Genomic DNA, 72,089 nt, shown 5'->3' with positions numbered 1-72,089 from the left:
TTTCTTTGGCAGATCATTTATCTACTGTAAGTTGTAGGACAGAATGTGTTTCAAACTTCTATCGCCTCTTCTTTCGAACTAATTTTCTAATTGGTCTGGGAGATTCTCACTGTAAACATAGCATGCGTGCGGCGTGCCATGAGTCCATTTAGCCTACTGGAGAGATGAGTCTACTCTTTGGATGAGTCAGAGAACGGGCTCTGGATGAGTTAAGGTAGCGCGAAGTTTTTGCAACAAAACTAAGCAAACCATATTCTAACAAACGCATTAAACTACATCAAATTAAACGATATTAAAATTACTTTCCCAGATGGATATCAGACAATTCTTCTCACAAAGCAGAGACAGGGGCAGGGAAACAGTGACAGATGAGGAGGAGGGTGAGAGAGGTCAGATTAAGGTTGTAGGCTATGTGCTAGTCAGTTATAACTAACCAGCTAAGTTCATGAATCGTGAGAGTTGAGGTTGCATAATAGAAAACTTGAATCAAATACATAACAAAATTAGTTAGGTTATTCAGCTGTTTAGCTGTTCCATGAAATGTTTGGCAGGTTTACTGCATATGAAAGACAACAGAGTATGTTTAAATAAACATCTTAATGCATTCTTGAACAGACTCCCTTTTTAACTTTACCACTAGATGTATATCAGGAATGTTAAGGTGCATTGTGCGGGGGGGCATTTTGTGTGCCTGTGTCGGGGGGGGGGCAGTGCCCCAGTAAAGCTTAATTCCTAGTGACGCCCCTGGCATGGAATGAACAAGTTGGTGACATTTTGCAACATCAATCTTTTTCCATTCTTCAACAATGACCTCTTTTAGTGACTGGATGCTGGATGGAGAGTGATGCTCAACTTGTCTCTTCAGAATTCCCCAAAGAAAATTATTTCTTTACACCACAAAGGTGAAGGCTACAAGAAGATCAGCAAAGCTTTACTTATCAGTCAGAATACTGTAGAATACGTGTGTGTGTGTCTGTGTGAATTACGAGTTGTTCACTGAAAAGTGTGGCAATAAAACCCCTGTTTACGAACCTGATCTCTGTCCTGCCGTCCTCTGTGCTCCGCCCTTCGATAGAAACGTTACAAAGTTAAACAGATGTTATATTAAACTTTGTCTTGTCAACATTTTGGAAATTGTTTGTGTTCATTAAGGTATTGTTTAAAATGTTACTTTTCAAAGGGGGTGTACTCATTTATGCTGAGCACTGTATATGTGTGGCAGCGGGGGCGTGGTCAAGCGCCGGTCTGTGACAGGAGGGCGGAGTCAGGGAAGGTAAGTGGCAGAATCACGACACCTGAGAGCAATTAACCTGTGTTTGTGTGTCTTCCCAGTGACCGCGCCCTACTTAAGGAGGGAGAGCGAGAGCAGAGGGGCTCTCCCGAACCAGACGGCTGATGTGTGTGCGTGTGTGTGAGAGTGTTTAAATAAGCTGAAAAGCTGAATAAAAAGAGTTTTGTGAACTCAGTTCTGGCCTGCTGTCTTCTGTGCTCCGCCCATACATAGGAACTGCCACAGTGGTGCCGAAACCCGGGATCTGGAGCACAGAACGCTGAACCGCCCAATGGAGTCTTCCCTGTTCGCCAACCTGGTCCACGCCCTCGCCACGGCCCAGCAAAGCCAGCACCAGGCGCTCGTCACGCTCCGTAAGGAGCAGGAGCAGCGCTTTGAGGCCCTGGTGTTGGCCCAGCAAGAGAACCGACAGGTGTTCCGGCACCTCCTCGTGTCGGCGGGGACAATCGACGCTTCCACCGCGGGCCCGTCCCCCCCCACCCTGACAAAGATGGGCCCGCAGGATGACCCCGAGGCTTTCATCTTGCTCTTTGAGCAAGTCGCGGAGACCTCGGGGTGGCCGATGGATCGGCGCGCCTCCTCCCCCTGCTAACGGGGGAGGCGCAGCTGGCCGCACTATAGCTCCCCGCTGACCGCCGGCTGGCCTACGCGGACCTTCGCCAGGCCATCCTCCAGTGTGTGGGGTGCACCGCCGAACAGCAGCGCCAGCGCTTCCGCACTCTGCGCTTGGAGGAAGTCGGCCGCCCGTTCGCGTTTGGCCAGCAACTCCGGGATGCCTGCTGGCGGTGGCTGAGGGCCAACAACCACGACGCCGAGGAGATCATCGATCAGGTAGTGCTGGAGCAGTTCATCGCGCGCTTGCCCACAGGAATTGCGGAGTGGGTCCAGTGCCACCGCCCGGCGTCGCTGGATCAGGCCATCGAGCTGGCAGAGGACCATTTGGCGGCTGTTCCGGTGGCAGGACAGCAGACAGACAGTCTCTTCTCTTCTCTCCTCTTCTCTCTCTCTCTCTCCCCCCCTCCTTCTGTGTCCCATCCTCGCCCCATTCCCCCACCGCGGAGGCGGGGGCTGGCACCACCCCAGCCGGCCCGCCGCACCCGCTGTGCCCTCCCGTTTCACCCTTCTGTGTCTGTCTCTCCCCCCCCAGGTGAGTGAGCCCCAGAACACCAGTGCAGAGAGGAAGCCCGGGCCGGTTTGCTGGTGCTGCGGGGAACCGGGCCACCTCCAACAGCAGTGCACGGCAAGGGAGGTGGGCACGGTGGTTCCGATCCCCGACGCGCCAGAAGCCGCCCTCGATCGGGCCGGAGCGTATCGCATACCAGTGAGTATCTTAGGGGATACATATCAGGCGTTGGTGGATTCTGGTTGTAATCAGACCTCAATTCACCAAAGCCTGGTGCAACACGAGGCGTTGGGGGGTGCACAGGGGGTGAAGGTGTTGTGTGCGCATGGGGACGTTCACAGCTACCCTTTGGTGTCAGTCCACATTTTTTTCAGAGGGGAAAAATTTATAGTGAAGGCGGCGGTTAATCCTCGCCTTACCCCCTCTTTAATTTTGGGGACTGATTGGCCAGGATTTCGGGGTTTAATGACACACTTAGTAGAGAGTGGGTCCTGCCAGTTAACAGGGGGAGGTCCCTGTGTTGCTTTGGCGGGAGCAGCTGTCACAGAGCCGTCTACGTCATCTCCGCATCAGAGTGAGGAGCCGCCGGCCCCTCCTCTCTCTGTTGGGGAATCCCTCACAGATTTCCCATTAGAGCAGTTGCGAGATGAGACTCTGCAACATGCATTTGACCAAGTGAGAGTAATCGATGGTCAAACGCTTCAGCCGAACGCCACCCCATCCTTCCCCTACTTCGCGATTATGAAGGATAGGTTATAGCGAGTGATGCAGGACACTCAAACTAAGGAGCGAGTCACGCAGCTTTTAATTCCAAAGAGCCGCCGGGAATTGGTATTCCAGGCGGCTCACTTTAATCCCATGGCTGGACACCTAGGGCAGGATAAGACACTAGCCCGAATAATGGCCTGATTCTATTGGCCGGGGAGTCGTGGGGATGTCCGTAGGTGGTGTACGGCATGCCGTGAATGCCAGTTAGTGAATCCAGCGGCCATTCCAAAAGTGCCTTTGCGCCCTCTTCCATTAATCGAGACCCCGTTTGAAAGAGTTGGGATGGATCTCGTCGGGCCATTAGATCGGTCAGCACGAGGGTACCGGTTTATATTAGTTCTGGTGGACTATGCAACGCGATACCCGGAAGCAGTGCCTCTGCGCCATATCTCAGCACGCAGTATTGCGGAGGCGCTCTTCCGTGTTATCTCCCAAGTTGGAATCCCGAAAGAGATTCTGACTGATCAAGGCACCACGTTTATGTCACGGACACTGCGCGAAATGTATGGGTTATTGGGGATTAAGCCGATCCGAACCAGCGTGTATCACCCACAAACGGACAGTTTAGTGGAATGGTTCAGTCGCACCCTTAAGAATATAATTAAAAAATTTGTAAGTGAGGACGCACGTAATTGGGATAAGTGGCTCGAGCCCTTGCGGTTTTCAGTGCGAGAGGTCCCCCAAGCCTCCACAGGGTTCTCCCCGTTCAAATTATTATATGGGCGTAAGCCGCGCGGCATTCTAGATGTGCTGCGGGAAAATTGGGAGGAGGGACCTTCACAAAGCAAAAATGAAATTCAATACGTTATGGACCTGCACGCAAAACTCCACACCCTCACCCACCTAACCCAGGAGAATTTGCGGCATGCCCAAGAACGGCAAGCCCGCCTGTACAACAAGGGCACACGCCTTAGGGAGTTCACACCGGGAGATAAGGTACTCGTACTGTTGCCCACGTCGAGCTCCAAATTGATCGCCAAGTGGCAAGGACCCTTTGAGGTCACACGGCGAGTCGGGGACATTGAATATGAGGTGAGGCGAACGGACAGGGGTGGGGTGCTACAGATTTACCACCTCAATCTGCTTAAACTCTGGAACAAAGAGGTCCCCATGGCACTGGTGTCGGTGGTTCCGGAGAAGGCGGAGCTGGGGCCGGAGGTTCAAAAAGGGGCATTGGAATCATGTACCTCTCCGGTCCCCTGTGGAGACCACCTCTCCCCGACCCAACTCACAGAGGTCACCAAGTTGCAGACCGAATTTTCGGATGAGTTCTCGCCCCTGCCCGGTCGCACTAACCTCATAGAGCACCACATAGAGACGGCCCTGGGGGTGGTACTGTGTAGCCGCCCTTACAGGCTACCAGAACACAAAAACAGGTGGTTCGGGAAGAACTTGAGACCATGCTCGAAATGGGCATCGTCGAGGAGTCCCACAGTGACTGGAGCAGCCCGGTGGTCTTGGTACCCAAGGCCGATGGGTCAGTCTGGTTCTGTGTGGACTATAGAAAAGTCAACGTGGTGTCTAAATTCGACGCGTACCCAATGCCTCGTATTGATGAGTTGCTCGATCAACTCGGCACGGCTTGCTTTTATTTGACACTGGATTTGACAAAGGGTTATTGGCAGATCCCCTTGACTCCACTATCCCGAGAAAAAACGGCCTTTTCCACACCGTTTGGTTTACACCAATTCGTCACACTTCCATTTGGGCTGTTTGGGGCGCCCGCTACATTTCAGCGGCTGATGGACAGGGTCCTCCGGCCCCACGCCACCTATGCGGCCGCCTACCTCGACGACATCATATATAGTAATGACTGGCCAAGGCACCTTGAACACCTAAGGGCCGTCCTTAGGTCGCTGAGGTGAGCGGGTCTCACAGCCGACCCGAAGAAGTGTGCGATTGGGCGGGTGGTATCTGGGCTTCCACTTGGGCAACGGGCAGGTGTGTCCCCAAATTAACAAGACCGCAGCAATTGCGGCCTGCCCGAGGCCCAAGACCAAAAAGGGGGTGAGACAGTTCCTGGGGCTGGCTATTATTGTAGGTTTATACCTAATTATTCGGACATCACCAGCCCGCTGACTGATCTCACTAAAAAGGGGGCACCAGATCCGGTCCAGTGGACGAAGCAATGCCAGCGGGCTTTTTCTGAGGTAAAGGCTGCACTGTGTGGGGGGCCACTTTTACACTCCCCTGACTTTTCTCTCCCCTTTATGTTGCAGACCGATGCGTCAGACAGAGGGCTGGGGGCTGTTTTGTCCCAGGAGGTGGAGGGGGAGGACCGCCTTGTCCTGTACATCAGCAGGAAGCTGTCGGTGCATGAGGGGCGCTACAGCACCATAGAGAGTGTCTGGCCATCAAGTGGGTGGTCCTCACCCTCCGGTACTACCTGTTGGGGCACCCTTTCACCCTCTGTTCGGACCACGCACCCCTCCAGTGGCTCCACCGCATGAAGGATGCCAACACGCGGATCACCCATTGGTATCTGGCACTCCAACCCTTTAATTTCAAGCTGGTCCACAGGCCGGGGGCACAGATGGTCATGGCGGACTTCCTCTCCCATCGGGGGGGGGGGAGGGAGTCGGCTGCAGGCCGGACGGCCGCCCGGCCTGAGTCGGGCAGTGGGGGTATGTGGCAACGGGGGCGTGGTCAAGCGCCGGTCTGTGACAGGAGGGCAGAGTCAGGGAAGGTAAGTGGCAGAATCACGACACCTGAGAGCAATTAACCTGTGTTTGTGTGTCTTCCCAGTGACCACGCCCTACTTAAGGAGGGAGAGTGAGATCAGAGGGTCTCTCCCAAACCAGACGGCTGATGTGTGTGCGTGTGTGTGAGAGTGTTTAAATAAACTGAAAAGCTGAATAAAAAGAGTTTTGTGAACTCAGTTCTGGCCTGCTGTCTTCTGTGCTCCACCCATACATAGGAACTGCCGCAATATGCAATTAAATTTGTTTCCTTCTGGTTCTTAGTTTTTTTTCTGTTTTTTTTTTCTTTACTTAAAATACTTTGGCACAACTTACATTGGAATTGCCTTTAGTAATCAATTTTAAGGTGGGTTACACTTGCAATGGTGGGGTCCTCGATTGCCACAGCTGTGGAGCCTCCTCATGCCATTCTAGTGAAGATGGAGCCACACAATGACCCAGAAGCCTTTATTGCACAATTCAAACAAGCGGCAGAGGCATGGGGGTGGCCAGTCAAGCAATGCATGGCTTATCTGCTGCTGCTCCTGTCTGGAGAAGCCAAGCTCACTGTGCAACAGCTCCCCGCTGAAAGTTGCCTCAACTACACTGACTTGAAGTGAGCCATCCTGCAGCGTATCAGCTGCTACCAGGAACAATACCATCAGTGATTCTGCATGCTGACACTGGAGGAGGTCGGCCGGCAATTCACCTTTGGCCAACAGCTCCAGGATCCCTGTCACAGGGAGCTGAGGGCAGAAGACCACAATGGTGAAGGGATCATCGACGTGGTAGTGCTGGAGCAGTTTATTGTGTGGCTGCCAGAAACAACAGTGGAGTGGGACCAGTGCCACTGCTGGTGTTGCTGGATTGTGCAATTGAGTTGGTAGAGGACCATTTTGGCAGCAGTTCCAGCGGCAGGTGAACATCCTGCCTCTTCTCTCTCTCTCTCTCTCTCTCTCCCTTTCTCCCTCTCTCCCTTTCTCCTCTTCTCATCCCTGCTCCATTCCCCCACCATGGAAACGGGGGCTGGCCCTACTGCAGCCAGTTCGCTGAGCCTGTGGTGTCCCCCTCCCTTCTTTCCCTTCTGTGTCTTCTCCCCTCAGATGAGTGATCCCCAAAATGCCGGTGCAGAGGTGAAGCCTGGGCCAGTATGCTGGTGCTGCAGGGAACCCAGGCATCTCCAGGGCCAGTGTTCTGCAATGGAGGTGGGAGCCATGGTCCAGACGAGCCATAAGGGGGCACGGCTCTGCTGCTGACCCTGCGTCTCACTTGTCTCTTCGTCCTCAGTGTTTTTATGCATTTGAGTGTGTTTTATTGTGTTTTATCGCGGTTGAGTGAGTACAAGTATGTTTTGAAGTTACTCTAACTCATATACACATCTTATCGTAATGATCATGAACTTTTCCACCTTATATATCGCTCTGATAACTCTCCTGACAACAACACCTGAGGCAAATGCTGCCAACAATGGGCCCACTAACCACGGTATTGCCCTTCCTCGCATTGCTTATTCCAGGGATTTTCTTCTCTCTTGTCAGCCAATGGCAAGAAACTTGAGTGTTGGATTTATAATTTTGCATGGATTACTATCATTGAGGATTAATAAACCAAAGAAGAAACGCGGATCCAGAGGTGGTGTTCGGAATCATTTGAGGAGACGCGGCAGTCGGCATCCTTTGCCAGTGATCACCCTTTCGAATGTAAGATCCCTCAACAACAAAGTGGATGAGGTAACACTTCGTATCAAGTATGAGGAGGACTTTTGATATAGTAACCTTATCTGTTTTACAGAAACATGGTTGAAGCAGGACTGTCATTTTAGCGTTGATGGTTACACCATAATTAGATCTGACAGAGATCAGGCTATGTCACAAAAATCTATTGGAGGTGGTCTCTGCATTCTGGTTGATAATAAATGGGCGACGCAGTTCACTATTTTAGAAAAGATTTGCACAAGAGACTATGAGATTTTAATGGTCTCTTTTAGACCATTCTACTTACCCAGAGAATTTGGGCAGCTGACTGTCATACTGGTTTATGTGCCTGGTCCTAATAACAAGGAAGCAGCCGAGCGCATATTAAACTGTTTTAACAATGCACTCTCTTCTTCAGCTGACCAACCTGTTTTTATTTTAGGGGATTTTAACACACTCTCCTTGTCAACCTATCTTCCAGCGCTACAACAATATGTAGACTGCCCAACTTGTGCATCTATTTTTTTGGATCACTGTTATGGCAACATAGAACATGCTTACAAGGCGCTGTGCCACCCACCTATCGGAAGGTCAGACCACAACGTCATACACTTGTTGCCAAAGTACAGACAGTTAGTGAAGCATGAAAAGCCCACAGTAAAATTCGTCAAAGTGTGGAACGGGGAGACACTTGATAAATTAAAATGCTGTTTTGAAACTACATGCTGGGACACATTCATCGACTCCTGTGAAAACCCCCATGAGCAAACAGACTGTATTACAGTATGTCATATGTACAGTTCTGTGAAGAATCGGCAACAGAGACCAAAAGAATTGTCATATTCCCCAATATTAAGCCCTGGCTGTCCAAAGACTTAAAAACGTACCTTAATGACAAAAAGACAGCTTTTATAAGGGGTGATACAGAGAAAGTGAGAGAAATAAGGAGGGAGTTCAGGGGAAAGATGCAAAAAGCAAAAGTTGATTTTAAAAATAAAGTGGAGGAACAATTTTGCACAAACAACCCTAAACAAGCATGGGAAGGGCTTAATAAAATGATGGGCAGAGACCGAAAGGAACCAGTGGACATATTCATGGAGCTCCCCTTCTTAAATAAACTTAATAATTTTTATGGAAGGTTTGATTCTTTTGACAACAAAGCCAAATGTAATGCGGTCTCTATCAATACTCCTCAAACCACCACAATCCACTTATCAGTGGAGGAAGTCAGACATTGCCTTGTAAAAATAAATCCACATAAAGCGCCTGGACCTGATGGCCTCCGTGGAAAGGTACTGAAGGCATGCGCTAATGAACTATCAACAGTTTTGACCCATCTCTTTCAACTTTTACTGTCCACCTGCACTGTGCCGAATATGTGGAAGTCATAAATTATCAAACCTCTCCCAAAAAAACCTGGGTCAAAAGAACTGAATGACTTTCGCCCAGTTGTCTTGACCCCTATTCTGGCAAAATGCATGGAGAGGGTTGTAATCAAACATCTTATTGCATCCCTGAATCCACATCTAGACCCTATGCAATTTGCTTATAAGCCTCATAGAGGGACTGAAGATGCCACTCTCATCCTGACTAACATGGTCACTAAACATCTGCAAAATGCCAATGCTTATGCATGGATTTTATTTATTAATTTTACTGCTGCTTTTAATACAATGCAAATCCACATACTACTGCAGCGACTCATAAACCTAGGGGTAGATGGAGGGTTGGTGCATTGGATCAAGGACTTTTTAACTGACCGCCCACAGTGAGTGTGCATCAGGGACATGGTCTCAAACGAACTAGTTCTTAATACAGGGGCTCCACAAGGTTGTTGTCTTTCCCCTGTGCTGTTCTCTGTGTACACAAATGAAATATCACTTCACTGTAATGATTTTAAATTAGTGAAATACGCAGATGATATGGCTCTAGTGGGACTCTTTTATCAGAATGACAGTATATCTGACTATGTTGATCATGTTTTTAAGTTAGAGCAGTGGTGTAAGACAAGCTCACTTTTACTCAATGTATGTAAAACCAAGGAGCTAATTCTTAACTACACAGGTGTTCCATCACCACTTTTATTATCCAACCAAACAGATGAAATTGTCAACTGTTTTAAGTACTTGGGCACATACATTGACTGCAAGCTGAACTTCACAGAAAATGTTGATGTTATATGCAAAAAGGCCAATCAAAGGTGGTATTTAATTAGAAAGCTGAAAGGCTTTGGGGTAAGTCCTAACATTTTGGAGAGGACATATGTAAGCCTAATAGAGAGTGTCCTTACCTATAACATCTCTGTATGGTATGGCCACCTCACCCTATCCAACAAGAATAGGCTGTCCAGAGTTGTGAAAATGGCAGGAAAAATCATAGGACAACCTCAAAAACCACTGGACAATTTATATAGGACTGCAGTTGATAGGAAAACTATGAACATTTTGGACGATGATACCCACCCTCTTCACTCTGAGTTCGAACTGCTCCCCTCAGGGAGGCGCTACAGGGTACACATCGCAAGAAAAAAGCATATACAAACACTCATTTATACCAAATGCAATTTCCATGGTCAACAAGCAATGGAAAAATTAGACAGGTGTAGGCTGGAACTGGTGTTGACCTTGTATATGTTGTGTATACTGGGAGGGGCGACTGGGGTGGGGGGTAGAATGATCTATGTATGTATTTATGTTTTTGTGCAATGGTATGAATGTTTATGTTTATATGTGTTCTTATAGTGAGACCAGAGACAAATTTCATGTTGGCATGACAATAAAGTTTATTCTATTCTATTCTATTCTATTCTATTCTATCCCTGAGGTGCCAGAGACCGCCCTCAACTTGGCAGGAGTGTATCACATACTGGTGAGTATTCAAGGGGATACATATCACATGTTGGTGGATTCTGGCTGTAATCAGACCTCAATCCACCAAAGCCTGGTTCAAGGTGAGTCACTGGGAGGAGTACAAGTGGTGAAGGTGTTGTGTGTACATGGTGATATTCACAGATATCTGCTATTGTCTGTCCACATTCTATTTCATGGAGAAAAACATAGTACAGAAGCAGTGGTTAGCCTGTGCCTTACCCACACACTAATTCTGGAGACAGATTGGCTAGGGTTTACAGGTTTAATGGAGCATGTAGTAGTGGGAGAGTCCTGTGGTAATATGTCACAGGGGGGATTGCAGTGTGGCATTGAAAAGGGAAGGCATCTCAGAGTCGTTCATGTCAGCACCGCGTCAGAGCGACATGAGTAGAGGGGAGTGGCTCACCCCTCCTCTCTCTCTCTCTCTCTCTCTCTGGGATTCCCTCTCAGAGTTCCCTTTAGAACAAATGCAATATGAGACTCTGCCTCATGCTTTTGACTAAGTGAGAGTAGTCGATGGTCAGACTCTCCAGCCAAATGCAACACTCTCCTATCTGTACTTTTCAGTTATTAAAGATAGGTTGTACAGAGTGATGCAGGACACTAAAACTGATGAACAAATAACCCAACTGTTAATCCCAAAGAGCCATAGGGAACTCGTATTCCATGTGGCTCATTTTAAACCTATGGCTGGACACTTAGGTCAGGATAAGACACTAGTCCAAATAATGCCCCAGTTTTATTGGCCAGGGATTCATGGGGATGTCCATAGGTGGTGTGAAGTGTGCCTTGAATGCCAGCTGGTGAATCCAGTGGCCACTCCAAATGCCCCCCAATTGAGCTCCCCTTTGAAAGAATTGGTATGGATATCGTCAGGCCATTATATCAGTCAGCATGAGGATATCGCTTTATTTTAGTCCTGGTCCTAGGCAACATGATACCTGGAAGCAGTCCCACTGTGCAACATTTCCACATGCAATGTGGCAGAGGCATTGTTTAAAATTATCTCCTGAGTTGGGATTCCCAAGGAAATCCTGACTGACCAAGGCACGACATTCATGTCACATGCACTTTGTGAGCTTTATGAGTTATTGGGGATTAAATCCATTCACACCAGTGTTTATCACCCACAAACAGACGGTCTGGTAGAACAATTTAACCAAACGCTTAAAAATTTAATTCAGAAGTTTGTCAGCATAGACGCGCATAATTGGGATAAAATCACTCCAGCCCCTGTTATTCGCAGTAGGAGAGGTCCTGCAAGCCTCCACAGGATTCTCCCCATTCAAATTATTATATGGCCAAAAGTCTCACAGCATTTTGTATGTGCTGCAGGAAAATTGGGAGGAGGGACCTTCAAACAGTACAAACAAAATTCAGTATGTTCTCGACCTGCATGCAGAGCTCCACACACACAGTCACTTAACCCAGGAGAATTTATGTCAGGTGCAAGAACGTGAAGCCTGGCTATACAACAGGGGTGTGTGCCTTAGAAAGTTCACACCAGGAGATAAAGTGTTTGTATTATTGCCCACGTTGAACTCAAAATTAATTGCTAAGTGGCAAGGGCCCTTTGAGATCACACAGCAAATTGGGGATGATGACAATGAGGTGAGGTGAATGGATAGGGGCAGAGCACAACAAATATACCACCTCAACCTACTAAAACCTTGGACCAAGGGGGTCCCCATAGCGTTGGCTTTGGTAGTTCCAGAGAGGGTGGAGCTGGGGCCAGAGGTAAAAATGAAAGTAACCACCCAAGCCACTGTGGAAACCACCTCTCACCAGCCCAACTCGCAGAGGTTGCCAGGTTGCAAGCAGAGTTTTTTGACATGTTCTCTCCCCTTTCTGGCTGCACTCACCTCATAGAACACCACAGTGAGATGCTTGAAATGGGAATAACACTGAGGAGTCCCACAGTGATTGGAGCAGCCCGGTGGTCTTGCTCCCCACGACTGACACATCGGTCTGGTTCTGTGCAGACGATAGAAAAGTCTAAATCTGATGCCTACCCGATGCCTTGCATTGATGAGTTGCTCAATTGATTAGGTGTGGCTAACTTTTATTTGACACTGGATTTGACAAAGGGAAGATTCCCTTGACTCCTCAATCCTGCAAGAAAACAACTTTTTCCACACCATTTGGCTTACACCGATTAAAGAGTCATTCTTCCTTTCGGGTTATTTGGTGCTCCCAATACATTCCAGCAGCTCATGGACAAAATCCTCTGCCCACATGCCACGGCCTACTTAGATGACATCGTTATATATAGCAATGATTGGCTGCGACACCTAAAACACCTTAGGGCTGTCCTGGAATGAGGCATGCGGGCCCAAAAAGTGTGTACTTGTGTGGGTGGAAGTATGGTATGTTGGTTTCCACTTGGGTCATGGGTAGGTGCATCCCCAAATTGACAAGACCGCACCGATTGTGGCCTGCCTGAGGCCCAAGACCAAAAAGGGGGTGAGACAGTTCCTGTGGCTGGCTGGCTACTATCGCAGGTTCATTCCTAACTATTCAGATGTCACAAGCCCACTGACTGATCTCACTAAAAAGGGAGCATCAGTTCCGGTCCAGTGAACAGAGCAGTGCCAACAGGCCTTCACCAAAGTAAAAGCTGCACTGTCTGGGGGTCAATTTTACACTCCCCTGACTTCTCTGTCCCTTTTATTTTACAAACTGATGCATCAGACAGAGGGCTGGGGGATGTTCTGTCCCAGGAGGTGGAGGGCAAGGAACATCTGGTGCCGTGCATCAGCCGCAAGCTCTTGATGTGACAAAGTAAGTATAGCACCATCAAGAAAGAGTGCCTGGCCATCATGTGGGCAGTCCTCACCCTCCAGTACTACCTGATGGGGCACCCTTTCACCCTCTGTTCGGATCACAACCCACTCCAGTGACTTCACCACATGAAAGATGCCAATGTGTGGATCATCTGCTGGTATCTAGCCCTCCAGCCTTTCAAATTCAAGGTGGTCCACAGTCCAGGAGTGCACATGGTGGTGGCAGACTTCCTGTTCCATCGGAGGGGAGCTCAGCTACAGACCAGATGGCTCCGCAGCCTGAGTCAGGTGGTGGAGGTATGTGGCAGCATTGGCCTGGTCAAGCATCAGTTTGTGAATGGAAGGTGGGTTTCTGGCATGGCAGCAATATGTTTCCATACTTCCAGCAACCTTATTATTCACTTCTCTAAATCCTATTTGCCCATTTACTCACTGGCAGGAAGGGGTTTTCACTCTGTCCACAACTAACCGTCCTATTACACAGAAACGTGGGAGGATGTTTTAAATACAATGCAGCCTGCTGACCCTTCCTGCACTAATGCACCTGTGTACCCCAGTCATGCTAGTGCACCAGTGGTAGCTTACATTATCAGTTGACAAGAAGATTGCTGTTTCTTACCAGATAATTTAGGTAAGCAATACCAGAGTGGCTAATCGGGAGAACCATGAAAATTCCTGGTGGACCATGGGTTGGTGATGCAATAAATGTAATGCTAGAGTAATAACTTAGAACTACTTGCTACAGGCTGCAAGCAGCTGGGGTCTGACCCACATATTCACATCCACAAACATGTGTGTTTATCCCCATACAAGAGACAATTAGAGCAGCCCTCTGAGATTCCTAACTGGTCGACTGATTCCAGACTAGTCATATGAAAATGTACAGGTTTACAGTTAGTCAAGAAAGCTGCCTTAGGCTTTAATCAATATGCACAGCCAAAAAAAAAGAAAAGGGGAGAGAAAAGGCCAGATTAAAGAAGAGAACAGTATTAGAGAAAGACACAAGTAAATGTGTCAAACTTACAGATGTATTTGTGACAGCAGCAAGCCCAGATGATAGCAGTGCAGGTACTGATACAGGTATCTATAGAATAATCACTACTCTAGCAGTAACTGCTGTGCCATTATCTCAATGCAAATAATATAAAAATTACCTACACTTTCTATTTCACCTATCTTTCCTTCATCTTCAAGCTACATTCAATTTCATGATTTTATATCAAGGAATTTTCAAAGCAGGAATATTTGTGAATGATTTATTTCCAAGTGTGAAAGATATTAGATGTGATCTAAGTGTGAAAAATATTTGCTATTTTTGGAGTCTCTGAGAGGCTCTATTCATATATCATATGGGAAGCCATGGCCTAAAGGTTAGAGAAGCAGCTTTGGTATCAAAAGGTTTGATTCCCTAGATCAGTAGGAATGGCTGAAGTGCCCTTGAGCAAGGCACCAACCCCCAATCTGCATAAGTAATATTTGCATTACTAGTGGCCTACTGTGTTAGTTTAGCAGAGTAATAAAAATCAAAATAGTTCAGTTGAAAGGAAATAAGGTGGAAGTAAAGTAAGTGTGCTTATATATGCATAAGTATTAAAGTCAGAATGGTCTTGGTCAAAATATAATTTTGATAGTGTCTTCATTTGAAATTAGCTATAGCCATTTATATTTATTTTAGGTCTATTAATTATTTTGCATCTATTTATTTAATCTGTGTTGTAGTTGGTGCCTTCTGTGCAATATCTTTAAAAAATAATCAAAATAGTTTAAATTGTAGATTTATCATTGTGGACATCCCAAGTGAGTGTGTGGGCTGCACAGATGACATTCCCTGGGCGATAATCAGTCCCACTCCTGCCCCGCCTGTATGTCAAGATTATTCCTTGTGATGTGTCTAATATATATTTGTTTTAGATACAGGTCTACTTTTACTTTTTGTCAATTGATCAATCAGGTGATCAGTTATTGATTGATTTTCACTTGACTTAGTGAAATTACTCGTATGTGCAAACTGCCACAGGGAATCACGGCCTGGTGGGTAAGTGGGCGTAGGGGGCATCACTGTCACGCTGTGTTCTGTGCTTTGTATATTTTCCTGCTTTTTTGTCTTTTGCAAAACCTAAATTAGCATGCCTGAATTATGCTCTGTGGGGGCAGAGGGGGGATTGAGTGCTAGGCTATGAATGGAGAGCAAAGCTGCTAAAGGTAAGTGACTAAAGAGTTATACCTGCAACAGATTAATACTAATGAGTGTGTTCTGTGTTGCAGTGAAATCATGAAGGCATAAAGGAGAAAGAGCTGAGAGCCACAAAGAGAGAGAGAAGCCAATAATCAGCACAGAGGTGTGTGTGTGTGTGTGTGTGTGTGTGTGTGTGTGTGTGTGTGTGTGTGTGTCAGAGACCTGCAAATAAAAAGCAAAGCCAAGCTGAAAAGCAAAACAAAAATAAAACTCCAGTTGCATTAACCAGCCTGTTTACACCTCTTCAGTTTCCTGAGCCTCAGAAATGTTATATAACCATTTCAGCACAGCATCCTTTATGGGTTCATATGTAGAGGTCTTAAAGCACTGAATGGAATCCAGTACTACTCTGGGGAATAGTTGGGATTATGTGCCTTGCTCAAGGGCACTTCAGCCATTCCTGGAGGTCCAGGGAATGGAACCAGCAACCTTTTGGTCCCAAAGCTGCTTCTCTAACCATTGGGTCATGGCTTCCAACTGTCTTGTGGGATCATGTTATCTGCCACACGCACAAAGGCATGTTAAGAAAAAGGGAAATAAGTGATATGACATGAAGTTATCTATAGAAATTGTCACCGTCACTTTGTGGCTTTGTTGAAGGTCCCTGCATGTATCTGCATGGACATAAGAGGATTTCAAAATGTTTAGAAGATTAGAAGAGGTGAAACAGAATAGAAAACATCCAAATTCTCATAAAGGCTGTTGAATGTCAACAAATATTAAGCAAGAGAAAAAGTGCAACCCTGGTATTTATAATTACATTTAGCTTAATGTATAATGTATTCTGGAAACTAAAATAATCTCGAGTTGGGTAACTTATTTTTTTCTTTCTTGCTCTCTTATATGGTACTATCCATGTCTCTCTCTATGGTCACTGATTTCCTAAGCAAATCAGCTTGAGGTAGTAGCCATTGATTTTACAATTGACCATAATTCAGTGCTGATACTGGAGTTGTAGGTTTTTATATGTAATTGTTTTGAACACTGGAGTTTGACAAACATTGACTAATTCAGAAGTTTAAATGTATTAAAAATTAATTAATTCAATCAATCTTTTTTTCTGTTAATGATGTTTGTCCTACAAACTACACCCCATATTATGGGAAATTCTTGAAAAAAAAACACAAAATAAACATTATAAAATAGGAATTTTATCATTATTATTGCTGATTCTTAAGTGTAGGAGAAAATAAAATACAAAATGCATTATTAAGTCAGTGAAAGTACAGAACAGTTCTTCATGCTGTCATTTCCAGTGAGTTTTGTTATGGTTATCTAGTCATATAATTTATATAGGGCCATATTAATTAATAATATTTGGACTGGTACTTAATTGGCATTTTTCCACATAATTTGCTTTTTGGTGTTCTTCTCTGGCTTCAGTATAATAATATAGCATTTTGGAAGAAAAATACAGAACAACAAACTAAAGCTTGATGCCAAAATGGCAAATATTTCAACAGCTACAGTAAATTTCCCAGGTGAACTGACATAAGCTGGAATAAAAGTGATCCAAACAGCGCAGAATATGAGCATGCTGAATGTGATGAATTTAGCTTCATTAAAATTATCAGGCAACTTCCGGGCCAGAAATGCCAAAACAAAACATAAAAGAGCCAAAAGTCCTATATAACCCAGCACAGCCCAGAATCCTAAGGTTGAGCCCAAATGACATTCCAGAATTATCTTTTCTTTGTAGTGATTTAGGTTTTTGAAGGGGAAAGGAGGAGATATTGTTAACCAAAGGACACAAATTAGAACCTGTATGAGCGTGAAAGCAAATACACTAAGTCTCTGTTGTGGAGGTCCAAACCATTTCATGATATTACTTCCTGGAAGTGTAGCTCTGAAGGCCATTAACACCACAATTGTTTTCCCCAGTACACAAGAGATGCAGAGGACAAAGGTGATCCCAAATGCTGTGTGGCGCAGCATACAGGACCACTCAGAGGGCTGTCCAATGAAGGTAAGTGAACAAAGAAAACAGAGAGCCAGTGCAAAGAGTAACAGGAAGCTCAGTTCAGAGTTGTTGGCTTTGACGATTGGAGTGTTTTTATATTTAAGAAATATGACTGCTATTACCATTGTCATAAATGTGCCAACAACAGAAATAACTGTGAGCAATATTCCCATAGTTTCCTCATATGAGAGATATTCTATTGCTTTCTTTACACATTCATCCTTTTTTGGATTTGACCAGTAATCTTGTTCACATTGTTTACATTCAATCGAATCTGTAATAGAGAAATAAAACAAGAGTAATGCAAAGAAAAGTTAGATATTCTTGGGAAATAATAAGTAGAATACAATGTATGTGATACATTAATGAAGCTGATTTGCTGCCTTAAGATGAATCTCGAGTTAACACTCACCATCTCTTGAAACCCACTGACATTAAATAGTGTAGGCTTACTGTAGGATAACCACTGTACACTGCCATTCAAATCATTGTTTCACTCACCTGTAATTATTTATTTAACACTATTTATTTTCAGCAAAAAATACTCTGTTCATTTAAATAATTTCAATTTCAAATGTAAAAACTTCGGTCTGCATTTTTAGTGTTTTGGAAAGAACAATACATTTAGAAGTATATGTATAAATTGTATATATACAAATTAGCAATTTGACAACAGCTTATCAAATACATGACATACTAAATATTAGTTGTATCATATATCTCAAGGATCTGAAATGGATAAAGTTGCATAGCTCAAGCATCCTACTAAAATTATTTTTTGTAGGTATGCACAAAAAATATTTATTAATTTTGTATTACAACCTTAATTGCAGACTATTAGGTGACCACTGCAAACTCATAAATAGTAATTGTCTGTAAATTGAACTGTAATTGTCACAACATCTACATGTTTTTTTGTACCTGTCATATTAGTAATTTCTCCTGCAGCACATGGTATGCAGTCAAAGCAGCAGATAGGCTTTCCTTTTTGCACAGCTTTCCTGGTTCCTGGTGGGCAGCTCTCACTGCATACCGATTTTGGTACCTAGGACAAAGGTAAATATTTATTTATTCATCTTTTTAAAAATTAATGTAGTATATCTTTTTAAATAATGATAAAGATTTTCACAGTTTCCCTTATACTCACTTGATCCGTATTTTTTGCCCAAACAATAGAGGTCATGTTTACAGATAAACGACTTTGACCAGGAAAAGAAGAGTCATAAAATCCAACAGTAACAAATTTATGTAGGTGTTCTTTATTTGTTTGCCAGTTTATTATTTCATATTTTCCTGCAGGGTCACCATTTTTATCAAAATAAACATTTTCACCATCTTTAGTTTTGAAATGTACCTTTTTGATGTGTTCCAGAAACTAAAAATAACAAGAATTAAAAAAAGTTAATGCGTTAATACAAAAATTATATGTTAAAAATTCTCGATAGTAAAGAGTATAACACTCTCTTTAAAGTGCATTATGACTTGTTCTTTCAATACAGCATGTGTGTGTGTGCCAAAGTTAGCCTAAGTGCAAAAACAGTGCCACAGCACCACTTTTAACTCACAGTCAGAGGATCAGCTTGCTTCTTTGTAGGACAAGTTTGTTTGCAACCAAGAAGGTCATGTAAGGTATGGCCAATGGCATAAACTCCTTTATACACATTACTGATAATAGGTATCATGGACATATCAGTGAAGGTGTTTTCAAGTTCAGACAGATTTTCTTCTCCTGTGCACACTGGTAACCCCCCTGAATCATTATGCACTGTGTATTTACAATTAAACAGAGCTTCCCAAAATTTAGCAAAAATGGCACTGCCTACAGATTTCAGTGGTTTTATATCTAGAATGAAGTCCTCTAGACCTGTTACTGTTGTTTTGGAAATAGCAAGTCCTAGGGCTCCTTGCAGTATATTTTGCTTATCCAGTGTGGCCACTACTGGATCAGCAATCCAACCCTCAGTTCCCACCCATTGGTATCCAGTGACGTTGTGTTCAGTAAATACATGCACCAAAATCTCCCAATCCCAGTGAGCAAGAAATCCCACTATTACTCGAGAAGTGGAGCTTTTGATTTGCTCTACAATTCTCAGCACCCTTTCTTGTGAGTAGGTTCTAAAAAATGGAAGAGAATATTCTAAGCATATGCCCAGTTGCTCTGCAACTTTAGTAAATGTAGCCATCCCAGTGTTACCATAATCATCATCTCTTCTTATTGCTCCCACCCAGGTCCAGCCAAAGTGCTTGACCATCTCTGCCAGGGCCCTGGATTGGTGGTAATCACTGGGAACTGTGCGCAGAAATGAGGGATATTTCTTTTTGTCACTGAGACACTCACAGGTGGAATAGTGACTGATCTAAAATTACATGAAAACAAGCCACTCAGACATTAGATTCATTAATTTTGCACCAAATCATACAATGCACCAAAAGTGAGCTATAATAATGCCTTATCAGCTGTAACATTTCTCTAACTTTTAAAGTTATGTAATATTCATATTATTGATAAAATGGCATAAATTCTTACTATGGGCATGTTGAAAGGTCCAATACTCTTCGCTATAGCTGTGGACACTGATGAGTATGTCTCACCTATTATGGCTTGCACCTGGGCTGGCTTTGTGCAGACCTGATGTGCAACTGCGTTCTCATTTCCATTAATAAGTGTCATTGCCATTTTAACTCCCATTGCTGAAGAACTACAAGTGTCAAAGATCTTGTAGCCTAGTGAGACTCCAGGAAGTAAAGAGGAACTGTTGTTAATCTCTTCTATTGCAAAGATCAAGGACTGTGTGTATTGAAAGGCTCTAAAATCCAAGCTGATGAAAGAAAAGGGAAAAAAAGGCAGAGGCAAATCCATCATTTTAGAGTAAAATAACAACAGTTTAATCATACTTTATCATAGTAAATATTGACTAAATGTAATGAATTATCCTTTATCAAGAATGCTTACCTTGTACATTTTATTGGAGGTGGCATGACTGAATAGGATAAGTCTGTGAACTCCCAACTACTATAGAATGGAAAAATTCCTCCAACTATTATATCGCCATTCTTCCAAAATTGTGGGTATGCAAGCTCTCCTCGCAGGCTACAAGTTGTCTCATTAGCTCTGGAAAAATTGATGATGGCTATTACCATATGTAAGACAGTAAATACTGACTCCATGTAGATATACTGTGCAAGAGTACAGAAGATGAAGAAGAGCATATGTGTGTGGTCTAATCTGTTAGTTGTACAGGAAGGATTTAATGGTATTTATGCAAATGGAAATTCAAATCCTCTATGGTACAGTTACACACATGAGCCACAATCAAATGAGGTGTGATGTTTTCTGAAAAACATTCCCCCTGCACAACTTACATACTTATGATGGATATTGTGTTTTGCCATTTTCATATTATGATGCAGTTCAAAGAAAACAAAAACACTGTCATTGTGTTCGCAGTGATTTTCAGTCATTCCATGAGCTTTACAAATTTTGCAGTCTAAGCACATGCATTTGTTTTTGGAAATTGGGATTCTACATTCAGTGGTTAATTCAGAAGTTGACTTTAACATACATTGGCTCATATAGAGCATTTTAAAAATTAATTAATCCATCCATTCAATCCATTTTTTTTATGTTAATGGTGCTTGTGCTATACACTCCACTCCACATTATGAGCATTTGTTGGAAAAAGACAATCTCATCTCATCTCATTATCTCGAGCTGCTTTATCCCGTTCTACAGGGTCGCAGGCAAGCTGGAGCCTATCCCAGCTGACTATGGGCGAAAGGCTGGATACACCCTGGACAAGTCGCCAGGTCATCACAGGGCTGACACATAGACACAGACAACCATTCACACCTACGGTCAATTTAGAGTCACCAGTTAACCTAACATGCATGTCTTTGGACTGTGGGGGAAACTGGAGCACCTGAAGGAAACCCACGCGGACTTGAGGAGAACATGCAAACTCCACACAGAAAGGCCCTCGCAGGCCATGGGGCTCGAACCCGGACCCTCTTGCTGTGAGGTGACAGCGCTAACCACTACACCACTGTGCCGCCCGGAAAAAGATAATTAAAAAAAAAAAATCAGGTAAATGCCCTATTTCAAAGAGTCACAGGGCTACTTAAAGGAACAGTCCACCGTACTTCCATAATGAAATATGTTCTTCTCTGAATTGAGACGAGCTGATCCGTACCTCTCCGAGCTTTGCGCGACCTCCCAGTCAGTCAGACGCGCTGTCACTCCTGTTAGCAATGTAGCTAGGCTCAGCATGGCCAATGGTATTTTTTGGGGCTGTAGTTAGATGCGACCAAACTCTTCTGCGTTTTTCCTGTTTACATAGGTTTATATGACCAGTGACATGAAACAAAGTTCAGTTACACAAATTGAAATGTGGCGATTTTCTATGCTATGGAAAGTCCGCACTATAATGACAGGCGTACTAACACCTTCTGCGTGCTTTGACAGTGCATTGATACCTGCACTCAGGAGTGATGGTATCAATGCGCTGTTGAAGCGCGCAGAAGGTGTTAGTATGCCTGTCATTATAGTGTGGACTTTCCATAGCACAGAAAATCACCACGTTTCAATTTGTGTAACTGAACTTTGTTTCATGTCACTGGTCATATAAACCTATGTAAACAGGAAAAATGCGGAAGAGTTTGGTCGCATCTAACTACAGCCCCAAAAAATACCATTGGCCATGCTGAGCCTAGCTACATTGCTAACAGGAGTGACAGCGCGTCTGACTGACTGGGAGGTCGCGCAAAGCTCGGAGAGGTATGGATCAGCTCGTCTCAATTCAGAGAAGAACATATTTCATTATGGAAGTACGGTGGACTGTTCCTTTAAGTAGAGGAGAAAACAAAATACAAAATCCATTATTAGATGTCAGACAGAGATTGTGACAGTTATAGGAAATTATTCTTTATAAAAACTGAAAGAGAGCACATAGATTCAAAACTGCTCGGTTTAAACATAATCAAGGTCAGGCAGTAGTTCAGGAGATACAGAAACACAACGTCATGATGTCTGAGGCAAAAATCCCAAAATAAAATAAATAATTAAATAAATAAATAAACAGAAAGGGATGTGACCACCAAATTAAGTTTAAACTAATATATATATATATATATATATACACACACACACACACAACATATAGACATTATATATATATATAATGTCACTATATATATATATATATATATATATATATATATATATATATATAGAGAGAGAGAGAGAGAGAGAGAGAGAGAGACATTATATATATACACACAACCCCGATTCCAAAAAAGTTGGGACAAAGTACAAATTGTAAATAAAAACGGAATGCAATAATTTACAAATCTCAAAACTGATATTGTATTCACAATACAACATAGACAACATATCAAATGTCGAAAGTGAGCCATTTTGAAATTTCATGCCAAATATTGGCTCATTTGAAATTTCATGACAGCAACACATCTCAAAAAAGTTGGGACAGGGGCAATAAGAGGCTGGAAAAGTTAAAGGTACAGTACAAAAAAGGAACAGCTGGAGGACCAAATTGCAACTCATTAGGTCAATTGGCAATAGGTCATTAACATGACTGCGTATAAAAAGAGCATCTTGGAGTGGCAGCAGCTCTCAGAAGTAAAGATGGGAAGAGGATCACCAATCCCCCTAATTCTGCGCCGACAAATAGTAGAGCAATATCAGAAAGGACTTCGGCAGTGTAAAATTGCAAAGAGTTTGAACATATCATCATCTACAGTGCATAATATCATCAAAAGTTTCAGAGAATCTGGAAGAATCTCTGCGTGTAAGGGTCAAGGCTGGAAAACCATACTGGGTGCCCGTGATCTTTGGGCCCTTAGACGGCATTGCATCACATACAGGCATGCTTCTGTACCGGAAATCACAAAATGGGCTCAGGAATATTTCCCAGGATCATTTAAAACGGACTCTGGCAAAGTGGAAAACTGTTCTGTGGTCAGACGAATCAAAATTTGAAGTTCTTTAGGAAATCAGGGACGCCGTGTCATTCGGACTAAGGAGGAGAAGGACGACCCAAGTTGTTATCAGCGCTCAGTTCAGAAGCCTGCATCTCTGATAGTATGGGGTTGCATTAGTGCGTGTGGCAAGGGCAGCTTACACATCTGGAAAAACACCATCAATGCTGAAAGGTATATCCAGGTTCTAGAGCAACATATGCTCCCATCCAGATGACGTCTCTTTCAGGGAAGACCTTGCATTTTCCAACATGACAGTGCCAAATCACATACTGCATCAATTACAGCATCATGGCTGCATAGAAGAAGGGTCCAGGTACTGAACTGGCCAGCCTGCAGTCCAGATCTTTCACCCATAGAAAACATTTGGCGTATCATAAAACAGAAGATTAGATAAAAAAGACCTAAGACAGTTGAGCAACTAGAAGCCTACATTAGACAAGAATGGGTTAACATTCCTATCCCTTAACTTGAGCAACTTGTCTCCTCAGTCCCCAGATGTTTACAGACTGTTGTAAAGAGAAAAGGGGATGTCTCACAGTGGTAAACATGGCCTTGTCCCAACTTTTTTGAGATGTGTTATGAAATTTAAAATCACCTAATTTTTTCTCTTTAAATGATACATTTTCTCAGTTTAAACATTTGATATGTCATCTATGTTCTATTCTGAATAATATATGGAATTTTGAAACTTCCACATCATTGCATTCTGTTTTTATTTACAATTTGTACTTTGTCCCAAGTTTTTTGGAATCAGGGTTATTTATATATATATATATATATATATATATATATATATATATATATATATACACACACACACACACACACACACACACACACACACACACACACACAATGGTGCTTGAAAGTTTGTGAACCCTTTAGAATTTTCTATTTTTCTATGTAAATATGACCTTAAACATCATCAGATTTTCACATAAGTCCTAAAAGTAGATAAAGATAACCCAGTTAAACAAATGAGACAAAAATATTATACTTGGTCATTTACTTATTGAGGAAAATGATCCAATATTACATTTCTGTGAGTGGCAAAAGTACATGAACCTCGAGGATTAGCAGTTAATTTGAAGGTGAAATTAGAGTCAGGTGTTTTCAGTCAATGGGATGACAATCAGGTGTGAGTGGGCACCCTGTTTTATTTAAAGAACAGGGATCTATCAAAGTCTGATCTTCACAACACATGTTTGTGGAAGTGTATCATGGCACGAACAAAGGAGATTTCTGAGGACCTCAGAAAAAGCGTTGTTGATGCTCACAGGCTGGAAAAGGTTATAAAACCATCTCTAAAGAGTTTGAACTCCACCAATCCACAGTCAGACAGATTGTGTACAAATGAAGGGAATTCAAGACCATTGTTATCCTCCCCAGGAGTGGTTGACCAACAAAGATCACTCCAAGAGCAAGGCGTGTAATATTCAGTGAGGTCACAAAGGACCCCAGGGTAACTTCTAAGCAACTGAAGGCCTCTCTCACATTGGCTAACATTAATGTTCATGAGTCCACCATCAGGAGAACACTGAACAACAATGGTGTGCATGGCAGAGTTGCAAGGAGAAAACCACTGCTCTCCAAAAAGAACATTGCTTCTCATCTGCAGTTTGCTAAAGATCATGTGGACAAGCCAGAAGGCTATTGGAAAAATGTTTTGTGGACGGATGAGACCAAAATAGAACTTTTTGGTTTAAATGAGAAGCGTTATGTTTGGAGAAAGGAAAACACTGCATTCCAGCATAGGAGCTTTATCCCATCTGTGAAACATGGTGGTGATAGTATCATGGTTTGGGCCTGTTTTGCTGCATCTGGGCCAGGACAGCTTGCCATCATTGATGGAACATTGAATTCTGAATTATACCAGCAATTTGTAAAGGAAAACTTCAGGACATCTGTCCATGAACTGAATCTCAAGAGAAGGTGGGTCATGCAGCAAGACAGTAACCCTAAGCACACAAGTTGTTCTACCAAAGAATGGTTAAAGAAGAGTAAAGATAATGTTTTGGAATGGCCAAGTCAAAGTCCTGACCTTAATCCAGTCAAAATGTTGTGGAAGGACCTGAAGCGAGCAGTTCATGTGAGGAAACCCACCAATATCCCAGAGTTGAAGCTGTTCTGTATGGAGGAATGGGCTAAAATTCCTCCAAGCTGCTGTGCAGGACTGATCAACAGTTACCGGAAATGTTTAATTGCAATTATTGCTGCACAAGGGGGTCACACCAAATATTGAAAGCAAAGGTTCATATACTTTTGCCACTCACAGATATGTAATATCTCAATAAATAAATGACCAGTGATAATATTTATATCTCATTTGTTTAACTGGGTTCTCTTTATGTACTTTTAGGACTTGTATGAAAATATGATGATATTTTAGGTCACATTTATGCAGAAATATGGAAAATTCTAATGGGTTCAAAAACTTTCAATCACCTTATATTATATTATATATATATATATATATATATATATATATATATATATATATATATATAAAATACTCATACTTCAGAGAACATATGCATTTCAAGGGGATTACGGGGATTGGTTGTGCATTCATAGGTAGATAAATGCCAGCAATGTCAGAGTGGGGTTGAAGTATAGATGAAAAAAAAAACTTCAACCCCACTCTGTCATTGCTGGCATTTATCTACCTATGAATCCACAACCAATCCCCATAATCCCTGCAATGACCTGGCAACTTGTCCAGGGTGTACCTCGCCTCTTGCCCATAGTCAGCTGGGATAGGCTCCAGCTTGCCTGTGACCCTGTACAGGATAAGTGGCTAAAGATAATGGATGTATGCATATATATATATATATATATATATATATATATATATATATTATAATATATTATATAATATATAATTATATAATTTTATAATATATTTAATTTATAATATATATAATTATATAATTATATAATATATTTAATATATTATATATATATATATATATATATATATATATATATATATATATATATATATATATATATTTTGTGTGTGTGTGTGTGTGTGTGTGTGAGAGAGAATGTATACAGGGTGGATGAGTGAGTGTCAGTATCTCCCCTAAGGGCTAAAATTCTCAGTCAATGGGATGACTATGATGGCAAAATTTTGAGAAAACCCTCAATAATACCCAGGTATCCTCAAGAAGTGACAACTCCTTGTTGTTGGTAGGCAAAATAAAGTTACAAATAGCCTCAATCTTTGCCTTATTTGGACAAACATGCCAATGCTTCACCACCTTGCCCAAGTGCATAACAGTTGCCTTACCAAACTATCATTTAGTGAAATTGATGGTGAGGCTTGCTTCAAAGAGTTGCTTGTTAAGTTCCTTTATCTGATGAAGGTCTTCTGACCTGAAAACAACATCATCTAGATCAGCCTCACACCCAGATATATCAGGCAATACCTGATTGACAAGTCGAGGCAAGGTGCTTGGGACATTTCTAAAACCAAATGGCATTACTCTGTATTGCACAAAGGTGTCAGGTGTAACAAACACAGACAGCTCTATAGCACACTCTATCAGGGGCATCAGCCAATATTCCTTCAAGAGGTCAAAATTACTCATGAACTGTGCTGCCCCAACATGAGCCACACAGTCATCAATTCTAGGTATGGGAAAGCAGTCAGGATTAATGACTCACTTTGATTTTCAGTAATCAGGACAGAACTGGCACGTCATATTTGCTTACTCGCTAACAAACAGGGATAATGCCATGCACAAAAACTTGGTTCAGCCAAGCCATGTGCCAACAGATGTCCTTCCTCCTTTTTTTTCAACAAAGCCCTTTATTGAGGGCTTTACACAATATGCATGCCATTTAATGGGGGTCACTGAGCCCACATAAATATGGACAGAATTTCGACTAGGTCTATCAGGGAACAGATTTGGAAAAGTTTCCACCAACTGAATAATGTCCCTCTTCTGCTGATCAAACAAGTAGAAAAGATGTTTACCTAATCTCAAATTAGGTAGCCTGCATCACAGAGTTCTGTAACCTTCCCCCACTGACACCCTGAGAGGGTATATTGAGATCTGACACCACAACTGACCCCACAATAGAACATTGTACAAATGAAGAGGGCATAGCATACACAGGTAGTACAGAAGGAAGATAACACTTTAAAGGGTTGATATGGCAAACCTTCACCTCGTTTTTAATGTCTATTATTTACCAAATATTTATTATCAGACAGACAATTGGCAATAGTGTATGGGACAGCACACCTTGCCTGAAATGGGCTGGTAGCAATGGGCAACAATGCTAACACCTGGTCACCCACCCCAAAGCCCCAAACTCAGATTTCCAGTTGAACAAGTGCTGCATCTTACACTTTAGCATTTTTCTGGCAGCTGTACAAGCTTGATAGAGGCAGTACTTAAAGTCACCATCATAATCAAGCACATTTTCAGGAGGTTGCTGGCAACTCCACTCATCATCCAAAATTTTTTTTTGTAATTTACCAAAAGTAATTCATCATCAGGGGAAAAGAGAAATTTCTAAATGTAGAAGGGTAAAATGGGAAAAACACATCCAGAGGGACTTGGTGTCAAATGGAGAGGTCAAAAACCCTATGGTGTGTGCACTTCATTTCCACTAATGTAAGAATTAAAAAGAATGGCCCAAGAACTGTGTGGCTAAAGATCAACTCATTTGGGCTCAAGTCAAAACTTTATTGGATGATTTCATGGATAGCTAGCAACATCCCAGTATAGAGGCTTTGCACAATCATGTGACTCCATAGCAATGGTAACTCTGCTGCCATGACAGGGGGCATGCTTGTAGTGCTTCATTCAGCTGAGTAAGTTGCTATTGATCAGTATGGGAAGGTTTCGCTGCATTTTTGGCTATACAAATAGTTTTGAATGAAACAAAGACATCAGATTTTTTTTGTAATTTACCAAAAGTAATTCATCATCAGGGGGAAAAGAGAAATTTCTAAATGTAGAAGGGTAAAATGGGGAAAACAGATCCAGCGGGACTCTGTGTCAAAAAGAGAGGTCAAAAACCCTATGGTGTGTGCACTTCATTTCCACTAATGTAAGAATTAAAAAGAATTTCATTTCAGAAATGCAACAAGGTGATCATTCTTATACAGTGAAGTGAACATGAACACAGCAGCTCTGCAGAGCCTAACCTTCACTGAGACTTAAAGTGCCTTTACATTCAGGGATTCTTTGGAGTGCGTTGAGTGCATGCTTGGGACCCAGTCATTATGGGAAACACCTGATGCTGATTTGAGTGCAATCATCATGCACAAATAAGGACACAAAGGCTTTGGGAAGTATCATCATCATCACTCTCATATTTGTTTCTACTCATGTTTATGACTGTTTTCGGTTTTGTTTGTGTTTTGTCTTTGTAAATATCACACCTGTTAATAAACACTCTTCCTGCACTTAGACCTGTCTACTGCCACATACCTGACAGGATACTTCACAAAGTCTCTGTGAAACAAACTTGCAGATTATGCTCAAATCAGCATCAGGTGATTCCCAAAATTACTGTATCCCAAGTGCATGCACAACATGCTCCGAAGGATCCCCAAATGTAAATGCACTTTTTAAGTCTCAGTGAAACTTATGGTCTGCAGAACCGCTGTGTTGCTCATTTTCACTTAATTGTATAAGAATGATCACCTTGGTGCAGTTGTGCATTTTTTTATTAACTTTGTGGAAATGAAATGAGCATACCATAGGGTTTTTGATTTCTCTGTTTGTAGCCCTTTCCCTGATGTGGGTGGAGTACAGAAGCACGGCAGGGCAGAGATAATGTTTATTTAAGACAAGTTTATTTAAGCTTTTCAGCTTCACTTGCAGGAGTGGCATGGTGGTGTAGTGGTTAGTGCTGTCGCCTCACAGCAAGAAGGTCCGGGTTCAAGCCCTCTGGCTGGCGAGGGCCTTTCTGTGCGGAGTTTGCATGTTCTCCCCGTGTCCGTGTGGGTTTTCTCCGGGTGCTCCGGTTTCCCCCACAGTCTAAAGACATGCAGGTTAGGTTAATTGGTGACTCTAAATTGACCGTAGGTGTGAATGTGAGTGTGAATGGTTGTCTGTCTCTATGTGTCAGCCCTGTGATGACCTGGCGACTTGTCCAGGGTGTACCCTGCCTTTTGCCCGTAGTCAGCTGGGATAGGCTCCAGCTTGCCTCCGACCCTGTAGAACAGGATAAAGTGGCTAGAGATAATGAGATGAGCTTCACTTTCTCACTCTAGGACACATGCACGTATATATGTACACACACACACAGTCATGTTCTGTTCCCGGGTGCTCTCTTTTCTGTTCTCCCCATCCTTTTATGTTCCATCATCACTGCAACAAACACACACACACACACATTAATTGACAACAGGTGGATTGACTTGGCCACTCACCTTCTCTGCCCCTGCCCTCCATTCACAAACTGATGCTTGGCCATGTCCCTGCTGCCACATACCCCCACCACCCGACTCAAGCCAGGGAGCCGTCCAGCCTGCAGTGGACTCCCGCCTCCCCTGGACATGACAGGAAGTCCGCCACCACCATCTGCTCCCCCAGCCTGTGTGTGGCCCACCTCGAATTTAAACAGCTGGAGGGCAAGATACCAACGGGTGATCTGAGCATTGGCATCCTTCATGCAGTGGAACCACCAGAAAGGTGCATTGTCCAAACAGAGGGTGAATGGGTGCCCCAGCAGGTAGTCTTGGAGGGCAAGGACTGCCCACTTTATGGCCATACACTCCTTCTTGATGGTGCTGTACTTGCTTTCATGCATTGAGAGTTTGTGGCTGATGTGCAGCATGGGACACTCCTCGCCCTTCACCTTCTGTGACAGAACGGCCCCCAGCCCTCTATCTGATGTGTCTGTCTGTAAAATAAAGGGGAGAGAGAAGTCAGGGGAATGTAAAAGTGGCACCCCACACAGTGCAGCTTTTACTCTAATGAAAGTCTGTTGGCACTGCTCCATCCACTGGACTGGATCTGGTGCTCCCTTTTGAGTGAGATCAGTTAGTGGTCTGGTGATGTTCAAATAATTAGGTATGAACCTACAATAGTAGCCAGCCACCCCCAGGAACTGTCTCATCCCCTTTTTGGTCTTGGGCCTCAGGCAGGCCACAATCACTGCAGTCTTGTTAATTTGGGGACGCACCTGCCCATGACCCAAGTGGAAACCCAGATACTGTACTTCCACCTGCCCAATTGCACACTTTTTTCGGATTATCTGTGAGACCCACATGCCTCAGTGATGCTAGGATGGCCCTAAGGTGTTTCAGGTGCCTCAGCCAATCACTGCTATAAATAATGATGTCGTCGACGTACGCTGCCACGTAGGCAGCATGAGGGTGGAGGATCTTGTCCATGAGCCACTGGAATGTAGCAGGAGCCCCAAATAACCCAAAAGGAAGCAGACAAATTGGTGTAACCCAAATGGTGTGGAAAAAGCTGTTTTCTCTTGGGATAGAGGGGTCAAGGGGATCTGCCAATATCCCTTTATTAGATCTAGCGTCTAATAAAAGTGAGCAGCATCTAACTGATTGAGCAACTCATCAATGCGATGCATTTAGTATACATCAAATTTAGACACCACATTGACTTTTCTATAGTCCACACAGAACCGGACCAAGCTGTCGGTCTTGGGAACCAGGACCAACGGGCTGCTCCAGTCACTGTGGGACTCCTCGATTATGCCTATTTCAAGCGTGGTCTTGAGTTCATCCCTAACCACCTTTTTTGGTGTTCAGGCAAGTGGTAAGGGCGGCTATGTGCCACCACCCCTGGGGGCATCTCAATATTCTATGAGTGGGTGGGTGCAGCCAGGAAGGGGCAAGAACATGTCAGAAAAGGGGCAAGAACATGTTGGAAAATTCCTTCTGCAACTTGGCCACCTCCATGAGTTGAGCCGGTGAGAGGTGGTCTCCACAAGGGACCGGAGTGGTTTGAGATGTTACTTTTTTTTTACCTCTGGCTCCAGCTCCACCTTTTCTGGAACTACCAATGGCAATGCCATGGGGACCCCCTCATTCCACTGTTTTAACAGGTTCAGGTGGTAGATTTGCAGTGCCCTGCCCCTATCCATTCACCTCACCTCATAGCCAACATCCCTGACTCACCATGAGACCTCGAAGGGCCCTTGCCACTTGATGATTAATTTGGAGCTTGACATGGGCAATAATACCTTGTCTCTTGGTGTGAACACTCTAAGGCACATGCCCCATCACAGCCGGACTTGATGTTCTTGTGCTTGTCAAATTCTACTGGGTTAAGTGCCTGAGGGTGTGGAGTTTTGTGCACAGGTCGAGAATGTACTGAATTTTGTTCTTGCTCAGTGACGGTCCCTCTTCCCAATTTTCTCATAGCATGTACAAAATGCCATGCAGCTTATGCCCCATATAATAACTCAAATGGTGAAAAACCTGTGGAGGCTTGCGGGACCTCTTGTACTACAAATAACAGGGGCTTGAGCCATTTATCCCAATTACATGCACCCTCACTTACAAATTTCTGAATTAAGATTTTGATTATCTGATTGAATCGTTTCACTAAGCCATCCATTCGTGGGTGATAGACACTAGTGCAGATAGACTTAATTCGCAATAACCCATACAGTTTGCACAATGTGCATGACAAATGTAGTGCCTTGGTCTGTCAGGATTTCTTTCGGAATCCCGACCCAGGAGATAATACGGAAGAGCACTTCCACAATACTGCATGCTGATATATTGTGGAGAGGCACCGCTTCCAGATATCTTGTTGCATAGTCCACCAGACCTAAAATAAAGTGATAGCCCTGTGCTGACCAATCTAATGGCCTGACAAGATCCATACCAATTCTCTCAAAAGGGGTCTCAATTAGAAGAAGAGGGTGCAAAGGTACTTTTGGAGTGGCCATGGGATTTACTAATTGGCATTCGTGGCATGCTGCATACCACCGACAACCATCCCCGTGAATCCCTGGCCAATAGAACCTAGCCATTATTTGAGTTAGTGTTTTATCCTGCCCTAAGTGTCTGGCCATGGGATTAAAGTGAGCTGCATGGAATATGAGTTCCCGACGGCTCTTTAGGATTAACAACTGGGTTATCTGTTCACTGGTTTGAGTGTGCTGCATCACTCAGTACAACCTATCTTTAATAATAGTGAAATATGGGAAGGCCAGTGTCACATTTGGCTGGAGAGTTTGACTATCGATTACTCTTATTTGGTCAAACACATGATGTGGAGTCTCGTCTTGTGACTGCTCTAACAGGAAATCTTCAAGGGAATCCCCGAGGGAGGGAGGAGGGGTGAGCTGCTCCTCACTCCTCATATTGCGCTGACGTGGTGCTGATGTAGATGGCTCTGTGACAACTTCCCCAGTCAATGCCACACTAGGATCTTCTTGTGACATAATAATGCAGGACCCACCTCATACTATGTGTTCCATCAGTCCTTTGAATCCTGGCAAATCAGTTCCCAAAATCAGCTAGTGGATGAGACAAGGATTAACCACCACCTTTATTCTATACTTTTCTCCCTGAAATAGATTGTGGATGGACACTGATGGGTAGTTGTGAACATCCCCCTGCACACACAGCACCTTCACCACTTGTGCTCTCCCCAATGGCTCACCTTGCACCAGGCTTTGGTGGATTGAGGTCAGATTACAGCCGGAATCCACCAATGCATGATATGTATCCCCTTGCACACTTACTGGTATACAATATGCTCTGGCCTGATTGGGGGTGATCTCTGGCATGTCGGGAATCCAGACCACCGCTCCCCCACCTCCATTGCGGAGCACTGACTCTGATGATGTCTTGGCTTCCTGCAGTGCCAGCACACTGGCCCAGGCTTCTCCTCTGCACTGGTATTATGGGTGTCACTCACCTGAGGGAGAGAAGACACAGACACAGAAGGGAAAAACATGAGGGACACCACGGGTGGGTCGGGCCAGCTGGGGGGGAGACCCAGCCCACACCTCTGCAGTGGGAGAACAGGCCAGGGAAGGGAAAAAGAGAGGAAGGGGGAAGGACAGAGAAAAAGAGAGAGGCAACTCATCCTCCTGCCACCAGAACCGCTGCCAGATGGTCCTCCGCCAGTTCAATGGCTTGTTCCAGAGACGCAGGGTGATGACACTGGACCCACTCCGCCGTACCTCCTGGAAGTCGCACAATGAACTATTCCAGTGTCACCAGGTCAATGATTCCCTTGGCTTCGCAGTCATCTTCCCTCAGCCACCGCCGACAGGCATCCCGGAGCTGTTGGCCGAATGCTTACAGCCAGCTGACCCTCCAGTTTCAGCATCCAGAAGTGCTGACACTGTTATTTTGGGGAGCGGCTGACATGCTGCAGGATGGCTAGCTTCCAATCAGTGTATATGAGCCAACTGTCAATGTGGAGCTGCTGGGCGGTGAGCTGCGCCTCATCAGTCAATAGTGGAAGTAGGCATGCTGAGCGCTGCTCGACTGGCCATCCCCATGCTTTGGTTGCTTGCTCAATGAACAGTAGGAAGGCTTCTGGATCATCATGCAGACCTATCTTGGCAAGGGTGAGGTGGGGAGGGTCTGCTGCGGTGGCGGTTGACGATCCCACCAACACAAATAGGTGCCAGAACACCTGGTGATCTTCCTGCTGGGCTAGCACCAAGGCTTTGAAGCATTCTTCTTGCTCCTTCCGGAGGGGGGTCAGTGCTTGATGCTGGTTCTGCTGAGCGGTAGCAAGGGCATGGATGAGATCTTTGAACAGCAAGGACTCCATGGGGCTGGCTCTCTTTAGTACTCCCAGGTTTTGGCACCACTGTAACCCTTTCCCTGATGTGGGTGGAGTACAGAAGTATGGCAGGGGAGAGATAATGTTCACACACGTTTATTTAAGCTTTTCAGCTTCACTTGCTCACTCTAGGACACATGCATATACACACACAGTTGTCTTCTGTTCCCAAGGGCTCTCTTCTCTGCTCTCCCATTCCTTTTAATGTTTCACCATCACTGCAACACACACACACACACACACACACACACACACACACACACACATTAATTGACAGCAGGTGTAATGACTTGGCCACTCACCTTCCCTGACCCCACCCTCCATTCATAAACTGACGCTTGGCCACACCCCTGCTGCCATACCATTCAACACCGAGTCCTGCTGAATGTTTGTTTTTCCACTTTTCCCTTTTATGTTTTTTTTTTATGTTTAGAAATTTCTCTAGTTTTTTTCCCCCCAATGATGAATTAATATTGGTAAATTAAAAATTCTGATGTCTTTGTTTCACTTAAAACAATTTGCACATCCAAAAATGCAGCAAAACCTTCCCATACCAATCAATAACAACTAACTCAGCTGAATGAAGCACTACAAGTGTGCCCCCTGTCATGGTGGCATAGTTACCATTGCTATGGAGTCACGTGATGGTGCAAATCCTCTTCCCAGTAGGAACTTAACTCTACACAATAGGCTTTTCTGACTTCAGAGTCTGGTGTAATTTTTCCAGAGCACCCTGAATCTGAGATTATGCATGAGATAGCTCTTAGCCCTCACAATGCTGACAAAAACTGCCAGGACATGAAATTCTTCCCATGTTCATCTTGGATAATGTAGGGGACTCCAAAAGTGGACATAAAATAAGTTAAGGCTCTCAGAACAGAGTGAGTCATGATTGACCTGAGAGGATATACAGCAGGGTAGCATGTTGTCAGTGGGGGCATGGTCAAGCATCAGCTGTGTGTGACAAGGAGTCAAGTAGAAATGGTAGGTAATACCTGCTGAGTTTCACCCTTGTTTGATTACTGGAGATTTTCTTGAGTGTGTTTTCTCTGTTCTTCCAGAGAGAGGACAGTAATCAGAGAGAGAGATACCCAGGACCATGTGTGTGTGTGTGTGTGTGTGTGTGAAAAGAAAAAGAAACAAATGTCACTGAAAAATGAATGTAGAAAAAAATGAAAATGCACCTTGAGTTTGACAGTTTTGAGCTGTTTGAGTGTTACACTAGTGCCAAAACCCAGGTAGTGAGGAATAAAAAAAAAATGCTGTCATGGAGTTCACAGCAGTCATGGAGATTCTTCAGACCATCTTTGGCAACCACCAACCTCAACATCAGGGACTCGTACTGTGCACAGATCAGCAGCACACCCAGGCTCTGCTCCAGGCCCAGTCAGATGGCCAGTAGTTCCAGCTAGTAGGTACTCCAGTGGCCACGATACTGTAGCTGACTCCCACATGCAACTGCTCAAAATGTGGCTGCAGAACAAGCCAGATATGTTTGTGGAGCTATTTGAGCATGTCACTGATGCTCTCAGTGGGCAGTTTGACTATCCTGTCAGGGGTAGCCCAGCTCAACAGTTCCCAGCCATCAAACTGCTGGAGTGTCTGGACCTGAAGTGGGCTGTTCTGCACTGGGTCAGTTGCACACCAGAATAACATCACTAGCACTTCCACATGATGATATACAGTGAGATCAGCCAGCTGTTTGCTTTAGCCCAACTGCTCTGAGATGCCTGCCAATGGTGGCTGCTGACTGGAAATGGGTGTGACACAGAGGACATCATCAACCAAATGTCACTGAAGCAGTTTGTCATTCAATTGCTGACAGGAATGTTGGCTTGGGTTCAGTGTCACCATGTGTTGACACTAGAGGAGGCTGTTTGGCTGGCAGAGGACCATTTGGTGGTGTTTCTGGGAAGATGCACTCCCGCAACTTCTCTCTCTCTCTTGCTCTCTCTCTCCTCACCCCTCCCCTCCCCCAGCATTGCAGAAACAGGGGTTAATTCTCCAGAAGCCCACTCCCCGAACCTGTGTCTCTCCCATTTTCCCTCAACCCCTTGTAGCTCTGTGCGAAGGCTGCCATTAACACACACTCTCTCTCTCTCTCTCTCTCTCTCTCTCCATTGTAACAGTCACAAGACAAAACTCTGGGGCACATTTTTGACCATGTGAGAGTAAGTGATGGTCAAAACCTCCAGCCTATTGTTGCACTCTCCTGCCCATATTCCTTGGTTATTAAAAATAGGCTATATTAATTGATGCAGGGCACTCAAACAGGACAGGAAATGACCAAGTTGCTGGTGAATCTCCTGGCCACCCCTAAAGTGCCATTGCACCCTTTACCTTTGATCAAAATACCCTTCAAAAGAATTGGCATGGATCTCATTGGGCCATTAGATTGATCTTTGTGATATTGCTTTGTGTAGTCTTAGTGGATTATCAGTGTTTGAAATACCCATCTGCAGTCTGCATTTTGCAGAATGATTTTCAAGATTGCAGAAGAAAAATTAAACAACCTGCAATTTTGCAGAATGAAAAAATCAGGCTCGGGATTCAATGGTTCTCAATTTAGCAAACTAGCGGTGCTGTAAATAAACTGAAACCTGTGCTGCACGAGCCTGACGGCGTTTTCCAGGCCAAAGTTGAGCAATATTTACGTAATACCGACGAAAGGCGACGACAACCAAATAAGGGCAGTTGACATTTTCTGATGTAAGATTTCGTCACTTTTAATACCTGCCGGGAGGACCTGACAACTACCTCGGCAGTGTTCAGCAGTTTCCGCCATGCATCTCCCAGAATTCAATGCGGCACAACAAACATGGCTCCCAACAAGAGGATTGTTTCTTCGGGGCAAGAGTCCAACAAAAATGCCCAGAAAACAAGGATGATTTTATCGTATCTCGGCAAAACCGGCAGCCAGCGTGACTCCAACAACAACAGCGACAGATCGCGCATACGCGAGGATCTCAGGGAGCAAGTCGATGGCACAGTCATAGGCCCGGTGCAGAGGAAGAACGGTGGCCCTGCTCTTGCTGAATACCTCCTTCAAATCCCAGTACTCTGTGGGAACTTGAGATAGCTCGGTGAGATCAGGGGGCTCGGCAGGAAACACAGGAGAGCTAGAGAGCAGACAAGAGGCATGGCACGCAGGGCCCCATTCCACAACCTAGCTAGTGACCCAGTCTATACGAGGGTTATGGCGGGTAAGCCAGGGAACACCTAGAATAACTGGGAACTCAGGTGAAGGAATCAGGTGCAGGGATATTTCTTCCTTGTGACCTTGAGACTGGAGGAAGACTGGAGAAGTAACTTGGGTGACTCTTCCATCACCTAACGCTTGGCCATCGAGGGCAGACACAGACAGTGGGACTTCAAGAGGAGCAGTCGGGACATTGATGCTTTGGGCGAAGTGGATATCCATAAAGTTTCCAGCCGCCCCTGAGCAGAGGTGGAAAAACCCAGGTGCAGAAAGTAAAAACCCTGCCACATTTTTGCTCCAGCCAATTCAATGAACCAGCTGATCCTAATTACCACATCCCCTAAGCCAGGTTGATGAGCTAATTGGTGAAATCACCTGTGTTGAGAGCACAGGCAGACAGAAAACCTAAGCAGGACTTTTACTTTGTCAATCCAGTTTTTCCACCTCTGCTCCTGAGTCTAACAAGGCTTGACAAGAGTGGACGGACTCACCCCAGGAGATGGAGACCGGGATGTAGATTCCTTGGTCAGGGAGTCCGGGAGAGAGGGTAGGCCCTGTCACAACCCTCCCTCGGCTGGACGGGGCGGTCCTTTTCCCAAGAGCTCGGGACATAATGCTCGGAAGTGACCAGGCTTGCCACAGTAGATGCAGCATTTGTCCCTCCTTCTGTGCTCCTTGTCGGCTACGGAGAGACGAGTACGGCCAACTTGCATGGGCTCTGGACAGTCACTGGAGGAGGTAGATGGGCTCCATGTAGAGGCAGTGAGGCCAGGGAGACTCAGGACTTGGCGGCGTTCTCTAATCCTGTTGTCCAGACGAATAGCATGTGAGATCAGAGTTTCAAGGTCACTTGGGCATCCAATAGAGGCCAGGCCATCTTTGATGGGGTCAGACAAGCCATGGTGAAAGGCTGAAACCAGGGCAGCCTCATTCCATCTGCTGACTGCTGCAAGCGTCCGGAACGATATGACGGAGTCTTTCTGTTAGGGTTCTGCTGGGATTCGAACCCGGGTCGCTGGCGTTATATATATATATATATATATATATATATATATATCTCACTGGCATGATAATCCAGCAAACCCCCACTAGGCCACCAGGGGGATGACTCAAGTGCAGAGGCGTGAGGCGAAAGTAGAGTATCAAAAACAGTTTATTTACACTATATACAGACAAAGGAAAAAACAAAAGGATAATCCAAAAGCTCAGAAGATGTACAAAAAACAAAAATATCCAAAGGGTCAAAGTCCAAAATCCAACTAAGAAAAGAAGAGGCAAAAACTCAAATGCTCAGAAGATCAAAAGGTCAAAACAAAATCCACAAAGTCCAAAAGAAAGAAGCAAAAACCAAGAATACAAAGACACAGGCAAGGTACATGGGACAGAGGGAACTAGCACTAACAGCATAGCATAGGAAAAAGACTCCGTGACAAGGGAACAAACAGAGGGCTATTTATACATACACTAATTAAGGAACAGGGCGGGGCAGGAAACAGGCAATGAAGACAAACACAAAAACACAGTGGTGGCCTCTAGAGGCTAAAACAAACATGACAAGATGGAAATAACAGTGGCCTCTAGAGGCCAAAACAGTCCCAGTCCGAACAGGACCCCCCTGAGGAGCGTCTCCTGACGTTCCCAGGGCGATCCGGATGGGCCGAATGGAAGTCCCGGCATAGTCCTTTATCTAGAATGTCCCAGGCGGGGACCCAACAGTGTTCCTCAGGGCCATAGCCCTCCCAATCTACTAGATATTGAAGCCCGCCACGGACCCGGTGGGAGTCAAGCAGGCGATGCACGGTGAACACAGTCTGACCCTGTGATCTTCGGGCCCATAGACGGCACTGCATCACATACAGGCATGCTTCTGTATTGGAAATCACAAAATGGGCTCAGGAATATTTCCAGAGAACATTATCTGTGAACACAATTCACCGTGCCATCCGCCGTTGCCAGCTAAAACTCTATACTGTAGTTCAAAGAAGAAGCCGTATCTAAACATGATCCAGAAGTGCAGATGTCTTCTCTGGGCCAAGGCTCTTTTAAAATGGACTGTGGCATAGTGGAAAACTGTTCTGTGGTCAGACGAATCAAAATTTGAAGTTCTTTATGGAAATCAGGGACGCCGTGTCATTCGGACTAAGGAGGAGAAGGATGACCCAAGTTGTTATCAGCACTCAGTTCAGAAGCCTGCATCTCTGATGGTATGGGGTTGCATTAGTGCGTGTGGCATGGGCAGCTTACACATCTGGAAAGACACCATCAATGCTGAAAGGTATATCCAGGTTCTAGAGCAACATATGCTTCCATCCAGGCGACGTCTCTTTCAGGGAAGACCTTGCATTTTCCAACATGACAATGCCAAACCACATACTGCATCAATTACAGCATCATGGCTGCATAGAAGAAGGGTCCAGGTACTGAACTGGCCAGCCTGCAGTCCAGATCTTTCACCCATAGAAAACATTTGGCGCATCATAAAATGGAAGATACGACAAAAAAGACTTAAGACAGTTGAGCAACTAGAATCCTACATTAGACAAGAATGGGTTAACATTCCTATCCCTAAACTTGAGCAACTTGTCTCCTCAGTCCCCAGACATTTACAGACTGTTGTAAAGAGAAAAGGGGATGTCTCACAGTGGTAAACATGGCCTTGTCCCAACTTTTTTGAGATGTGTTGTCATGAAATTTAAAATCACCTAATTTTTCTCTTTAAATGATACATTTTCTCAGTTTAAACATTTGATATGTCATTTTTGTTCTATTCTGAATAAAATATGGAATTTTGTTCTATTCTGAATAAAATATGGAACTTCCACATCATTGCTTCCATTTTTATTTACAGTTTGTACTTCATCCCAACTTTTTTGGAATCGGGGTTATATGTGCAGAAAGCGGTTTGGCATTTTTTTGCTGAAAGAAGGAAGGCCTTCCCTGAAAAAGATTTTTATCTGGATGGCAGCATATTGTTCTGAAACATGTATTTTACATTCAGCATTAATGATGCCTTCCCAGATGTACAAGCTACCCATGTCATGTGCACTAATGCACCCTCATACCATCACAGATGCTGGCTTTTGAACTGTGCACTGATAACAAGCCGGGTGGTCCCTCTCCTCTTTAGCCTGGAGGATGTTGTGTCCATGATTTCTAAAAAGAATTTCTACTTTTAATTCATCAGACTTTGGGAGAATTTTCCACTTTGCCTCAGTCCATTGAAAACAAGCTCGGACCCAGAAAAAGTGGCGGTGTTTCTGGATATTGTTTATATATGCTTTTAACTTGCATTTGTGGATGCAGTAATGAACTGTTTTCACAGACGATGGTTTTCTGAAGTGTTCCTGAACTCATACAGTGATTTCCACTGCAGACATGCTTCTGCTTTTAATGCAGTGTCACCTGAGGGCCTGAAGATCACAGGCATCCAATGTCAATTTTCAGCCTTGTCTCTTGCATGCAGAGATTTCTCCAGATTATCTGAATCTTCTAATGATATTATGTACCACATATGATGTGATACCCAAATTCTTTGCAAATTTACATTGAGAAACTTATTATTTTGTACAAAATTAATTTTGTATATATAAACAATGTTAAAATTTGAGGCAACACACTCAAAATAAGTTGGGAGAGGCAAAATAAGACTGACAAGTTTATAGGATATTCAGGTAACACCATTTTGTGAGATTCCACAGTAAGCAATTTAACTGGTAACATAATTGGGAATAAAAGGAACATGCACCAAAGGCTCAGTCTTTGCAAGCAAGAATGAGTCGTGGCTCACTCCTTTGTGCCAAAATTTATCAGAGAATTGCTAGTCAATTAAAAAAAAAAACATTCCTCAATGCAAGATTTTAGGTCTTTCAAAATCTAGGTTGGAAACCACTGTTGAATGTGTGTGACCTTCAAGCCCTCAGGAGGCACTGTCTGAGAAACCGTTATGTTAATGTGACAAATACAGTGAGGCAAAAAGTATTTAGTCAGCCACCAATTGTGTAAGTTCTCCCACTTAAAAAGATGAGAGGCCTGTAATTTTCATCATAGGTACACTTCAACTATGAGAGACAGAATGGGGGGAAAGAATCCAGGAAATCACATTGTAGGATTTTTAATGAATTAATTGGTAAATTCCTCGCTAAAATAAGTATTTGGTCACCTACAAACAAGCAAGATTTCTGGCTCTCACAGGCCTGTAACTTCTTCTTTAAGAGGCTCCTCTGTCCTCCACTCGTTACCTGTATTAATGGCACCTGTTTGAACTCGTTATCAGTATAAAAGACACCTGTCCACAACCTCAAACAGTCACACTCCAAACTCCACTATGGCCAAGACCAAAGACCTGTCAAAGGAGACCAGAAACAAAATTGTAGACCTGCACCAGGCTGGAAAGACTGAATCTGCAATAGTTAAGCAGCTTGGTGTGAAGAAATCAACTGTGGGAGCAATTATTAGAAAATGGAAGACATACAAGACCACTGATAATCTCCCTTGATCTGGGGCTCCATGCAAGATCTCACCCCGTGGGGTCAAAATGATCACAAGAACGGTGAGCAAAAATCCCAGAACTACATGGGGGGACCTAGAGAATGACCTGCAGAGAGCTAGGACCAAAGTAATAAAGGCTACCATCAGTAACACACTACGCCACCAGGGACTCAAATCCTGCAGTGCCAGACGTGTCCCCCTGCTTAAGCCAGTACATGTCCAGGCCTGTCTGAAGTTTGCTAGAGAGCATTTGGATGATCCAGAAGAGGATTGGGAGAATGTCATATGGTCAGATGAAACCAAAATAGAACTTTTTGGTAAAATCTCAACTTGTCGTGTTTGAAGGAGAAAGAATGCTGAGTTGCATCCAAAGAACACCATATCTACTGTGAAGCATGGGGGTGGAAGCATCATGCTTTGGGGCTGTTTTTCTGCAAAGGGACCAGAACGACTGATCCGTGTAAAGGAAAGAATGAATGGGGCCATGTATCGTGAGAATTTGAGTGAAAATCTCCTTCCATCAGCAAGGGCATTGAAGATGAAACTTGGCTGGGTCTTTCTGCATGACAATGATCCCAAACACACCACCCAGGCAACGAAGGAGTGGCTTCGTAAGAAGCATTTCAAGGTCCTGGAGTGGCCTAGCCAGTCTCCAGATCTCAACCCCAAAGAAAATCTTTGGAGGGAGTTGAAAGTCTGTGTTGCCCAGCGACAGCCCCAAAACATCACTGCTCTAGAGGAGATCTGCATGGAGGAATGGGCCAAAATACCAGCAACAGTGTGTGAAAACCTTGTGAAGACTTACAGAAAACATTTTACCTCTGTCATTGCCAACAAAGGGTATATAACAAAGTATTGAGATGAACTTTAGTTATTGACCAAATACTTATTTTCCACCATAATTTGCAAATAAATTCTTTAAAAATCAGACAATGTGATTTTCTGGATTTTTTTTTCTCATTTTGTCTCTCATAGTTGAAGTGTACCTATGATGAAAATCACAGGCCTCTCTCATCTTTTTAAGTGGGAGAACTTGCACAATTGGTGACTGACTAAATACTTTTTTGCCCCACGGTATAACCACATGGGCTTGGGAGTACTTCAGAAAAAAAAAAAAAACAACCATTGTCACTTAAGAAAATCCACTGCTGCATCCAGAAATGCAACCTGAAACTGTATTACACAATGGGGAAGTCATTCATCAGAATCATGTTTACTGGGCAAATATTCTAAATTCATTTATACTGGTCAAATTCTAACTTAATTTATATTTACAAAATACAATTAATTTGGTCCGTAAAACTCTTGAAAATCTTTTCTTTTTGCTTTAGTCAATTAAATAAAGCTTCACATGAATGAAAAAAAAAAATCAGAGGGTTTTTTTTTTTTTTGGGGGGGGGGGGATATCCCAACTTTTCTGGAAATGCATTTTATATTTTGTTTGTGGACTTGATTCTTTATTCTGTCATGAAAAATTCATTTATTTTATTGTTTGGTTAGTTGGTTTATGGTTATTTTAGACTTTACATTGAGACCCATTGATATGAAAAGATATCACACTTTCTTTTGTTGATAAAAATTGGCAAACTAGTAGTGGCAGTAGATAATTGTCCCATTCATAATTACATACATGTTACTGAATACAAAATGTCTTTCTATGGACAGACAATTGAAACAATTGTATTTTTATGACAAGATTAATCTGTTCTCATATATATATATATATATATATATATATATATATTGTATATATATATATATATATATATATATATATATATATATATATATATATATGATTTATTTGTATATCAGCTATCTAAATATTATTTAGTTTACTATACTCAACATTTTGTGTTTAACATTCTTCAGCTAGAATAGTACATATGTTTGCAGATTTGAATGTTTCTAAGGTGATTTAGAGGCCATTTTACTCATCATATTTTTCTTTGTGTTTAGTTCAGGTTTAAACAGAATAATATAACATTTCGGTGTAAAGATGCAGAATAAGAGAGCAAAGCTGGAAGCCAAAATGGCAAATATCTCTACAGCTACAGTGAACTTTCCAGGAGAGCTGACATACGCTGGAATAAAGGTTATCCATACAGCACAGAAAATGAGCAAGCTGAATGTTATGAATTTGGCTTCATTAAAATTATCTGGCAACTTTCTTGCTAGAAAAGCCAAAACAAAACAGAAGAAAGCAAGAACTCCAATATAACCCAGCACAGCCCAGAAACCTACAGCAGAGCCCAAGTTACATTCTAATATGATCTTGTCCTTGTAGTAGTTCATGTTCTTGTAGGGGAAAGGAGGGGAAACTGTTAACCAAATTACACAAATAAGGACTTGTATGAGAGTAAAGGTAAGAACAGTGAGTCTCTGTTGTAGAGGCCCAAACCATTTCATGACATTACTGCCTGGAAGTGTAGCCCTGAAGGCCACTAATACCACGATTGTTTTCCCCAGAACACAGGAGATGCAGAGGACAAAAGTGATCCCAAACGCTGTGTGGCGCAGCATACAGGACCACTCAGAGGGCCGTCCAATGAAAGTAAGTGAACAGAGGAAACACAGTGTCAGGGAGAACAGCAGCAGGAAGCTCAGCTCAGAGTTGTTGGCCTTAACAATGGGAGTGTCCTTTTCTCTTAGAAATAAAATAGCTACTAACACAGTTAATGTAGCTCCAACCACAGAAAAAAGTATTAGTACTATACCCATAACTTCTGTAAATGAAAGAAACTCTATAACCTTTAACACACATGTATCTCTCTCAGCGTTAGACCAATATTCTCCTGGACACTGCTCACAATTATTTGAATCTGCAAAATAATTATGGTTATTCTAATTAGGAAGGAGAATATACTTTATATTGAGGTTTTATTTATGAATGCCATTGTTCAGCAACTGTACCTTAAATAATAAAATGATGATACAAAATGTACAATTAGCAACTTGGCTTTGAAAATTGGTAAAAGTGAATTTACCTGTCTGGTTACTAATCTCTCCCTCTGTACATGGTATACAGTCATAGCAGCAGACAGGCCTTCCTTTCTGTGCTGCTTTTCTTGTACCCGGAGGACAGCTCTCACTGCACACAGACCTTGGCTTCTAATATTAATAATATATATTGTGACTGCAATAATAATTTTTTATTTGGAATTTTTTAAATATATAAAACAGCAACAATATGCACATTTATTATTATTATTATTATTATTATTATTATTATTATTATTATTTAAATTATACTCTGTTTAATAGCCTTCAATTTATAAGGTTATATCTGTCAGTTTTGTGAAGCTGTTAATTGTTTGCTCATCAGTGATATCAAAGCAGCTTTTTAACTTCAGTCTTTTTTTAAATATATTTAAAAAAAAGCTTTCGATTATGTTCATTATGTCATATATTAAATATGGTTAGTTTTTTTCTTTTTTATCAGACATCTGATAAAGAAAAAACTAACCATATTTTAAAAAAGCTATTATGGTGTCAAACCTTTCATATTTTTTTTTTCAGTGGTGTGGCACTTACATTATTAGAACATTCATTTTTACTGGAAATATTATATCGGGCTTTACAGCTCTAGATAGATAGATAGATAGATAGATAGATAGATAGATAGATAGATAGATAGATAGATAGATAGATAGATAACCCAATCAAGTGTAGATTATATTCAATAAAAATGTAGAATTAGCAAACATTGGGTGCACCTGTCTTTTCTCTCCAGCCCACACAATATCTTCAACATTTAGGACAAACTGTTGTCCATTTGGCAGTGAGGCATCATAATAACCCACTGTCTTAAACTGCACTTCTCCATTGAACTCTCGTTGCCAGTTCACCACATCATATTTTGCAGCTGTTGCCCCAGTGCTGTCAAACCAAACTTGTTCTCCTTCTTTGGTAGTAAAATTTACTTTTTTTAAAGACTCAACAACCTTGGAAGGCAAAAATAAAAATAATTATTCATTTCATTTCATGACCATATCAGTCATGGACATAACCTGTTTGCTTCTCTTCTCTTGTGTTACCTGCCATGGTTGTATTATTTTGCCTTTCTCACAACTCTGGTTTTCTGTGCATCTCAACAGGCTGTGTAGAGCATGTGCCACAGCATAAACTGCATTGTAAATATTATTTGCATATCTCAATTCTGATATATCCTTACTGTAGTTTTTAAAGTGAATAATATCTTCATATTTTCTGCAGTTGTTTTCAGGTTGAAAAACATTTCCCTTGGTATGTAAGCAAGGGAGTGCTTTTTGCCAAAACCCATTGACAACATAGTCAGCAAAACTATCAATGTTCAATTTCCCCACATCAAAACCAATGGCTCCTGCCAATATATTGTAACTTGCTGGTGTGGCAAGATCTACAGCAGAAATCCATGCCTCAACACCAATCATCTGGTAGCCACTGACATTCTTTAGAATAAGCTGTTCTATTAGAATGTTCATATCAAAGGAGGCGAGAAATACAATAATTACTTTGGCTGTGCCTTTCTTAATAATGTCAGCCACTTTTAATATTTTAGCAGGATCTGACCGGTCAAACTTCTCAGAGTACTCAACACATATTCCCTCCTCTTTGGCTGCATTCAGAAAAATGGCCATTCCATTGTTGCCATAGTCATTATCACTGTTTACAGTTCCCACCCAAGACCAGCCAAAGTGCTTGACCAAATATGCCAGTGCTCTACTCTGGTAGTAGTCACTTGCTATGGTCCTGAAGAAAGAGGGATACTCTTTTCTGTTGCTCAAACATTCACATGTGGCAGCGTGACTTATCTGAGGAGAGAAAGACAGATAAAAGAAAAAAGCCTTTTTTAAAACAGGGGGAAAAGTATAAGTAGGTAAAAAAACAGGTTTTATTTGTTCATAGCAAGAGGAATTTAGACAGACTAGCATCAAACTAAAAATATAAAGAATACCTAAATCTTTCAAAATAATATCCATATATTATGCATAAACACAAAAAGAAGCTATGAGGTGGCAATAATATTCACTGCACCAATGTGCTGCCTGTAAGAACAACATGATCATTAGGAAATAGACAAAAATGGATACATGACTTAAATGTAGACATTGCAAAAGAAAATATTATTCTGCTGTATATTTCAAGTGTGTTTTGTAACTATGAAATAATTGTTATTAAATAATTATGAAAATAATTTATTCTTACCACTGGGATCTTAAAGGGTCCCATTGTTCTTGTGAGTGCTATCGTAGGAGAAGAATCTGACTCCCCTATGATGGCTTGTACTACTGCTTGTCCAGAGCAGGCACCATCTGCTTTTATATCCATACCATTCATCAGTGCCATGGCTGCTTTCATAGATAACAAATATGAGCGATTATTGTCATAAATTCTGTAACCAATTGAAATATTTGGGAGCAAACTGTTGCTTTTGTTGATTTCATCAATTGCAAAAGTCATGGTCTGAGCAAAGCGTAATTGTCTGAGGTTAATTCTACAAATATACATCAAAATCACAAGAAAATTAAAATGATGTATTTAGTATAAAATGAAAAATAAAAGACATTCAGTGCAGAAATACAGAAGAAATTGAGATTTACTAAATAATGTGGATGGTTCTACTACAACAAACCTAATGCAAATTAAAGGTTGAGGTTTTTCAGTGTATTCCAGTGACTGCATATCTGTACACATATGTACTGAAAAGATAGCTCCAATTATCACATCTCCATCTTTAGATAGGAGAGGATCTTCTGGGTTTTCCAGAATATGGCAATTTTCTCCATTTGCCAGGCTAAGAGAAAGGAGTTGTACAAGGAATAACATCACAAAAATTACCCAATGGTTTTGCTCGCTCAGTCCTCAACAGATATATAGGCTTCACATATTTATAAACATCTTATGTTTATTCTGGTTATGACAATTCATTTTAGACAAATCAGAGAGGTGGTGAGTTTTGTGATGTCATTAAGGGACAGGATGGTACCTGCAAATCTCTGTAGCATTTGCCTTAATTAATTCAGCAATGATCATCACAATTATTTACAGCCATTATTGTTGGCTTGTACATACTGCACTATCAGAAATACAGTCGTAATCCATTTCTGTCCCCCAGGGTACAATCTACAGTAATGTACCACTATGGTTCATTATTGGACCTCAAGGTAACTATTTGTAACTTTTTAGGGTCAAAAGGTAGACATACGTATGCTCCCCAGCAGTATAGAAAGGGTACAAATAAGCAAATTTGAGGGTACTGCCCCAGAGATAAGCCATTGTAGCCCTAAAGGAACAATAACGTACTTTATTTTTTGAGACTGTGGGCCTGCACATGCCTTCAGGCTCTGTGGCCAATCTGTTTCTGTTGTATTTCTTTTGTTCCTTTACTGGAATGGGAATATCCAGCACTCCTGTGCGTCTTTGGTGACAGCTAGAAGCTTATGAGGTAATTTAAACTAACAGTCATTAAATTTGGCAGAAGCAATTTGAGGCCTAGAAAGAGACAGGGGACAAATAGTCACCTGTTGCAGCTTTAAACATTTTCAGCAGACTTATCTTCATGAGCCTGAGGTGGTGCAGGCCCGTTTTGGCCACTGGAGCTGTTGCGAGAGTACACATTAGCTGGACCAGGTTCCAGAGCACCTGCAAGTCTTCTGCCTGTGCTTCAAGCAGAGCCTGGAAGTGCTGCTCCTGCTCTGCACACAGCCCAACAAGGGCCTTATGGTGGAATCAGTGGATGCTGGCGAGGGTCTGGATGATCTTGGTGATGGGTGAGGAGGACTCCATAATGGTTCTTCTTCCTCACAATCATGGTTTTTGGCACAAAGGTAACTCTCTCGGTGTATACAGGAAAATGAGGAACAAGGAGACAGGCTTGTGAGAACTTGGGTTGAGTATGTTGTTTTTCAGCTTTTCAGCTATCTTTAATGCTTTATACATGGCACTGTGCTCTCTCTGCTGCCGAACTTATCTGCAAGCACATGAAAAAACACTTTAATGGACTGCTATGATTAGACACAGGTGAGACTCATCACATATTACCTATTGGTTCTATCTGAATCCTCTCTACTCACAGACAATGATTTATCATGCCCCCACTGCAATGATATGTGTGGCAGCGGGGGTGTGGTCAAGCACTGGTCTGTGACTGGAGGGCGGAGTCAGAGAAGGTAAGTGGCAGAATCACTGCACCTGATGTCTATTAACGTGTGTTTGTGTCTCTTCCCCAGTGACCGCGCCCTATTTAAAGAGAGAGAGAGAGATCAGAAGAGGAGAGCTCTCTTCCCAGCCAGACGACCTGTGTGTGTGCCAGTGTGTGACTGGGAGACCATTAGATAAGCTGAAAAGCTGAATGAATATTTTTTGTGAACTCAGTTCTGGCCTGCCGTCCTTCTGTGCTCCTTCCACTCATACGAACTGTCACAGTGGTGCCGAAACCCGGGACCAGAGCACAGAAAAGAACAGCTCCATGGAGTCCTTCCCCTTTGCGGACCTGGTCCACGCCCTAGCCATGGCCCAGCAGAGCCAGCACCAGGCGCTAGTCGCCCTCCGGAAGGAGCAAGAACAACGGTTTGAGGCCCTGGTGTTGGTGCAGCAGGAAGATTGACAGGCGTTCCGGCACCTCCTCGCGTCGGCAGGGTCCACCACCTCCACCGCCGCGGGCCCTTCCCCCCCCACCCTAACTAAGATGGGCCCGCATGACGACCCCGAGGCCTTCCTCATGCTCTTCGAGCAGGCAGCAGAGGCCTCGGGCTGGGCGGTGGAACAGCGTTCTGCTAACGGGCAAGGCGCAGCTGGCCGTGCTACAGCTCCCTGCCGACTGCCGGCTGGTCTACGTGGACCTCCTCTGGGCTGTCCTCCAGCATGTGGGGCACACCCCCAAACAGCAGCGACAGCGCTTCCGCGCTCTGCGCCTGGAGGAAGTAGGCTGGCTGTTCACATTTGGCCAGCAACTCTGGGACGCCTGCTGGCAGTGGTTGAGGGCCGACAGCCGCGATGCCGAGGGAATCATCGATCAGGTGGTACTGGAGCAGTTAATCGCCCATCTACCTGAAGGGACCGCGGAGTGGGTCCAGTGCCACCGCCCGGTGTCGCTGGATCAAGCCATCGAGCTGGCGGAGGACCATTTGGCGGCTGTTCCGATGGCAGGACAGTGGACATCCTTTTCTCCCCTCTCCTCTCTCTCTCTCTCTCTCTCCCCCTTCTGTGTCCCATCCTCACCCCATTCCCCCACCGTGGAGATGGGGGCCGGCTCCACCCCAGCCGGCCCGCCGCACCCACGGTGCCCTCCCTTTCCCCCTTCTGTGTCTGGCTCTTCCCCCCCTCAGGTGAGTGAGCCCCAAAGCGCCGGTGCAGAGAGGAAGTCCGGGCTGGTTTGTTGGCGCTGCGGGGAGCCAGGCCACCTCCAACAGCAGCGCTCGGCAATGGAGGTGGGCGCAGTGGTTCGGATCCCCGACACACCAGGAGCCACCCTCGATTGGGCTGGAGCGTATCGCATACCAGTGAGTGTCCAAGGGGATACATATCAGGCGTTGGTGGACTCTGGCTGTAATCAGACATCAATTCACCAAAGCCTGGTGCAAGACAAGGCATTGGGGGGAGCACAGTTGGTGAAGGTGTTGTGTGTGCACGGGGATGTTCAAAACTACCCTTTAGTGTCGGTCCACATTCTTTTTCGAGGGGAAAAATTCAGAGTACAGGCGGCGGTTAATCCTCGCCTTACCCACTCGATAATTTTGGGGACTGATTGGCTGGGATTTGGGGAGTTAATGAGTCATTTAGTGAAGAGTGGGTCCTGCCGTAGTTCAGCAGGGGGAGGTCCCGATGTCGCATTGGCGGGAGCAGCTGTCACAGAGCTGTCTATGTCATCTCTGTGTCAGAGTGAGGAGCAGCAGGCCCCTCCTTCGATTGGGGAATCCCTCACGAATTTTCCATTAGAGCAGTCACGAGATGAGACTCTGCGGCATGCGTTTGACCAAGCGAGAGTAATCGATGGTCAAACACTCCAGCCAAACGCCACCCCATCCTTCCCCTATTTCTCTATTATGAAGGATAGATTATACCGAGTGACGCAGGACACTCAGACTAAAGAGGAAGTCACGCAGCTTTTGATTCCAAAGAGCCGCCGGTAATTGGTATTCCAGGCGGCTCACTTTAATCCCATGGCTGAACACTTAGGGCAGGATAAGACACTAGCCCAAATAATGGCCCAGTTCTATTGGCCAGGGATTCGTGGCGATGTCCGTAGGTGGTGTACAGCGTGCCGCGAATGTCAGTTAGTAAATCCAGCGGCCATTCCAAAAGCGCCTTTGCGCCCTCTCCCATTAGTCGAGACCCCGTTTGAAAGAATTGGGATGGATCTCGTCGGGCCATTAGATCGGTCAACACGAGGGTATCGCTTTATTTTAGTTCTGGTGGACTATGCAACGCGATACCCGGAAGCAGTGCCTCTTTGCAATATCTCAGCATGCAGTATTGCAGAAGCGCTCTTCGGTGTCATCTCCCGAGTTGGAATCCCCAAAGAGATTTTGACTGATCAAGGCACCTCGTTTATGTCACGCACACTGAACGAACTGTATGGCTTATTAGGAATTAAGCCGATCCACACCAGCGTTTATCACCCACAGACGGTTTAGTTGAATGGTTCAATCGCACCCTCAAAAACATAATTTAAAAAATTCGTAAGCGAGGATGCAGATAATTGGGATAAATGGCTCGAGCCCTTGTTGTTTGCAGTGCAAGAGGTCCCACAAGCCTCCACGGGGTTCTCCCCGTTCTAACTGTTATATGGGCATAAGCCGCGTGGCATTCTAGATGTGCTGCGAGAAAATTGGGAGGAGGGACCTTCACCAAGTAAAAATGAAATTCAATATGTTATTGACCTGCATGCAAAACTCCACACACTCACACACCTAACCCAGGAAAATTTGTGGCAGGCCCAAGAATGGCAAACCTGCCTGTATGACAGGGGTACGCGCCTTAGGGAGTTCGCACCGGGAGATAAAGTACTCATACTGTTGCCCACATCGAGCTCCAAATTGATCGCCAAGTGGCAAGGACTCTTTGAGGTCACACAGCGAGTCGGGGACATCGACTACGAGGTGATGTGAATGGACAGGGGTGGGGCACGACAGATTTACCACCTCAATCTGCTCAAACTCTGGAATGAGGAGGTCCCCGTGGCATTGGTGTCGGTGGTTCTGGAGAAGGCGGAGCTGGGGCCGAAGGTTCAAAAGGGAACATTGGCATCGCATACCTCTCCGGTCCCCTGTGGAGACCACCTCTCCCCGACCCAACTCGCGGAGGTTGCCCAGTTGCAGACCGAATTTTTGGACGTGTTCTCGCCCCTGCCCGGCCTCACCAACCTCATAGAGCACCACCTTGAGACGCCCCCGGGGGTGGTAGTGTGCAGCCGCCCTTACAGGCTACCAAAACACAAGAAAAAAGTGGTTCGGGAAGAACTCGAGGCCATGCTCGAAATGGGCATCGTCGAGGAGTCCCACAGTGACTGGAGCAGCCCGGTGGTCTTGGTACCCAAGGCCGACGGGTCGGTCTGGTTCTGTGTAGACTATAGAAAAGTCAATGCAGTGTCTAAATTCGACGCGTACCCAATGCCTCATATTGATGAGTTGCTCGATCGACTAGGCACGGCTCGCTTTTACTCGACACTGGATTTGACAAAGGGTTATTGGCAGATCCCCTTGACTCCATTATCCTGAGAAAAACGGCTTTTTCCACACCGTTTGGCTTACACCAGTTTGTCACACTTCCTTTTGGGCTGTTTGGGGCACCCGCTACGTTCCAGCGGCTGATGGATAGGGTCCTCCACCCCCACACCACCTGTGCGGCTGCATACCTCGATGACATCATTATCTATAGTAATGACTGGCTGCGGCACCTGTAACATCTGAGGGCCGTCCTTAGGTCGCTGAGGCGAGCGAGTCTCACAGCCAACTCGAAGAAGTGTGTGATTGAGCGGGTGGAAGTACAGTATCTGGGCTTCCACTTCGGCAATGGGCAGGTGCGTCCCCAAATTAACAAGACAGCAGCAATTGCAGCCTGCCCGAGGCCCAAGACCAAAAAGGGGGTGAGACAGTTCCTGGGGCTGGCTGGCTACTATCGTAGGTTTATACCTAATTATTCGGATGTCACCAGCCCGCTGACTGATCTCACTAAAAAGGGGGCACCAGATCCGGTCCAGTGGACGGAGCAATGCCAGTGGGCTTTCTCTGAGGTGAAGGCTGCACTGTGTGGGGGGCCACTGTTACACTCCCCTGACTTTTCTCTCCCCTTTATATCACAGACAGATGCGTCGGACAGAGGGCTGGGGGCTGTTTTGTCCCAGGAGGTGAATGGGGAGGACCGTCCAGTGCTGTATATCAGCTGGAAACTGTCGGTGCGTGAGGGGCGCGACAGCACGATAGAGAAGGAGTGTCTAGCCATCAAGTGGGTGGTCCTTGCCCTCCGCTACTACCTGCTGGGACGCCCTTTCACCCTCTGTTTGGACCACGCGCCCCTCCAGTGGCTCCACCACATGAAGGATGCCAAATGAGCGGATCACCCATTGGTATCTGGCACTCCAGCCCTTTAACTTCAAGGTGATCCACAGGCTGGGGGCGCAGATGGTCGTGGCGGACTTCCTCTCCCGTCAAGGGGCAGGGAGTCAGCTGCAGGCCGGATGGCTGTCCGGCCTGAGTCGGGCGGTGGGGGTACATATGTGGCAACAGGGGCGTGGTCAAGCATTGGTCTGTGACCAGAGGGCGGAGTCAGGGAAGGTAAGTGGCAGAATCACTGCACCTGATGTCTATTAACATGTGTTTGTGTGTCTTCCCCAGTGACCGCACCCTATTTAAAGAGAGAGAGAGAGAGAGAGCAGAGGAGGAGAGCTCTCTCCCCAACCAGACAACCTGTGTGTGTGTGCCCATGTGTGACTGGGAGACAATTAGATAAGCTGAAAAGCTGAATAAATATTTTTTGTGAACTCAGTTCTGGCCTGCCGTCCTTCTGTGCTCCTCCCACTCATACGAACTGTCACAATATGATTATACAATCAGTCACTTCTCAACAGATAAATTGCACATACAACTGGCTTATTGAGCGAATGCTTTTTGATATAATCCTGCCATGCTTTCATGTGTACTGATGCAAGGTCAAGAAAATGACTGAAACTAACTTCACCTCCACTATGTCTGCAGCAGGTCTCTCCACTCTTGGAACAACAGTTCAAAAAAGCTTATCTCACAGGAAGCTACAGTGTACAGTGTCTTGCAAATGTATTCATCCCCCTTTGTGTTTGTCCTGTTTTGTCACATTAAAAGCTGGAATTAAAATGGATTTTTGGGGGCTTTGCACCGTTTGACTTAAACAACATGCCTACCAATTTAAAGGTGAAAATTGTTGTTTTATTGTGACACAAACATTATTTCAGCTGAAAAAACAGAAATCTGAAATGTGCACAGGTATTCACCCCCTCAAAGTCAGTACTTTATTGAGCCACCTTTTGCTGCAATTACAGCTGCAAGTCTCTGGGGTATGTAGGTCTCTATTAGCTTAGCACATCTAGCCACTGGGATTTTTGCCCATTCCTCAAGGCAAAAGTGCTCCAACTCCTTTAAGTTAGATGGATTGTGTTAATGTATAACAATCTTCAAATTATGCCACAGATTCTCAATTGGATTGAGGTCTGGGCTTTGATTAGGCCATTCCAAGACATTTAAATGTTTCCCATTAAACCACTCCAGTGTAGCTTTAGCACTAAGTTTAAGGTCATTGTCCTGCTGGAATGTAAACCTTTGTCCCAGTCTCAAACCTCTGTTCAACTCAAACAGGTTTTCCTCCAGAATTGCCCTGTATTTAGAGCCATCCATCTTTCCTTCAGTCTTCTACAACTTTCCTGTCCCTGCAGATGAAAAACATCCCCACACTATGATGCTGCCACCATCATGCTTCATTGTAGGAATGGTGTTCTCATGGTGTTGGGTTTGTGCCACACATGGCATTTCTCTTGATGGCCAAAAATATCAATTTCAGTCTTATTTGACCAGAAAATCTTCTTCCATGTGTTTGGGGAGTCTGCCACATGCTGTTGGGCAAACGCCAAATGTGTTTTCTTAAGTAATGGCTTTTTTCTGGCCACTCTTCCATAAAGTCCCACTGTGTGGAGTGTAAGGTTTAAAGTGGTCCTATGGACAGATACTCCAATCTCTGCTGTGGATCTTTGCAGCTCCTTCAGTGTTATCTTTGGTGTCTTTTTTGCATCTCTAATTAATGCCCTCCTTGCATGATCTGTGAGTTTTGGTGGGCAGCCTTCTCTTGTCAGGTTTGTAGTGGTGCCATATTCTTTCCTTCTTGCTATAATGGATTTAATGGTGCGTACTAGGATATTCAAAGCTTGGGATATAAAAAAAAATCCCAATTAAAAAAATTATATATATATATATAATATATATTTTTTTTATATATATAACGCAACCCTGATCTATACTTCTTCACAACTTTGTCTCTGACATGTTTGGAGTGTTCCTTGGTTCTCATGTTGCTTGCTTTGTAGTGTTGCAGAGTCAGGGTCCTTCCAGAACAGGTTAAGTTATGCAGACATCACGTGACAGATTTTGTGACACTTTGATTGCAGACAGGAGGATCTTAATCAACTCATTATGTGGTATATGAAGTGAATTGGTTAGACCAGCTCTTATTTAGGGGTTTCATATAAAAGGGTTGAATAACTATGCACACTCCAGATTTTTGTTTTGTCACCTTCATTATTGTTTGTGTCACAAGAAAACAACAATTTGCACCTTTAAAGTTGTAGGCATGTTGTGTTAACCAAATGGTGCTAACCCTCCAAAAAATCATTTTAATTCCATTTTGTGATGCAACAAAACAGGACAAACACCAATGAGGATGAATGTCTATGAAGATTCTCAGTCATCCAGGTCATGGTAACTGTGGGTGGTAAAAGAGAGCAACTGGACTTGCTTGAAGATTCTTGAAGACGTTTCACCTCTCATCCGAAAGGCTTCTTCAGTTCTGTCTGACTAATAGGGAGTATCAGGTATTTATCCTCTCATGGATGAAAAGCTCATCTAAGGTGTCGTTGAGTCATCCTGTTGGTGTGGGTCACTGGGGGCTGAATGTGAATGGCCTAAAGAGTCATTAGGGTGATCAATGGATTGCCCATTAAGGTGATCAATGGAATGCTGATTCTCTCTGTCCTTCTGTATGCCACTCAAAACAACTGGATTTTGGTGTGCATTCAATTGAATTGGTGTGCACTGAATGCACACCAAAATCCAGTTGTTTTCAGTGGCATACAGAAGGACAGAGAGAATCAGCATTCCATTGACCACCTTAATGGGCAATCCATTGATCACCCTAACGACTCTTTAGGCCATTCACATTCAGCCCCCAGTGACCCACACCAACAGGATGACTCAACGACACCTTAGATGAGCTTTTCATCCGTGAGAGGATAAATACCTGATACTCCCTACTAGTCAGACAGAACTGAAGAAGCCTTTCGGATGAGAGGTGAAATGTCTTCAAGAATCTTCAAGCAAGTCCAGTTGCTTTCTTTTACCACCCACAATGGGGATGAATATTTTGCAAGACACTGTATGTGTTTGCACCTCCTATGCCTCACTCACTACGTTTACATGCACATAGAGAGAATCGAATTTCTGCCGTTGCTCGACTGAAATCGAAGTTCAAAATGCCATGTATACACCTTAATTCGGCTGAAATTGAACCGAACTTGATTTCTCGGAATCGAGCTACACGACCTAGTTTATGCGATTTCTGCCGAGCTACTTTGTGCATGTATACCCTATCGAGCTAGTTGTCGAGCTACTTCCAGAAGTGACGAGTGACGAGACCACAAGCGGGAAACACAACAGCCTCGGTCGGCATGACAACAGTAGTAGCGAGCAGCAGAAGAGGTCAGGAGGAACAAACGGAGAAGAGAAAATGGCGATGTAGAGCTCTCTGAAGTGTGGGTGGAGCACAGAGGACAGCAGGACAAAGCTTCTGGTACTAATAGGCTTTTTATTGTCAGACTTTTCAGTTTAACAGCCTACTTTTATTCTTGAGAGAAAAACACACACACGCGCGCACGCTGTGTTCTAGTCCCGGGATGAGCTGTCCCCTCTGCTCTCCCTCTGCCTCCTTAAATAGGGTGCGGTTACTGGGAAGACACACAAACACAGGTTAATTACCGTCAGGTTTAATGATTCTGCCACTCACCTTCCCTGGCTCCGCCCTCCTGTCACAGACCGGTGCTTGACCACGCCCCCACTGCCACAGGCAAGCAGAAACGTGCACTTCTGGAGCAATGAGGAGAGAGTTCATGCTCATTCAGCTTAAGGAGTTGAATATATTAAAATTCATGGACGGGAGAAAAACGCGCAATGGAGAACACGGAACTGATAACTTTGTTTACACTCTTGAATAGCTCTTCTTCATGACAACAACCGGAAGTGTACCAACACAATGGGGCGTGTTGCGCCACCTGTGGCTCGGGTGCACAATGCACCTCACACAATAGCCCGATTTCAGTTGTGTGCATGTACGATTGGATTTCTCTGGCACCCTGCTGGGACCTTCAGCTCGATTACCAACAGCAGCTCAATTTGGATGTGCATGTAAACGTAGTCACTGTCTCCTCCACCTCTGTGGAGAGTGCTTATGCCATTTCACCATGTCCATGCCAGAATTGTATTACAATCTCCATGTTCAGTAACGTCAAGGCTAGTAATCTTCCTCCCCACAGACCTTATGACTGCACCATAGATTTCCTGCCCAGCAGCATGCCACCACACTATTTATCTACCATTTATTTATCCACTATCCCTCAGTGAGCAAGGAGCCATGGAGGACTATGTCCATGAAGCCCTCCAATATGGGTATATTGAGTCCTCCATCACTCCCACTTCAGCTGGCTTTTTCTTGATGGAGAAAAACAGGATGAGGCCTCTGTCCCTGTATTGATTATCATCAGTAAAAAAACAGATCACTGTTAAGTATCCCTACCCTCTCCCTCTGGTCCCCTCAGCTCTAGAACAGCTTTGAGCAGCCAAACTGTTCACTAAGCTTGACCTCTGCAGTACATACAACCTGGTGCACATCAGACTTAATGACAAGTGGAAGACAGCCTTTTGCACAACCTCTGGCTGTTATGAGTACCGTGTCATGCTTTATGGGCTCTGTTGTGCCCCCTTTGTGTTTCAGTGCCTGACAAATTAAGTACTGATGGATATTCTGGCAGATTTGTGATCACATACATATATGACTTCTTAATTTGCTCCCCTTCTTATGACACCCATAACACCATAGGCAAGTTTGTCCTGTCTCCTCAAAAATCAGCTCTATGCCAAGGGTGAAAATGCAATTTTCTTGTCTCAGAAATTTACTTCCTAGAATATATCATAAGCCTAGAAGGGGAATCAATGGATGAAACCAAGGTACTTGCAGTGACAGACTGTCAAGGACCTCCAACATTTCCTTGGCTTTTCCAACTTCTATGGACCCTTTTCACGTGACGTCACAACAAACGCGGCCGCCATTTTGGACATGTACTACCAGTAGTTTACCACAGCCAACATTGAGGAACAGCAGCAAAGAAAGTGTTTATTTTCAGCAAGACTTCCATCATGCCACTATATTGTTGTGCACCTGGATGTAGTAACCATCAACAAACAAGGCAAGGGTTATCATTTTATCGGATCCCGGTAGATGCTGACCGACGGAGAAGATGGATAGCGGCATACCAACGCTTGTGTAGTGACCACTTTGTTGGAGGTAAGACGAATAAAATTAGCCAGAAAAGGCATTACATTGCTGTTAACATTCCATTCTAGTTTACTGTAATTATTATCTGGCAGCTATTTACACCGGATCCAGTGTAAATAGCTGCCGGAGCCAACGTCCGAGGTTCCGGAGCGCGCGCACGCGCGCTAGCTCGCGGCCCCGGCCTGGAAGCGCGCGGCTCCGGCAGCTAGCTCGCGGCAGCTATTTACACTGGATCCGGTGTAAGTAGCTGCCGGAGCCAACGTCCGAGGTTCCGGAGCGCGCACGCGCTAGCTCGCGGCCCCGGCCGGGAAGCGCGCGGCTCCGGCAGCTAGCTCGCGGCTCCGGCAGCTGGCTCCGGCAGCTAGCTCGTGGCAGCTATTTACACTGGATCCGGTGTAAGTAGCTGCCGGAGCCAACGTCCGAGGTTCCGGAACGCGCGCGCGCTAGCTCGCAGCCCCGGCCGGGAAGCGCGCGGCTCCGGCAGCTAGCTCGCAGCTCCGGCAGCTGGCTCCGGCAGCTAGCGCGCGGCAGCTATTTACACTGGATCCGGTGTAAGTAGCTGCCAGATCATAATTACAGTAAACTAGTAAATACAGTTTTCTGCATCTCGCTCCTTTTTCTTTTATGTTTGTCGCCTTCCTCGCATTCAAACCGATTCGAGCCAAAGTCCACTACATGTCCAAAATGGCGGTCGCGTTTACGAAGGTCACGTGACAGAAAAGGGTCTATATGTGGTTCATACAGAGCTTTGGTTCAATTGCCCACCCACTCATATCCCTCCTCAAGAAGAGCCCCACGCATCAAGCTTAGAACCAAGCAGCTGATGAGGCCTTTGTGAGGCTCAAGACAGCTTTCATCACAGCTCTTATTCTAAAGCACCCTGATCCCTCAAAGCTATTCAAGGTCAAATTTTATGCCTCAGAATGAAGAGTGGGAGTAGTGTTGTCTCAGCACTTTGGAGTCAAGTCCAAACTCACACCCACATAACATAAGACCCTTTTAACATACAGTAACTACCATATAGGGAGTTGCCTTAGAGCAGTGGGAAATTAGCTGGGGGGGGGGGGGGTTTCCATTCCCTATCTTCACCAACCACAAGAACTTGAAATACCTAAAAACAGTGATATGCTTAAATACACAGCAAGCCCATTGCAGCAAGCCCCTCTACTTCATCAGGTTTAATTTTATGCTTCCAAACCAACCAGGTTCAAGGAATGTGAAGACCAACTCCCTGTCCTGTATTTATCCTTCTGAGAACCATGACCTTGAACCCAAGCCTATTCTGGCCCCTCTTGTTTCATCAGTGCCATAACCTGGAAATTTGACAAGGAAATCACCAGTGTCCCAGGCTCACTAGATCCCTACTGCATGCTCTGCTGGTTGGAATGTGTTCTCCAAACACCCCCAAAACTTATCACCTTGACACACCTGTGACCTCTCTCCCTCCAAAAATTAAACCACTCAAGTGCAGCGATAGGGTTCAGGCAGTGAAGCAAGCATAGGATAAGAGGCTGAGCCCCAACTTCAAATCAAGAGAGAAGTCAAGAATCAGCTTGTCCAGGCCAGAGCTATACTGTTCTACCCTTATTTGTCAATAAAGCATGACAGAATGTTATTTGTGGTGGTGGACACTCAATCCAAAGAATATGAACACTCCCCCTCACCCCCCATCCCCAGTTTTTGGTGCAAAAGATCTGCAGGGAAACTCTTTTCCATTCAGCTCATAACAAAACCATGGTCAGGATAAAACACTAACCTTATGTGTGAATCATGCATGAATGTCAAAGACTGAACCTAGTACCCCATTTGGCCATACTAAAAGTGTAATAGAATAATGGAAGTATTGCCATGGACCTCTCAGTGAACAGAATTAATTATTGGTCATTGGCCAAACTTCATCAGAGCTTTGCAGAGTTTGCACCCTGTAATCCCCTGGCAGCCCACTTCTATGTGATCAAAGTGCATGTACCAACCTTGCTTCCTGCACTGGTCCACCATTTCCTAGTACCTGGTGTACTTCTGCTTGTTGGCTCACTCATGCCACCTCCAGCAATCTATCTACCCTCAATTTTCTGCCTGCACAGGCCTCAATGCCAGTTGCTGCTACTTTGGGGTCTCTGACTTTGGCTACAGAAAGGGAGTTACAGGATGTTTCTGCTCCTGTGTAGAGCAGCACTGCTCAGGCTCCTGGACCAAGCAATCTCCACAGAAATCTGCTGACCTTCTTCAGTGGTTCCACAGTTGTCATGGGAACTTTATATAGTTACAGGAGACACAAGACTCTGGGTAGAATGGCATGCCAGTAGATCTAGGCATTGTGATTATGGTTGCAGACAAAGCAAAGTGGATCTTCTTTAACTTTTTTTCAGCTCAAGGAACCTTGAGTTTGTTGGTTTGAAATTTGCTGAGGATGTGAACTTCTCAAAACAGTATAGGCTTCACCTCCTACCAGGATTGATATTGTGTTGATAGCTAGGTTGTCCATAAGTGTTCTTATTGGTGGCTGCTTCATCCTTGTCTTCATCAGGGGACATTATATACACACACACACACACATATACACAGGCCCGCCGACAGGGGGGGGACAAACAGGTATGTTGTCCCGGGCCCAGGAATGGGGGGGGGGCCCAGAACTGGGCTCTCATGAAGTTGCGATTATTTTATTTCATTTCAAAATGTGTTGATTTGGGGGAGAAATGTGCTATATTTGCATTCAATAAATGATTTCTAGATCTTTTGCCTTTATTGTCTTTGAAAAAGACATCAAGAACCCCCTACCACCCCTAATGCAAAAATGGTTTGGTCTGACTCTTTGATTAAGGGGAAAAAAAACAATCATTCGATCATAGCGCTTCGACAATCAGCGTGCGTGCCATTTGCCAACATGCACAAGTCAGGAGCACAGAAAAGAAAAGAGAAAAAGAGAGGAAGAAACCAAGAGACTCAGGGGCTCACTGCATACATATTTTAAAAAAGATTCGGATGATGCAGCAGGTATTAGCAAAGGCAGTGGGGCAGCTGAGCCAGGTAAGACCACTGTTGGGCACGTTACGTTCAAAAAGTAATTAGTTATAGTTACTAGTTACTTTTCCCAAAAAGTAACTGAGTTAGTAACGGAGTTACTTTGTCATAAAAGTAACTAATTACCAGGGAAAGTAATTATTCCGTTACATTTTGTTCCCCCTCAAAAAAAAAAAAAAAAAAATCAAATTCAATTAGTGTAATCATAATAAAAGTGAATGTTAAATGTATTTAATGACTGAAATGGACACTTAACAGAACCAATTAGTAATGTTATCTACACTATATTAATATTTTTGTGGGACAATGTGAGATAAGACACCTATCAAATGTAATATATTTTTGTAGTTATTAAAATTATGTTACTAATTACTGGCCACTGACGAGGACAAACGCTTTGTTCCTCGACATAATGTGCATTGCACGTAAACACTCTTGCCTTTTATTTCAAGTAATGAAAAGTAATGGCTGTATTTCCAATGTGAAAGCGCAGTGCTGGGCTGACCGCTCGCCATCGCGGTGTCTTCCGATTGAAAGAGCGTGCAGTAGGCGTGGCCTACCTACGTATGTTGTCCAAATCTACTCTGATTAGCTTACCAAGCCGTTGTCTCGTGTCTCCCCGCCCCACACGAAAGCAGAGTAAAGAAAGGCTGAACGAGCAGCGTGCCAGATGAGAACAGCTTTAATAAAGTAACGCATAGTATTTTGTTGTAAATAACGGGAACAGCGTTATAACGATGTGTTACGACCTCCCACTACCATAGAACATCACACACAAAAGCAGCCGGACAACAAGTGATATATTAACGTTTTTCCCTTTTTACTTGATATTTTTCATGTTTTACAAGAAAAGGTTTTACCAGCAAAATGGAATAGTACAGGACGGCATTTTACAAAAACCGGTTTTAACAGCAAAATGGAAAAATAGTACAGGGCGGTTGGCAGAAGAAATAAGAAAACCAAAACAAAAGCCTAGTCAACAACTGACTCCTCGTTCCAGCTTTCCTCGCTCCCGTGTCCCACGCGCAGCCGCGAGGCACAAAATAACAGTGAAAGCTTCCGGTCCTCTGCCTAACCTACACTGACTGACTGTTCTACAAAACGTGCAGGAACAACCACCCACAACTTCAACTAGCTAACACTACCACCACCAGCTAAAGCTATTTACAACAGAAATCAGAACTAACTAACAAAACATTAAACGGTGCGCGTGTGTCGGCGTCTGCTCAAAGAGGAAGCGCGAGAGAGAGCCATCACGAAGTTAGGGCGTCTTTATAGTTGGAGGACCGCCCAGTAAGCCCAACGCCAATGCACCAACGCTCCACCTATGGGATATGATTGGAGAGACATTAACAAGATCAGCAACACATCATTAACAAACGTAATTACCGCAAGCAACACCAGCACCGCATAACACGATGTAAAAAGTAATTAGTTAGATTACTCGTTACTAAAAAAAGTAATGCCGTTAGTAACGCCGTTTATTTCTAACGCCGTTATTCCCATCACTGGGTAAGACACAGCCAACTTTTTCCAGCCCCGTAAAGTAACCCCAACCAAGGCACGCGCGGCACGCAATTCATGTTACAAACGAGGGCAGAGCAAGTCACACTGAACACCATATCAAACGCACAGGGCATTGAATCATTTCATAACCACAATGGCTTAATAACATTGTGTTTCATATATCTGATTGAAGCTAAGAATATTCACATTAGCCCGCAATCATATCCCGCCGTTTCTCGAGCGGTGTGTTCTTCTCTGCTTTTCACACTGGACAGTACGCACGCACGCACAACAAAAGTCCAGCGCATTGCATTTCGCACCTGAATAGTTGCAGACTAAGGAAATGTTAAAACTGTAAAAATGTTGAAATGCTAAAATGAAATGGTTGTTGACCGGTTGAATGGTTTTTGAATACCTGTAATTTAAGGGTTGGAGTGAGTAGAGACTGGGATAAGAGAGGTGGGTGGGTGGGTGTTGGCCCGGGGGGGGGCGTTGTTAGGGGGGGCCCATTCAGAGCATTTTGTCCCGGGCCCACCCAAAGCTGTCAGCAGCCCTGTATATATATATATATATATATATATATCAGGGAGTTATCTTCCTTGGTGATCCAATACACCCTTTAGCACACCTCCACTGGTTGGCAACTCTCCCTCCACCAAATCACTCTCAAAATCATCCATAGTTGCAGAAGGAGTTTCCAGGCAGTGTACATAATGTATGGTACTCCACTAGGCCTTGGGACTGAACTCAATCTTGCCTTTACCCTCTCCTGTATCCCTTTTCAGCTGTGTTCCTTTATGGTGAACCACATTTTTGTTGTGTTCAGGTAATCACTATCAGAATCAGAAAAAGTATATAAAGGAGTTTATGCCATTGCCCATCACCTACATGCCCTTCTTTGATGCCAACAAACTTGTTCTACAAAGAAGCAAACTGATCCTCTCACTGAGAGTCAAAAGTGGTGCTAAATCACCATTTTTGCCCTTTGGCTTGTTTGGGCAAATACATGTTGTATTAAAAGAAACAGTCATGATGCACTTCATAAAGAGTGCACATAATATACCTGACTATACAGAACTTTAAACGTGCATAATTTTTAAAAACATATGAACGTTTTTGTTTTCAACTGAATGAAGCTATTTTTATTTTAATGAAGCTAAAGTAAAGAACATTTAAGTTCTTTACGTTATGGGGACAAATATCGATTAAGTGAAAAGCTCAAAAAGTATTATTTAATATGGCCCTGGATAAAGCCGATGACCAGATATCCATTATTCAACACACTGGCCATTTTTACAGTATGACTTGTTCTGTACTTTTACTCACTGATTAAAGAATTTTGTATTTTGTTTTCTGCCCAGGTCAAGAAGCCCTGTAGCAAACTGAAATGGGATGTTTGCCTGAATAATAATAATAATAATAATAATAATAATAATAATAATAATAAAATTTTAAATCTTTCTTTTGTATCTATTTCCAACAAATTCCCATAATGTAGAGTGGAGTGTATAGCACAAGCACCATTAAATGTTGATTGAATGATTGACTTTATTTATTTATTTATTTATTTATTTATACTATGTTTAAATGTCTGAAGTAGCTAGTGTATATAGAATCCCAGTGTCCAAAGCAAATTCATGTGCTGAGTCTGTACTATACTGGGAAAGCAAATGGTTTATGATTAATAAAGGACATGGAAAGTCTAAGCATCACTAAAAAGACAATCACCAAATTGTTTTTTTTTTCTTGTTTTGTCTCCTCTGAACTGTATAACAAATTTGAAAATGGTCAAACATGATATTCATGGTAAACATAATGAGCAGGGGGAATGCATTCTAGAAAACATCAGACCTCCTTTGATTTTGGCTCATGTGTGTAACTATACCATAGAGGATTTGCATTTCCATGTATATAAATAACATTCAATCCTTCCTGTTCATCTAAATCACAGATTTGACCACACACATGTGCTCTTATTCATCATCTGTACTCTAGAGTGGCATAGATAAATGGAGTCAATATTTACTCTCTTGCACATGGTAATAGCCATCATAAATTTTTCCAGAGCTAATGAAACTACTTGTAGCCTGCGAGGAGATATTGCATACCCACATTTTTGGAAGAATGGTGATATCATAGTTGGAGGTATTTTTCCATTCTATAGTAGTTGGGAATTCACAGACTTGTCCTATTCAGTTATGCCACCACCAATAAAGTGCACAAGGTAAGCATTATTTATAAAAAAGACCATTAATGTAATTCATTGTGCATTTACTATGATAAATCACTATGCTGTTACTATGATACTATGCTGTTATTTTATATTTAAATGATGGATTTGCAGTGCTGTCTATTTTATATATTTTTTAATCAGTTTAGATTTCAGAGCCTTTCAATACACACAGTCCTTGATCTTTGCGGTAGAAGAGATTAACAACAGTTCCTCTTTGCTTCCTGGAGTCTCACTGGGCTACAAGATCTTTGACACTTGTAGTTCTTCAGCAATGGGAGTTAAAGTGGCAATGACACTTATTAATGGAAATGAGAACTCAGCTGCACATCGGGTCTGCACAAAGCCAGCCCAGGTACAAGCCATAATAGGTGAGACATACTCAGCGGTGTCCACAGCGATAGCAATGAGTATTGGACCGTTCAACATCCCTATAGTAAGAATTTACGCCATTTTATCAATAATATGAATACAAGAACACTATTTTAAAACTTCAAGAGACATTACAGCTGAAAAGTCATTGTTATCACTCACTTTTGGTGCATTGTATTGTGCAAAATGAGTTCTGCAACATGATGCCCGAGTTGTCTGTGATAATGTAATTTCAGATCAGTCACTCTTCCACCTGTGAATGTCTCAGTGACAAAAAGAAATATCCCTCATTTCTGCGCACAATTCCCAGTGATTATCACCAATCCAGGGCCCTGGCAGAGATGGTCAAGCACTTTGGCTGGACCTGGGTGGGAGCAATAAGAAGAGATGATGATTATGGTAACACTGGGATGGCTACATTTACTAAAGTTGCAGAACAATTGGGCATATGCTTAGAATATTCCCTTCCATTTTTTAGAACCTACTCACAAGAAAGGGTGCTAAAAATCGTAGAGCAAATAAAAAGCTCCACTTCTCGAGTGATAGTAGGATTTCTTGGTCACTGGGATTGGGAGATTTTGGTGCATGTATTTACTGAACACAACATCACTGGATACCAATGGGTGGGAACTGAGAGTTGGATGGGCGATCCAATAGTGGCCACACTGGATAAGCAAAATATACTGCAAGGAGCTATAGGACTTGCTATTTCCAAAACAACAGTAACAGGTCTAGAGGACTTCATTCTAGATATAAAACCACTGAAATCTGTAGGCAGTGCCATTTTTACTACATTTTGGGAAGCTCTGTTTAATTGTAAATACACAATGCAAAATGATTCAAGAGGCTTACCAGCATGCACAGGAGAAGAAAATCTGTTTAAAGTGGAAAACTCCTTCACTGACATGTCTTTGATGCCCATTATCAGTAATGTATATAAAGGAGTTTATGCCATTGGTTATACCCTACATGACCTTCTTGGCTGCAAACAAACTTGTCCTACAAAGAAGCAACCTGATCCTCTCACTGTGAGTTAAAAGTGGTGCAATGGCACTGTTTTTGCACAAATGCTAGCTTTGGTACACACCTGTTGGAAAACCAAGACATAATACACTTTATGAAGAGTGCAGTTTTGCTTAATATAGATAACTTACATGCTGTATTTTAAAAGTTTTATTAACAAATGAACTAACTTTGGTTTTAAATGTTATTTTTTAGTTCCTTGAACACATCAAAAAGATGCATTTCAAGACCAAAGATGGCGAAAATATTTATTTTAATAAAAATGGTGACCCTGCAGGAAAATATGAAATCATAAACTGGCAAACAGATGAAGAACACCTACATAAATTTGTTACTGTTGGGTTTTATGATTCTACTTTTCCTGGTCAGAGTCGTTTAAATGTAAACATGACCTCTATTATTTGGGCAAAAAGTACTGATCAAGTGAGTATAAGGAGAAATGTGTGAAGATCTTATGGGGGGTATTTATTTGTCATTTTCTATCCTTTTAATACAATATCATATATATGATATGCGCCTTGGTCCTAGGTACCAAAATCTGTATGCAGTGACAGCTGCCCACCTGGAACAAGGAAAGCTGTGCAAAAAGGAAAGCCAATCTGCTGCTTTGACTGCATACCGTGTGCTGCAGGAGAAATTAGTAATATGACAGGTACAAAAAAAAAAAGATGTTGTGACAATTAGAGTTGAATTTTCAAAAACAAAAATAAATTACCATTTAAGAGTTTGCAGTGGTCATATAAAAGTTTGCAATTAAGGTTATAATACAAAACTAATCAATCATTTTTGTGAATACACATAAAACTATTTGAGGAGTATGCTTTAGTTATGCAACTTTATCCATTTCAGGTCCTTAAGATATATGATACAATTAATATTCAGAATATTCAGAAAGCCATGTCCTTCAAAACCTGTTGTAAAATGTCTTATATATTCAATTATAATGTAATAAATAAAATATAATACATTATTGTTCTTTCCAAAACACTTAAAATACCAAACAAAATTTTAAATACCTTTTAGATTTACATTACTTAAATGTATACAGTACATTTTACTGAAAAATGAGTGTTAAAGATAGAGGGTGTCCCAGAAGTTAGGGGTCACCTGTAAATCAATAGACCATACACAGTTGCCCCCTAACTTCTGGGACACCCTGTATAATGTCAGGTGATAAGACTGTACACTATTTACCCTAAACTCAGCCTACACTATTTAAAGTCAATAGATTTCAAAAGATGGTTACTGTTATTTGGAGATTAATCTTAAGACAGCAAATTAGTTTTATTTACCTGTCACATATTTTGAATTCTATTTATTATTTCCCAAACATATCTAACTTTTCTTTGCATTACTCTTTCTTTATGTCTCCATTACAGATTCTCTTGAATGTAAAGTATGTCAGCAGGAATACTGGTCAAATCCACAGAAGGATAAATGTGTCATGAAAGAAATTGAATATCTGTCATATGAGGAAACTATGGGAATACTGCTCACAGTTATTTCTGTTGTTGGTACATTTATGACAATGATAATAGCAATCATATTTATTAAATATAAAAACACTTCAATAGTCAAAGCCAACAATTCTGAACTGAGCTTCCTGCTGCTCTTTGCACTGGCTCTCTGTTTCCTTTGTTCACTTACTTTCATTGGACAGCCCTCTGAATGGTCCTGTATGCTGCGCCATACAGCATTTGGGATCACTTTTGTCCTCTGCATTTCCTGCATTCTTGGAAAAACAATGGTGGTATTAATGGCCTTCAAGGCAACACTTCCAGGAAGTAATATCATGAAATGGTTTGGACCTCCACAACAGAGACTTAGTGTACTTGCCTTCACTCTAATACAGGTTCTAATCTGTGTCCTTTGGTTAACAACATCACCTCCTTTTCCTTTCAGAAACTTAAATCACTACAAAGAAAAGATAATTCTGGAATGTCATTTGGGCTCAACCATAGGATTTTGGGCTGTGCTGGGTTATATCGGACTTTTGGCACTTTTATGTTTTGTTTTGGCTTTTCTGGCGAGGAAGTTGCCTGATAAATTTAATGAAGCTAAATTCATCACGTTCAGCATGCTCATATTCTGTGCCGTCTGGATCACTTTTATTCCAGCTTATGTCAGTTCACCTGGGAAATTTACTGTAGCTGTGGAAATATTTGCCATTTTGGCATCAAGCTTTGGTTTGTTATTTTGTATCTTTCTTCCAAAATGTTACATAATTATACTAAAACCAGAGAAGAACACGAAAAAGCAACTTATGGGGAAATATGCTAGTTAAATAAGCTAACAGTCCAAATGTTATGTAATATCATAATATTATGGCCTAAATATAAAATAATATGGCCCAATATAACACATATGACAAAGTAAGCATAACTGAACTCATTGGATATTCAGGTCTGTTCTGAATCTTTACTCACTTAATAATGGATTTTTTGTATTTTGTTTTCTCCCCCACTTAAGAAGTCTTGTGGCTCATTGAAATCGAGCATTAGCTTTAATAAATATAATATTCATTTTTGAAATGTTTATTTTGTATCGTCCAAAAATTCAGATAATGTGAGGTGTAGTATGTAACACAAGCACTGTGAACACAAAAAAGATTGATTGAATGAATGAATAAATTAATTAAATATTTTTTGAATACATTTATATATTCATATGTTTTTCTGTATTTTGACTACCAATTAAAAAAGTTTGGACACACCTACTCATTCACTCATTCAGTCCAAACAAAACTGTTTTTCCATGGGCGAAAGCCCATTCACATGGATCCACCCCCTGGATCAGATCTGATGTCCCTTTTTTCGTGAAGTCAGTGAACGGGTTGATAACATCTGAAAAATTAGGCACAAACCTGCTATAGTAGCCAGCCCACCCCAGGAACTGTTTCACCCATTTTTTTGGTCACAATCACTTCTGTCTTATCAATTTGGGGATGCACCTGCTCATGGCCCAAGTGGAAGCCTCGATATCAGACTTCTGCCTGCCCAACTGCACACTTCTTTTGGTTTGGTGTGAGTTCTGCCAATCTCCAGGATCTCAGGACAGCCCTCACATTTTGTAAATGCACCTGCCCATGGCCCAAGTGGAAGCCTAGATATCATACTTCCACCTGCCAATGGCACACTTTTTTTTCCAGTTTGCTGGGAGTTCTGCCTGTCTCCAGGATCTCAGAACAGCCCTCAGATGTGGTAAATGTGACTGGCAATCATTGCTATAAATAACAGTGTTTATACAGGCAGCATCAGGCAGCATCGTGAGATGCTCCATGAGACATTGAAATGTTGCTGTGGCTCTAAACAATCCAAATCAAAGGGTGACAAATAGGTGAAAGCAGCAACGTGGGGATGACTGGAATGGTAAAAGGACATTTTTCTTAGGAAAATGGGGTCAAGGGAATCTGCCAATAGACTTAGTGAGAGCCAGTGTTGAATAAAATGCATGGCACATTGGTGAAGTGGTGAGCACTGTCACCTCATAGAAAGAAGGTTCTGGGTTCAAGCCCAGCAGCTGATGGGGGCCTTTCTGGGTGGTGTTTTCATGTTCTCCCCATGTCTGTGTGGGTTTCCTCTGGGTGCTCTGGTTTCCCCCACAGTTCAAAGACATGCGGTTAGGTTAACATGTGGTGGCCTTGGGCTGAGGTGCCCTTGAGTGAGGCATCTAACACCCCCCCCACACACACACACACACTGCTCCCTGGGTGCTGTAGCATGGTACCCCACTGCTCTGTGTGTGTGTGTGTGTGTGTGTGTGTGTGTGTGTGTGTGTGTGTGTGTGTGTGTACTGCTTCAGATGGGTTCAGTGCAGAGAGGAATTTCACTGTGCTTGTGTGTACATCCATCCATCCATCCATTTTCTGCCATTTATCCTGGTCTGGGTCCCAGGGGTAGCAGCCTAAGCAGAGAAGCCCAGACTTCCCTCTCCCCGGCCACCTCCACCAGCTCTTCTGGGGGAATACTGAGGCTTTCCCAGGCCAGCCAAGAGATGTAATCTCTCCAGCATGTCCTGGGTCTACCCCAGGGTCTCCTCACAGTGGGGCATGCCCAGAGAACCTCCCCTGGGAGTCATCCAGGGAGCATCCTAACAACCACCTCAACTGATTCCTTTTGATGTGGAGGAGCAGTGGTTCTACTCTGAATCTCTCCTGAATAACCAAGCTTCTCACTCTGTCTCTAAGAGACAGCCCAGCCACCATGTGGAGAAAACTCATTTTGACCACTTGTATCCATGATCTCATTCTTTTGGTCACTACCCAGAGCTTGTGACCATAGGTGAGGGTGAGAACATAGATGGACCAGTAGATTGAGAGCCTTGCCTTTTGGCTCAATTCTCTCTTCACCACAACAGACTGGTTTAGCATTTGAATCACTGCTGATGCTACCCCGATCTGTCTGTCCAACTCCCACTCCCCCCTACCCTCACTCATGAACAAGACCCTGAGATACTTAAACTGCTCCACTTGAGGAAGCAACTCCCCCCTGAACCGAAGTAGACACTCCACCCATTTCTGGCTGAGCACCATGGCCATGGACTTGGACGTGCTGATCCTCATCCCAGCCACTTCACACTCAGCTGCAAACCACCCCGGTGCATGCCATAGGTCACAGATTGATGAAGCCAACAGGACCACATCATCCGCAAGAAGCAGAGACGTGATGCCACCAAACTGGACACCCTCTGCCCCTTGGCTGCACCTAGAAATTCACATAAAAGTTATGAACAGAACCGGTGACAAAGGGCAGCCATGGCAGAGTCCCACATGCAGCAGGAACAATTCCGACTTACTGCTGGCAATGTGAACCAAACTCCTGCTCCAGTCATACAGGGTCAGAATGGCCCACAGCAGTGGGCCCCGAACCCCATACTCACAAAGCACTCCTCACAGGGCACCCCAAGGGACACAGTAGTAAGCCTTCTCCAGGTCCACAAAACACACGGAGGCCGGTGTGTGCTCTCCCCACTGCTCTTCTCCCTTTATACCAACGACTGCACCTCAAGAGAGCCGTCTGTTAAACTCCTGAAATTTGTGGACAATACAACGGTCATTGGCCTCATCCGAGATGGTGACAAGTCTGCATACAGATGGGAGGTTGAATGGCTGGTCTGTTGGTGCGGTCAGAACAATCTGGAGCTGAACATGCTCAAAACTGTGGAGATGACAGTGGGCTTTAGGAGGAGCCCCCCCACTCTGCTGCCCATCACCATCACCAACAACACTGTGACTGCTGTTGAAAGCTTCAGGTTTCTGGGTTCCACAGTCTCTCGGGACTTGAAGTGGGAGACCAACACAGTCACTATCATCAAAAAGGCTCAGCAGAAGTTG

The 72,089-nt window shown here is 43.6% G+C and overlaps 3 protein-coding genes across 3 annotated transcripts; 1 reads left to right on the top strand and 2 right to left on the bottom strand.

The window, feature by feature from the left end:
• Window positions 1–16,772: 16,772 nt before the first annotated feature.
• LOC132887552 (extracellular calcium-sensing receptor-like) lies at window positions 16,773–20,571 on the bottom strand. Its single transcript, XM_060923019.1, has 6 exons — window positions 20,357–20,571; window positions 19,931–20,222; window positions 18,969–19,760; window positions 18,551–18,778; window positions 18,325–18,448; window positions 16,773–17,677 (listed from the first exon to the last, which is right to left on the bottom strand). Exons 1-6 carry the CDS (start codon window positions 20,569–20,571, stop codon window positions 16,773–16,775), a joined length of 2,556 nt encoding a protein of 851 aa, XP_060779002.1.
• Window positions 20,572–43,746: 23,175 nt separating this feature from the next.
• On the bottom strand, window positions 43,747–63,812 carry LOC132888379 (extracellular calcium-sensing receptor-like). Its single transcript, XM_060924434.1, has 9 exons — window positions 63,761–63,812; window positions 48,342–48,515; window positions 48,152–48,257; window positions 47,453–47,614; window positions 47,026–47,314; window positions 45,876–46,631; window positions 45,555–45,782; window positions 44,826–44,949; window positions 43,747–44,660 (listed from the first exon to the last, which is right to left on the bottom strand). Exons 1-9 carry the CDS (start codon window positions 63,810–63,812, stop codon window positions 43,747–43,749), a joined length of 2,805 nt encoding a protein of 934 aa, XP_060780417.1.
• A 1,329-nt stretch (window positions 63,813–65,141) lies between these two features.
• Window positions 65,142–69,041, top strand: LOC132888378 (extracellular calcium-sensing receptor-like). The gene is made up of 6 exons (XM_060924433.1): window positions 65,142–65,356; window positions 65,507–65,798; window positions 65,971–66,762; window positions 66,953–67,180; window positions 67,286–67,409; window positions 68,137–69,041. Exons 1-6 carry the CDS (start codon window positions 65,142–65,144, stop codon window positions 69,039–69,041), a joined length of 2,556 nt encoding a protein of 851 aa, XP_060780416.1.
• The last annotated feature ends 3,048 nt before the right edge of the window (window positions 69,042–72,089 follow it).

The sequence above is a fragment of the Neoarius graeffei genome, chromosome 6, assembly GCF_027579695.1.
Source record: "Neoarius graeffei isolate fNeoGra1 chromosome 6, fNeoGra1.pri, whole genome shotgun sequence".
NCBI classification, from domain to species: Eukaryota; Metazoa; Chordata; class Actinopteri; order Siluriformes; family Ariidae; genus Neoarius; species Neoarius graeffei.
This window is presented reverse-complemented; position numbering and strand designations above follow the sequence as displayed.

What these genes read in the sequence shown, in the direction of transcription:
- LOC132888379 (XM_060924434.1), bottom strand. Translation starts at nt 63,812, where the DNA reads ATGGATGATTTTGAGAGTGATTTGGTGGAGGGAGAGTTGCCAACCAGT. An exon ending in GCCACAGAGCCTGAAGGCAT is followed by an intron (nt 47,615 to 48,151) that starts GTGCAGGCCCAC and finishes CCTTTCTCTTAG; the next exon opens with CCTGGCAAATGGAGAAAATT. An exon ending in AAATAATACAACCATGGCAG is followed by an intron (nt 45,783 to 45,875) that starts GTAACACAAGAG and finishes TTGCCTTCCAAG; the next exon opens with GTTGTTGAGTCTTTAAAAAA.
- LOC132888378 (XM_060924433.1), top strand. Translation starts at nt 65,142, where the DNA reads ATGGAGTCAATATTTACTCTCTTGCACATGGTAATAGCCATCATAAAT. An exon ending in CCACCAATAAAGTGCACAAG is followed by an intron (nt 65,357 to 65,506) that starts GTAAGCATTATT and finishes TTTTTTAATCAG; the next exon opens with TTTAGATTTCAGAGCCTTTC. An exon ending in AGAAATTAGTAATATGACAG is followed by an intron (nt 67,410 to 68,136) that starts GTACAAAAAAAA and finishes TCTCCATTACAG; the next exon opens with ATTCTCTTGAATGTAAAGTA.
- LOC132887552 (XM_060923019.1), bottom strand. Translation starts at nt 20,571, where the DNA reads ATGGAGTCAGTATTTACTGTCTTACATATGGTAATAGCCATCATCAAT. An exon ending in GACCTTTCAACATGCCCATA is followed by an intron (nt 19,761 to 19,930) that starts GTAAGAATTTAT and finishes ATGTAATTTTAG; the next exon opens with ATCAGTCACTATTCCACCTG. An exon ending in AGCAAGCTGATCCTCTGACT is followed by an intron (nt 18,779 to 18,968) that starts GTGAGTTAAAAG and finishes TGTTATTTTTAG; the next exon opens with TTTCTGGAACACATCAAAAA.